Here is a 72,089-nt window from a genome sequence, read left to right as displayed (position 1 = left end):
TTGATCAATATGTGTCTTGTACAGGAGCTAATTTAGGAATACAGTAAGGTAAGTTCCAAAGAAAGCAACTAATGAATATTCTTTTTGAAAAATTTAAATAAATGTATTTCTGAATATATTTTCTGGACTGACCCTGGCAAGTATCCAGTTTCATGTCCTACAACCATTTGAGCTATTTAGATAATAATAATAATATATTTTATTTATATAGCACCAACATATTCCGCAGCACTGTACAATTTGTAGGATTCAAGTACAGACAAAAAGAGACATTACAGAGAAATACTCACTTCACACAATGGTACTGAGGGCCCTGCTCACAACAGCTTACAATCTATGAGGTAGAGGAGGTGACACAAGAGCTAGCAGGGGCGGCATTGGAGGTAGCATTGCTTATACAATGGTCAGACAATTTAGTAATAGAGGTTACTATCATTACACAAACATAAAACTGTATGAGCCGTCACCAGTCATGTGACGTGCAGATGGTGCCTGGATGTATAAATTTAGCCTGACGCAGCATCATATCATGTGGGGTAATGGGGGAGCTGGAACAGAGAAGGGTTCATTTTAGGGATTTTAATTACAGTACGGAAGGGTTTACATTAGGAATTGTGATAGGCCTGTCTGAAAAGATGTGTCTTTAGTTTGTGCTTGAAGCTGTAGAAATTGGGAGTTAATCTAATTGTCCAGGATAGAGCATTCCAGAGAAGTAGTGCAACTCGGGAGAAGTCTTGTATACAAGTGTGGGAGGTTCTGATAATAGAGGATGTAAGTGTTAGGTCATTGAGTGAACGGAGAGCACGGGTTGGGCGGTAGACAGAGATGAGGGAGGAAATGTAGTAAGGTGCAGTATTATGGAGAGCCTTGTGGATGAGAGTGATAACTTTATATTGTATTCTGTAATGATGTAGATCTTCATTTAAGATTGTAATTGAGTAATGGTCTAGTTTATAGTGTTTGGGACAATTCTAGGACTATCTAAGGAAAAGAAAAGTAGTTGCCAAATATTTGACTGCTATCTCGACAAAGATGTGTAAGGGACATTTAAGGGATAATTCAGCTTTTCAAAATTAATGTCCATAGGATTTGACTGCCAGGACTCCCACAGTTTCCCAGTTCCGGCGTGATCTTCATTGATTGCTTAACGGTAGCGGTTGTGAGTACTGCAGCGGTGGTTGCATGTAAGTAACTTGTATTCTTGTGCAAAACCATCGGCAATACCCTTACCGGCAAGAGCATGCGGCAGTGAGCTGTGCTAGATCAGTAACACACGCCTGATGCTTGTCATATAAACCTGTCTAAGAGGGGCTGTTTTATGTTATCCAGTGTAAGAAGACCATTGATGGACCACAGGTTGCTGTTAAGTGCTATAAAGTCTTCAGTTTTTTTAATACCATGTCATGGGAAAATATCTGAAAATTTTTACTACATCTATAAAATTGTGATCCATTAGATGGATGGAATGGATGTGATCAATGACTCGCATTACTATTGTCTGTAGTACAAGGTTATAGATTGTATTAGACATGTCTAGGAGTATCAGAGAGACATAGAAGGTTGTCAGCAGGAAAAGACCACAATGTCTGTGCGTTCTGAGCTGTAACAGAAGTGGCGAGTTTAAGAGCGTTTCTATGTAAGACATTTAGGTACATCCACCCTTGGGACTCCACAAATAAGGAAATTGTGACCAGGTGACCCGTTTTCTTTATGTAGTTTTCAGAAGTAAGGCTTCAATCTATCTAATGCCAGAAAAATAAAAAAATAAAAAATAAAATATATATATATATGTAGAAATATAAATGTTTTTCCAGGTGACTTTTCATGGGTGGTTCTTGTCTTCTGTGATAAGATATGACGCTGCTGCAGCTGGGTTACCTCTGCTACATCTCTATTTGCATTAAGATAAGTGATATTTTGTATTAGGACGTATTATCTATAACTAAATGCTAATCCTGATAGCGAGTGAATTAGGTTTTATACATATAGAGTTACCTGCTGTCACTGTGCAATATATGGCTAAGAAGATGAAGACCATTCCTATGGGTAGGGTCTGTTTTCAGTTTGATACCATAGCTCCATCTTGTGGTTTGATCAAGGAACTACATTATCAGCTTTATAACTTATGTCCAGTGATTTATTTCCTTATTACAGCGGGGGAAGCCCTGAGAAACGTTTGCACTTCCAGGGAAACCTAACTCCCATTGTTGCTTTAGAGAAACTTTGGGAAGCAATAGGTGAAACAATATATTTTTACATAAAAATAACTTTTCTCCTCAATATCCAGCAGTCCAAGAAGAAATCCAATGGAATGAAGTTTAAAGAAAACTTAGATTTTAATTAAAGCATAAAGACTGGACATACAAAAATTTAATTTTCATTGAAAAAAAGATATAAGAATTTCTTACGCGTTTTGGGATCTAAGATCCATTATTCAGCCAACAGCCACCTTCCTCAGCTCTCCTTTAGGCATGCACATTCAGATCAGACTACGGCTGCGTTCACACTGCATGCTTTTTGTCTGTTATTAAGATCCGTCATAGCTGTACAACAGTGAACAGAGCCAGACGGAGCACCTTCCGTTTGCATCTGTCACTTTTCTCTTTAATGTTAAAAAAAGATGGACGCTTTTGTAACAGAAGACAACGTGCTGCGCAGAGGACATTTCTTCCATTGCTCAAACATGATCAAAGTGAACAAAGGTATGTTTGTACCATGGGGCACGTTCTTTTACCCCCTTCCCACCAATGGCAGGCTGTTTCCATGAATGCCAGTCATATGGCACTGCCTATCTACAATAGGTGTCAACATCCAAAGGGGCTCCAGAGCAGCACCGTGTTTAAATCTTTACCAAGACGGGTGCAAATCCAGCATGTGAACCCACAAAGACCAAAATTGAAAAAAAGTAGGCAGCACCCCAAGGTAGTAAAAACATAAGGTGTGGGTTTAATCCAAGTTTGGTTCTAGAAATCCTGGACCTTTCTCAAGCTTGTCAAAGGTCCATTATTTCTAAGACCGAAATGTGTAAATCTTCTTCAGTCACAAAGGAATGAATCCAGTCATGGTCATGTATGTGCACACATAGGACTTGGGGACCTGCCTAATCAGTGAGGGTCCCGGTGGTCTGGCTCCCCTTTTGTCATACATCTAACACCTATTCTGTGGCTATGTGATAACTGTTGTTTGTGGCCACCACTATAGAGGTATCCTGGTAACAAGAATCAGTGGGAATCAGCCTAGGACCCCCATTGATCGCAAGAAGTTTTAATGAAGCTGCAGGTTGGAGATGCATGCTATTGCAAGATTCGCTTTAAGGTACATTTACACATAGCTTTATGTTAGTCGTACAGCATATATGTAGATTTAATAAAAAAAAAACAAAAAAAACAAAAAACTTTATAGCATATCTTAAAGAAATATGTTTCCTTCTCCACTTTCCAGGCAGAGTTACTTTCTACATACAAGTCTATGACTAGGGGAGGGGGGCGGACAGGCTGCTGCTATACTCTGCTACTCTGTGAATGAGAGCGAGCTGCTATGATACTTCTACATATTCCAAATAAGACCTTATCATTCCACAGAAAGAGGCAAAAAATTAATTATCAGTCTCTTTCTCCCCCTCCCATCTCCATAGAGTTCTGTGTGTGAGGAAAATATCAAGACAAAGTTTCTTGTATTGAAATGGACTATTTATTTATGTGATATGTGACGTTTTCTGTGTTTCGAGAGGGGTCATGAAGGAGAGAGAATCAGTATAGTGTTAGGAAGGGAACCAGGATAGTGTTATCACAGGAGAGGTGAGAAATCAGTAAAGTGGGTATGTCTCTTTTTGTAGATTGTGAGCCCCACATAGGGATCACAATGTACATTTATTTTCCTATCAGTATGTCTTTGTAGAATGGGAGAAAATCCAGGCAAAGAAGGGGAGAACATTCAAGCTCCTTGCATATGTTGTTCCTGGCAGGATTCAAACCCAGGACTCCAGTGCTGCAAGGCTGCAGTGCTAACCACTGAGCCACCATGTTGCCCCCTAAGTGGCTATGTCTCATTTTTAACTCATTTTTAATCTGCTGAAATAAACACTAGCTTTATTTATAACAGTCTGGTGATGCCAGATTTATATAGGTCTTGTACTATTTTACTACACAATAAAACATTTGGGAAAGGTCCATGGAAAACCTTTTACTACCCCCATTATCTCTAATTATTTGCATCCTTCATTAAGCATCTCTCCATTAATACTGGTGCAATTGGAATTTTGTTCTCTAGCCCCCACCATACCGGAGGAATCAGTGCTGCGAGTTTCAGCACCTAGTATGCTAAATAGGCTTTATAGTCAGGTGGGTGGTCCTGGCTACAGCAGGACTGGGCTGGATTAAATATATGACATAGCTATCCCATTTCTAATTAAAATCAAGACACCTTAGATTAATCTTATTGTTAACCCTTAATTACCATACCAAAACTAACTGCACTGATTGCTCAGAAATGGTGGGAACTATAGAGAAAAGTCCAACTACATCAGAATCAGAGGCGTTTAATGAAGGATGCAAAGAGTTTGAGTGGCTGTAGGTGGAGAAATTACATAAAAATCTCCTTTTATATGTAGTATATATGATATTCAGAAATAAATTTAGCAGTCAGTTTGTATAAAATGAGCTTTATCAAGCTTGACACGTATGGAGAACGAACACGATGATGTCATGAACGCCTCCATTTTTCTTTTTCCAGTAAACAAGCTCCATTGTTCTGCCCATGACTGTTCACCGCATTCACACTTGGAGTTAGTCTCCATGTGGAATTTGTTGGTACAAGACACATTCTGCAAGTAGTGGCCCGGGCAGCGCTTCAAAGTGTACATGTACCAGCATTACATTACATCTTTTTTCTTATGGACATCAAATTGCAGAGTTTATCTTTGGTTGACTAAACATACACATTCCACGGGCTGCTCCATCATTTCCTGTGACTGGAACTGAAACAAAACCTTTCTGTTCTGCTCACATTGTTCTGATTAACAAGTCTCTTTGATACTGAATAATTCTGAATGCGCGGAGATGTAGCAAATACATATATGGACTTCTCAATAATTGGCTTTATACATTTGCTGTTAGAACTCTTTTTATGCTTATCATTAACTGCGCTCTGTTGGCCGCACATCTGGTTCTCATGAAGCTTACGCTACCTTTTACCTTCTCCCTCTTACTTGCTCCAGTCCCTGAGAACAATTTCCTTGACTCATTCATAAAAAGCATTTCATCCAGGCAGCCGTGTGCGGTGACTTCATGAGGGCTGAGCGCCACAATTAGAAACATATAAGCCATTGTTTAAGAGTATGTGTGTAGGCACCGGAGCCAACACTACTGCCATGAAGGACTGCAGGCTACGAGCCATGTCCCGCATTTATAGTTGTTTACATCCAGGACACGCGGCTTGGTTTTATCCTTCACAAACTTGTAAATTGGTTTCATCCCTTAATGCTAAAAGAGGAAACCTATAAAACACTCATTAAAAGCCACAATGCAGTGACCTTCTGCCTTATGTCCTCACCCTTGTTTTAAGGTCAGAAAGGGCCTTTGTTCATCAGATATTTCCAAGAAACAGTAACCAGGACTTATATAAGATGAATGAGTAAGCAAGTGCTACTCAACCTGAGCCCATAAGAGCTAAGCCACGAGCCGTGACTACTGAACAACCAAGGTTATGATATTTTTAGCACATAATGGTCTTTTCTGAGTAATTGTTACTGAAAAAATTGATGGTGGGGGCTCAGGGTGGGTTAAAAAATTGAAGAAGCTCCTGTTGCTACACTGATGGGGTCCTAACTGGTCTATGCTTCCTGGTCCCTCCTTGACCCATGGGAAATGCCTGCTCAGCCAAACTCTAGAGACCAGCAGGGGGTGGGATAGTGGGGCTGGTGAGATGAGTCCCATTGGGAAACTCTTTCAAAACCACATTCACCATACAATAACAGCAGCCCTGTGAATCAATATGACACATTGTATGCCCATGTACTGAGTATCCTATTAATATTATAAAGGTGAAAGTTTGTGTGTTTGGATGTTTGTTCCTCAATCACAGCCAAACGACTGAATGAATTTTGGGGAAATTTCACACACACACACACACACACACACACACACACACACACACACACACACACACACACATTGCCCAGGAGAAGGTAATAAGCTACTTTAAATGTGGGTCACTCACCCCAAATCGCCCCCGTGACCCTCCCCCCGTGCAGAATACCAGCGCCTCTATTGCAGTCTACCTGCCATACGCAGCCAGCCGCCCGACACCTATGTGCAGTAAGCGAGCGGAGACAGCGGTGGGGGTGAGTCCAACTACACTGGGGCCGATGTGAGGGGGGGGGGGGGACATGATGCTGGGGAATGTGGTTGATCCCTGGGGACACCAACCTAGGGACACCCCTTCCCCAACCCCCTGTACCCGCTGCACTGACCTGTTATGTGGTGTGTGGTGCAGCAGCCTCCTCCTTAGCCGACCGCAAAATGTGTAGGTGGCCTGGGATAGCTGCGGCGCCAAGACCATGTGGGCTGCCGCAATCTTACTCACTGTGTCCCTGCTCAATCGGCACGCCCACCTTCAGCCCCCAACCTATTGTGCCGCAGCCCTGGCTCCAAAGCCCGCCCACAGCCTGCCATGCACTAATAGGAGGTGCGTGCACAGACCAGCGCTGGCGGAATGTCAGCTGCTACAGCCGTGTCGGAGGAACCCTCCGACACGGCTGTAGCAGCTGACATTCCGCCAGCGCTGGTCTGTGCACGCACCTCCTATTAGTGCATGGCAGGCTGTGGGCGGGCTTTGGAGCCAGGGCTGCGGCACAATAGGTTGGGGGCTGAAGGTGGGCGTGCCGATTGAGCAGGGACACAGTGAGTAAGATTGCGGCAGCCCACATGGTCTTGGCGCCGCAGCTATCCCAGGCCACCTACACATTTTGCGGTCGGCTAAGGAGGAGGCTGCTGCACCACACACCACATAACAGGTCAGTGCAGCGGGTACAGGGGGTTGGGGAAGGGGTGTCCCTAGGTTGGTGTCCCCAGGGATCAACCACATTCCCCAGCATCATGTCCCCCCCCCCTCACATCGGCCCCAGTGTAGTTGGACTCACCCCCACCGCTGTCTCCGCTCGCTTACTGCACATAGGTGTCGGGCGGCTGGCTGCGTATGGCAGGTAGACTGCAATAGAGGCGCTGGTATTCTGCAATGCACTGCATGAAGCTGGGAGCAGAGATGGGGGGACAAGAAACTGGGGGCAGAGATGGGGGGGACAAGAAACTGAGGGCAGATGAAGTGGGGATAAGAAACTGAGGGCAGAGATGGGGGACAAGAAACTGGGGGCAGATGAAGGGGGGACAAGAAACTAGGGGCAGAGATTGGGGGACAAGAAACTGGGGGTAGAGATGGGGGACAAGAAACTGGGGGCAGATGAAGGGGGGGACAAGAAACTAGGGGCAGAGATGGGGGACAAGAAACTGGGGGGTAGATGAAGGGGGACATGAAACTGGGGGCAGAGATGGGAGGACAAGAAACTGGGGGCAGAGATGGGGGGACAAGAAACTGGGGGCAGAGATGGGGAGACAAGAAATATAAGCAGTTCAGCGCCACTGCCAACCCGCAGACGAAGTCGCGGGTAACTGCTATAGAAAAACAAAAAGAGAAAGCACCACGCTACACCTAGTGCATTATCACTTGGTAACAGAAGATTCTAATAACAAGTGTAGGGATAATCACCTTATTCAGCTGTGATATGTCATAGCCCAAATATAGCTAGAAAAATAACACAGGGTAATCTCAGCAGCAGATCCAGCCGTATAGAAACGTAACAGACCAGAAAAGTAGGACCAACTTCATATAAACTCTATTTGCCACAATATGAGTTAAGAAGTAAAAGATCCGCGCTTACCCTCAGGATAATTGAATAATCGCCTTTATTTAAAAATCACAAACAGGGATCTTCATCACTACGCGTTACGGGACACCCTGGTCCCTTTTTCAAGTGCACTTGAAAAAGGGACCAGGGTGTCCCGTAACGCGTAGTGATGAAGATCCCTGTTTGTGATTTTTAAATAAAGGCGATTATTCAATTATCCTGAGGGTAAGCGCGGATCTTTTACTTAACTCATATTGTGGCAAATAGAGTTTATATGAAGTTGGTCCTACTTTTCTGGTCTTTGCGGGTAACTGCTAGTATTGCAATATTACTGAGATATGTAGCAGCAACTTTCTGCAGTACATTACAGACCTACAAGTAATGTGATAATAACTACCTGCTCCCTTTTAGGGCATGCTTTATGTGTATTATGTGAGAGAAATCCTGCAAGCAAGACTTTACTCTCCACATTTTTACAGCCTTTTAGGGTAGAAACCCGGCAGACCCCATTATAGTCTATGGGGTCTGCAGGTTTCTGTTCGTGGGGTCCCCAAGTGAACACTCACATCAAGTGTCTTCTGTGATACACAGTTTAAAAAGAGAAGAACATCTCGGATAAAGCGTAACCAAACTTTCAAACAGGTTTTGTTTTTTTTTTGGCAGTATTTATCTCATTGAGAAATTTTGTAATATATTGTATTAACAAATATTTGCTCCTCTCTTTGAAATCTTGCATTTCTATATTCTTTCCCTTGCTCCTCTATTGAGAGCTGTCTCTGCTTCTCACTGTGGACCGTGTACAGGCTTGTGTGTAATGAAGAGAAAATGAGGGTGGGTCACTTTTTAATAGTCTCAGCCATTATAAAACGTACAGATTTCCTTCTGGTGTCAAATGAAATAGAAGATTCTTATCGGTCATATAATGTTACAGTTCTACCTGTATTATTTCCAGAGATATCATTAGTTGAAAACACAGTCTGAATTGTGACATTTACCCCTCGTTCACATCTGCGTTGGTATTCCATACGGGAGAGTCCGCATGAGGACCCCCCCCCCCCCGAACGGAATAACGAATGCAATTGCAAGCGCTGTGCAGTAAAAGCACACGGACCCCACAGACTATAATGCAATCCATGTGCTTGCTGCCCGCACTAATCATGTGGACAAGAAAGTAGATTGTGAACTACTTTCCTGTCTCCATGTTCTGTGCAGAGATCTGGTGCCAAGCACATGGACCCCATTCTAGTCTATGTAGATCTGTGTGCTTTTAATGCATAGCGCTTGCAATTACGTTTGGTATTCCGCTCGGGGAGGTCCTCATGCGGACTCTCCCGTATGAAATACCAACGCAGATGTGAACGAGGGGTTATATGCAACTGCTACTTGCTATTCTTGATGTTTAGCTTTATAAAGTAGCGAGTACTGGACGAGAAGAAGCGGACACTGATACTTGGATACTCCTTGGAGACTTTGGTATGGACCTTAGCACTAGAAACATGGACAGTTTGCTAGTTATTCTCCGTACACTGTTGCATATGAGAACCATAAATAACCATACTAACAGTAACAGATTAGTTATGGCGCACTATACGTCTGGCTGCACGCATTGTTTTGCAGGAAATCATTTAGGCAAATGAGCGGCTGATTTCTGCTTTCCATATGCTGAGCATTTACACAAACACAGCAGAAAGCTTCGCCATGACATCACTTACGAAAAAGGAATCTATTTCAGATGCCACATTAGAGCCGATAGCAGAGGAAATTCCTCATTTCCTAGCATCTGCAGATTTTCTGGAAACGAAAGTCACTATTTCTGCAGTACGGCTATAGTGTCTGACCCTTATTCACATAATATTACAAGAACAATATTATTAACCCTTATTAGGCTGGTCATACATGGTGATCACTGAAATAGGTAGCAATGCTCCTTCCCACTGAGAGCCCTGACAAAGGTAAATCTTTTGTTAAGTTAAATATCACTATAATTTATAGTGATATGGTCTTCTATCTAGTAATCTAATGTAAAAGTAGCAATGAACAATTTCTAAACACCATTTTTTTTTATACTGCCCCTCCTGGCAGGAGGTGGAATTGTTCGTACAAAGAATCCCACTCTTGATGGATCAGATGACCATATTACGGATGTTTCTTATCTTATGTACATGGCTGGCCTTAGTGATAGGGTGCGACCATTGTAGAAATTGTGGAGTTGACCATATCTTCATTTACAAATAACGGTTTTCTCCAAATGCATACATGGATTAGAAAACGCTAGAGATATTAATAAAGGATTATCATTGTTGTTGTTTTTTTTTTTTTCAAATTCAGCACAAATATACAAGACTGAATGATTGAAATCTAAAGGGGCTGCCCATTTTTATAAATACCACACTTAGCCTTAGGCCCCACGTTCCCAAAAAGCAGGTTTTTTTCCCTTTTGTAGACTCTGCTGCATTGTTTTTTTAGCTTGAAAATAAATAAATAAATAAATAAATAATGCAAACAACAGCCTTAAGGGCTAGTTCACAGAGGCGGCGGATTATGGCGCAGAATCCATGTCATAATCCGCTCCCTCCCAATGGTGGTCTATGGAGACCGCTAGCGATCTTTTTTCCGCTAGCGGCAGCATGTGGAAAAAAGAAGCAAGCTGCCCTTTCTTCAGGCGGATTCTGCGGCTCCACGTCACTCTCGGTGCCAAAATCCGCCCTTCCATTCCCCATGTGAACGGGGCCTTAACCCCTTCCCGCCAATGGCATTTTTTGATTTTCATTTTTGACTCCCCTCCTTCTAAACCCCATAACTTTTTTATTTCTCCGCTCCCAGAGCCATATGAGGTCTTAATCTTTGCGGGACAAATTTTTCTTCATGATGCCACCATTAATTATTCTGTAGAATGTACTGGGAAGCTGGAAAAATTCAGAATGGGGTGAATTTGAAGAAAAAATGCATTTCTGCGACATTCTTACGAGCTTCGGTTTTACGGCGTTCATTGTGCAGACAAAATGACATGTCCCCTGTATTCTGTGTTTTGGTACGATTCCGGGGATACCAAATTTATATGGTTTTATTCACATTTTGACCCCTTAAAAAAAATCCAAAAGTGTGTTAAAAAATTTTTTTCTAAAAGTCGCCATATTCTGACAGCCGTAACTTTTTTATACGTCAGTGTACGGGGATGCATAGGGCGTCTTTTTTTTGCGGGGAAGGGTGTACTTTTTAGTTCTACCATTTTCACTTTTTATTCATATTTTTATCAGAATCAAAACAGTAAAAAACGGCGGTTTGGCACTTTTGACTATTTTTCCCGCTACAGCGTTTACCGAACAGGAAAAATGTTTTTATAGATTTGTAGAGCGGGCGATTTCGGACACAGGGATACCTAACATGTATGTGTTTCACAGTATTTAACTACTTTTATATTTATTCTAGGGAAAGGGGGCGATTTGAATTTTTAATGCTTTTTAAATTTTTTTACTTTTTTTTATTATTTTTTTTTTTGCATTTATTAGACCCCCTAGGGGTGCTGAACCCGAGGGGGTCTGATCACTAATGCAATGCATTACAATGCTAATGCATTGCAAAAAATCATCATTTCTTTTGCAGGCTGCATAGACCAGCCTGCAAAAGAAGGAGATTGCAGACCGGCCGGGAGCTTTTAACAAGGCTCCCGGCTGTCATTTCAATGTGACGTCGTCCCTGGAATTTGCGCCCCTGGGAAAATGGCACCTCCAGCGCCTTTGACTGTGGCGCCGGAGGGGTTAATGCCCCCGATCGGTCCGGGGACCCCAGTCTTGCGCTCTCAGATGGCTTCTACAGATGCTGTGACCCCCCTGGGGGATGCCTTGGGAGAGTTGCGCCGCCTCACTGCCACCCTGGGCTCCATTCCTACTAAGGCTGATATGGAGGCTTATGTTCTGCGTCTGGAACAATCGTATAAGGCTGAACTGTCTGTTGTTTCTTCTTCCGTCCGGCGCCTGGAACGCCGTGTGACAGCGGTTGAGACCTCTGCTTCCACCGCTTCTGCTCAACTGTCTGTACAGGACTCTGCTCTTCAGGATCATGCCCGCCAACTTCAGCGTCTGACTGATACTATAGACGATCTGGAGAACCGTAATAGGCAAAACAACATCCGCGTCCAGGGCCTCCCGGAATCTGTTGACCCTAAGCAGCTGGATGGAACTTTATGGTCTGTGTTTAACTCGCTCCTGGGTGTTCCCCCGGATTCCCCTCTGGAATTTGACCGTGCGCACCGTTCGCTGGGTCCACGCACTCCCGACTCTGATGTTCCCTGGGATGTTATTTGTCAGGTTCATTGCTACCAATTGAAAGAGGCGATTATGCGAAAGGCCAGGGATTCGGCCCAGATACTTTACAAGGACCACCCTTTAATGCTCCTTCCGGATCTCTCCCGGCTCACTCTGGCTAGACGTCGAGCCCTCAAACCTCTGCTGGATGTCCTGAATCATCACCGTATTCCATACTCTTGGGGCTTCCCATTCCGTCTGCAGGTCCGTAGGGAAGGTCGGCTCCTAGTTCTTCATCGTCCGGACGAGATTCCTTCTTTTATGCTGGCCTTAGGCCTACCTCTGGTGGACATCTCCATTTGGCCGTCTTTCTTGGTTAATCCTCCGATACCCCTGCCACCGAAAGCTCAGCGTAAATCCCGTCCTCATGGGCGCTCTTGTGTGCCTGCCTCCCCCAGCGCAGAGTTCTCCCCCTCCGTGATTTAGGACTACGGGACTCTTCTTCCCTCTCTATTTGATACTAGGGGGCCTCAACTGGAGAGTTGACCTTTGCTACTCGTTTTGATATATTATTATATGCGTCTGTGTTCTGATCTATCGTAGCATACCTTTGTATCTTGTTATGTTGTTGCATATCTTTAGTCTTTCATCTGCTTCATTCTTTTGAGACCGGTTGGATTGGTTATGCTATTGTAGATTGCTGATGTTCTGTTTGCCCGGGGCCCCCGGGGCGGTGCCGTGCTTAGAAGGCTCGTCTCCTACCGGGGTTTTTGCTCTACTGTGTGGCACGAGTGTGGTGTTTCTCTTTCACCTTCCCCCACCTTTTCTAGGGAGGCTTTACCTCCCCCACATAGTGGCGTTTTGTTTACACTGTTTTGTTTTGGTTTCTTTTTGGTTGTTTGCCTCTCTCGTTTTTGTCTGGTCTTGTGTCTCCCCTTTGTTCCTCTTTGTCTTTTGTCTTGACGATTCACTGTTCTGAGTATGGCCACTGTCAATTTGTGTTTTTTTAATGCGAGGGGTCTTAACACTTCCCAGAAACGTAACCAAACTGTACCATTTTCACAAATCTCATTCTCTTATTTTGATTCTCCAGGAAACCTATTTTTGGAGGGACCATATTCCTGACATCCGCAGTAGATATTATCCCACATGGTTCCACAGCTCCATCCCGTCTTCAAAGTCTAAGGGGGTCTCTATTGCTCTGCATTGCTCCTTACAGCATGAGGTGTTGGATTCGGTACTAGATCCTGAGGGCAGGTATGTCTTTTTGAAATTACGCATCGGTGGCACGGTAGTCACGGTTGCGGGATGCTATCTCCCCAATCAGCAGCAGATGACATACTGTAAGTCTCTTCAAGGTAAATTGGCTGACTTTAGTGATGGGGTGATCCTCCTAGGGGGCGACTTTAATTTTGTTCTTGACCTGGTGATTGACGCTTCTCCCCCTTGGGCAGTCTGCGCTCCAGCTCAGCTTCATAAACTTCGGTCCTCCCTTCACTCCTATCGTCTAGTTGATATTTGGAGTCTCCTTCACTCACAGGGTCGTGACTACACATCACTCCCCGGCCCACGGCTCGTATGGACGCTTGGATTATTTTTTGGTTAGTCACCACGCTTTATCGTGGTCCCGGTCTGCGCAGGTCGGCTCGGTCCTGTGGTCTGACCATGCTGCGGTTTTCCTCTCCCTCGCAATTCCGGGTCTCTCTTCGCGTCCCTTTAATTGGCGTCTCAATGATAATCTCCTCAAAGACGCGGCGTGCCGTTCTGTGATCTCAGATGCTATTTGCAACTTTGAAACCAATCATGCACAGGATCAGACTCCCCTTCCGTTGCAATGGGAAGCTCTCAAGTGCGTTCTCCGTGGCGTTTTCATACAACATGGTTTGCATCTCAAAAAGGAGCGGACGGCTGGGATAGCTACCCGTCTGGCCCGCATCCGTTCTTTGGAAACTGAACATAAGCGGACCCTGGCGTCCTCCACCCTCAACGAACTTCTCAATGCCCGGGAAGACCTCCGCTCTTTCCTGGATGAAATTTCTATACGCCAAAGGGATTGGTTGAGAAGGCATTTTTATGAGCATGCGGACAAGTTTAGTCGCCCCCTTGCCGGATGCCTTCACCCCCGCCTTTCGACGACCTATATTCCGCGCGTCCGCGCGATTGGTGCATGATCCTCCCTCTATAGCGGGTTCTTTTCGTGAGTTTTTCCACGATTTGTATAATTTGAAGGGGCACTATGCCGACCAGGACCCGGAGAATGCTCTGAACAAGATACGGGAATATGTGGCTTCCACTGCTCTCCCTACTCTGGATGCGGCTGATAGGTCTGCCCTCGACTCTCCCTTTACTGAGGAGGAGCTGACAGAGGCTATTCGGTCGACCCCTTTGGGCAAATCTCCGGGCCCGGATAGTTTTACCCCTCGTTTCTTTAAAACTTGCAAGGCTCAGGTGGCCCCTCTCCTTCTTTGTGTGTTCAACAGTCTAGATGCGGATACCCCTTTCGCGAGCCAGTCCCTTTCTGCATTGATCGCGGTTCTTCCTAAACCGGACAAAGACTCCCACAGTTGCGTGAGTTACCGCCCGATCTCCCTCCTCAACATAGTCATTAAACTCTACGCGAAGCTGATGGCGAATCGCCTTTTCCTTCTGATGCCTCGTTTGATGCACACTGATCAGGTGGGATTTTTCCCGGGCCGCGAAGCCAGGGACAACATTTTTAAGACCTTTTTAGTTACCGGTGCAGCGCGCTCCAGGGGTACTCCTTTGTGTCTCTTGTCTATCGACTCTGAGAAGGCATTCGATCGCGTTCATTGTGGCTTCCTACGAACCCTGTGCACAATGAGATTGCCCCTTATCTCCTTTGCTTTATGCCCTCGTAATGGAACACCTGGCGGTCGCTCTTCGATCTCGCGCGGATATCTCGGACCTTTCAGTGGGCCAGTCCCAGATTTGCTTAGCTCTCTACGCTGATGACTCACTACTTTATGTTGCTCGGCCGCGTGACTCCTTTCCCGCGATCCTTGACGAATTCCGACGCTATAGTAATGCTTCTAACTTTAAGGTCAATCTTTCCAAGAGCGAGGCCCTTAACATTTCCCTCGCGTCGTCAGAGGTTCTACAGTTGGCCGCCAGTTTTCCCTTTAAGTGGCAGCCCCGCTCTATTAAAGGGGTTGTCCCATCACAAGGATCCTATCTATACTGCTTGTTAATGTGGATTTAAGACTTTTCCTAAATACACTGCTTCAGCAAAACTGCTTTGTTTGTCCACTATCTTACTTTATTCAATTCATTGTTGACACAGCCCTTGACTTATCTGCTCAAAAGGGGGGAGGGAGGAGGGGCTAAGTGCAGGGGAGCCAGCCTGTGTTTCTAGCTATTCCTGTGTCTGCATCACGTGACCTAGCTTCCTGCTCTCAGATAGGGGAGAGGAGCTGCTTTCATTTCTGAACGTCTTCTGTTCTCCCGGTTATCAGGCTAGCTAATTCAATTGTTTATTATGGCAGAGACAGGCAGTCTCTGTATGTAACACAGAATGGAGTTGCTCCTGCCTGTACTTCATAGTCCAATATTATGCATATAGTGTTTAAGGACCTTTGATGACATCACAGGCCCTTCAGCCGCCCCATAGGATCATGCTATGTGGTGGACGGAGCCACACGCTAATTTGGGGGCGGAGCTAAATGACAGGTTGCATGTGAAACCACGCCCACCAAATGATGCAAGAAACCAGGAAGAAAGAAGATTTTACAGCAGTGAAGACTGGTGAGTATGCGACGTGGGAATACCCCTTTAAGTACCTGGATATTCGGATTTCTGCTGACCCTGCTGCTCTGGTTGCACTGAATTACCTTCCTCTGCTCGAGAGAACCGCTGTTGATTAGCGGGCGTATGGGTCACTCGGATTATCCTGGTTCAGTTGTATCAATGCCCTAAAGATGGACATTGTGCCCAGGTTTCTTTACCTTTTTCAGGCCCTCCCGGTCCCCATGCCCAGGTGTTATTTTAAGACTCTTCAGTCGATGTTCGGTAGATTTGTCTGGGGTCTCTCTCGTAGTAGGATTGAATTCTGGACCCTCACCCGACGCAAGACTAATGGGGGGGCGGGGCTCCCTGACCCCTTTTTGTATTATCGCTCAGTGGTGTTGCTCCGTCTCTTCGACTGGCGTTTTCGGGTCCCGGATAAACAATGGGTTTCCATCGAGCTGGACCTTCTCTCTGCCCATCTCGCCTCTCTTCCGTGGAACTCCCCCCATTTTTGGCCAGCTCTGACACACGCCTCCCTTCTCTCTTCCCATTTCCTAACTACTTGGGATTCTGTTCGCTCTTCTCTTTCCCTGGCCAAGGTTCCGGGCCATCTAACTCCCCTTTTTCGGAATAACATGTTTCCCCCTGGTCGAACTGCCCGCCGTTTTCTTTGTTGGTCTGTTGGCGATGATGTCCGACTGGGGTCTATTGTCGGATCCTCTCCCCTGCCCTCTCAGTCTACTACAGGCATCTTTCCCAGACCTTACTCTATCCTGGCTGGAGTATAACCAGCTTGCCGTGTTTCTTCACCAGTTTTCTCTACAGCCTGTTCTCTCCTCTGCCCCAACTGACTTGGAGAGTTCCTACGCTCTGGAGTGCCGACTCGAGTTCTCTCCACCCTCTACGATATCCTCCTAACGGCTACTGCCCCGGGTCTCCCTCCCTTCACCAAGGCCTGGGATTCCGACCTGAAGTCTCGTTTATCTGCTGCTGATTGGGAACGTTCCTTTCTTTTGACTCACAAACTGCCTATGCCCTGCAGTGTGAAGGAGAAAAATTATAAAATCCTGTCTCGATGGATTGCCCGACCCTCTTGCATCACATTTTTCCTTCTGTGTCGGATGAATGCTGGCCCTGTGGGTCCGCTGTGGGGTCCCTCCTCCATATTTGATGGGACTGCGGAAAGATTCAGGAGTTTTGGTCATCTGTCTTCTCCCTGTACTCTAAGGTTAGTGGTCGCTCTGTGTCCCCCTCCCCTCAATTGGCCCTTCTCTCACTTATCCCTGGAAAAATTTCTAGGGTCAAGGGTGACTTGCTACGCCATTTCCTCACGGCCGCCAGAATGGTCATTCCACGCCATTGGTGCAGCACAGTGGCTCCCTCCTTGTCGGAGTGGCTCCAGGAATTCCTCCTCATTAGGAGGATGGAAGCTATAGTCGCAGAGAACCTTGTGGACTCGTCTAAATTTGAGACCCTCTGGCGGCCGTGGATCATGTTTCAGGATTCGTCTGTGTTTTCTTCCCTTTTCCCCTAACTTTTTCGGTTTGTCCCCTCTTTGGGGTTTATGGGCGTTTTTGTCCCTGTTTTTACTTATGTCAGTTGTTGTTTCCCTCTTCCCCTATTGTTTCCTGTCCTCGTGGTGTGCTGTCCTACCTCGGTTCTGTGTTGTGTTAGTCCCGTTCTTGGGGCTGTGCTGTGTCTGCAGATGCTCCTTTTGTGTTGTTCAGTGTTTGCTCCTGGCACATGCACCTCTTGTTTAGCCCACTTTGGGCTCTGTTTTGTTGTTTTCAGGATATTGGATCTGCTCTTGGTTTGTTCCCATTTTGCACTGTTGTAATGTCCTGTGACTGTCTGTTTTTTGAAAATTTCAATAAAATTCAGTTTACATCTTATATCTTGGGAATGGCTGAATGGATTTGGATAAACAAGACACCAAAATGCACAGGATGACTTCACATCTGCACAAGAAACAGCCAAAAATCAGCAGAAAAGTCCTGCATAGAGAATTTTTATCTCTGCTGCTTTCACTTTTAAAATAGTGGACCCCATTATAGTCAATGGTGTCTGCATGTCACTGTTCGTTTAGCGTCCTGCTCTCTGTTGTTCGGGTTGATCTAGAGACACAGTGGTGGAAGAGCTTATGATTCTGTGCCTACAGCCTTTCATCTCGATGTAGGTGAAAGCACCAAATCTAAAAAAAAAACCATCTGTGTAGATCTGGCAAGGTAACCCGGCTACCACATTACTTATCGGGACGAGTACTCGCTAATAGCTATGAGTATTCCTGTAATAAGGTGCACGTAAAAGAGGGTTGTCTGTTAGTTCAAATCTGGATTTACTAGAAAATAATATAAAACATAGCTGAAAAGTAGCAAAAAAAAAAAAAAGGCATAAATGCAACAAAACAAACAGTGAATACCAAATAAATTTTACTTGTAAATATAAAAGTATTACATGTGCACATATGTTTCATTATAAGAATCACAGTAGTATTGGGATCTTTTTCTATTAATAGGGTTTCTCCAGACAGGTCTCTATAGGCAGCTGCATCTCCAATGCAAAATAGCGATTTGATTCAATATATAAAAAATTCAATTTTATTAGTTATTTTTTAGTTTAGACTGCTAGTCTATGAGATATTCTATATTACTGCAGGCAGTATTACATTCACAAGTCAGAGTAGTTGTGCTGGCTGAACTTAGTTACTCCTTCTTGGTGCGGCCCTTGAAACGATCCATGAAATGAAATGCTCCGAAGTAGGATCCAAGTACAACTCCCAATTTTGCTGATATGATGCTAAAGACAAAAAAATATAAGAGGTGTTAAACATCTTAGATTAGTTTCTTATATTTTAGTACATCTTGTACCTTCTCTTATTTTCATCAGTATCTATAACTCACTTTTTGAAGGCAAATATAAGGTAGAGACTCCTAGGCATCACCAAGTACACTTGTTCCTTCAGGATGGCATCAACAATCTTCTTGCTGGCATAGTCTGGCTCTAGAATTGGCATAAACCTAGGCCATCTGGAGGACAGAAAAGATGACATGAATAAAATGGCTCCAGGCATGTAATCTTTCCGATAACTTTTACAATACACAGAAATAAAGGTCCATTTATCGATGAGCATAATCAGAAAATATACGTAACAGAGTCAATAAAAAGAATTGGTCTGTACGTAACAAAACTACTGCAGATGGTGACCGCTGTGTCCTAACCAAAGTTGTCCATAGTAATTTGATTGGTTCCCAGCTTTGTCATGTGACTGACACTCCTGGAGGAATCAATCAAGACTGGTATTTTGTACGCCAGTCTTAAAAAAACCAAAACCAGAACAAACCCCCCCCCCCAAACACTGTCAAGCTTTTCCGTTGTGTTCTTTTCCGCAGCATTTTTATGGCTGCAGCTCACCAAGAGGATCTTTCACCACAAGCTGGAATTTTTAGATAATTACAGCTTATCTTCTCCCTTCTCTGTATAATGACCTTTGCACAGTTCACAGAGCATGCCTAGAAAAGTCTACACTAAATGTCAATAGGGTCTGCTCCAGACAATTGTTTCTATGGCCCATGGTTCATCTCCAGGAAACATGGGAAGAATATGCACATCTGACTTCCATGATGTAATTAGGAAGTCAGTGCCTCAGTCATGCACACCAATAGAGGGCGCTCACTGAGGATGTGCAAGTCTGTCTTCCATGATGTAATTAGGAAGACAGAGCCTTAGTCATGCAGCCCAATAGGTGGCGCTCTCTTTAACATCATGCCGACCTTCTCAGAGTCCTTTGTTTGCAATGATGTTGGTATTTTACCAGGTACAGTCTCTCAGCCAAGGACAGCTGTTTTGATGTTATTGCATCTCATCAGCTTGGCGCAGAGAAGACTGACCTGGCAGAGGTGAGAGGCTTAGACAGGGTTGGGGGGGGATATCATCTCTCCATAGGGAGAGACCACCATTTAGCATTCATTTACATTCATGCAAATCTGTCTTCCATGATGTAATTAGGAAGTCAGTGCCTCCAAGAAACAGGAAGTGACACATTATTTTAAGCTTAGTGGCAAGAGTTGGAATTGCAAGATTTTTAAAAAAATTTCTGAAATATTAAAATTTAACAAAAAAAAAATCACCAAAAATTCCTAAAAAATATGTATAACATAAGAACATGATTTAAACTATAGTTTATTATTTAACTTCCCTTTGTCTAAGAAAACTGCACAATATGCCCCACACAACAAAAGTTGAACGGTTGTGTGGTAGACAGTAGTGAGAATTTTCATTCCTAGTTGGTACTTCATTTTTATCTACAGTATAATCCAGAATTATGCAGTGATCTCCATGTACAGGTCTTATATTTGTATCCCACATTGTCAATGACACCACACAAGATTTTTACATCAAAGACTATTATACCGTGGCACCTACTTGGTTGTACATCCATCAAACATTCCAGTATTAATAAAATAGGGGCAAACAATTGTGGTCTTCACTCCCCTCTTTCCCAAAGCCAACATCTCAAGCCCAACAGATTCTGCAAACCCGATGGCAGCAAATTTACTGGCACAATAATCTGTAAGAAACATATGTAGATATACTTAACACATGCCAAATATATAAGGTACATTATTGAAAAGAGGACCTTTCACCATCCCCATCTCCACGTATTCTTCAATAGGCACCAACCCACTGATTCTGACAAAAGTAGAATTTTTTCTGTATTTATTTTACTTGTATAGCAGTTTACAGAGATACTGTCAGTCACTGTAGATAGGGAACTTGCATTGTGAGTCCTATCAGTACGTGTTTGGAATGTGGAAGGAAACAGAGTACCTAAGCAAACACAGGAAGAACATACAAACTCCTTGCAGATGTTTTCCTTGGCTGGATTCAAACCCAGGACTCCAGCGCTGCAAGGCTACAGTGCTAACCACGGGTCCCCGACCATTCCTAAGCGCTCAATTCTGTTACTGGCCTGAACAGAGGGATCTATGCTGCTAGAAGTCCCTGCCTCACCTCTTATAAACTCTACAGGACAGTATGTCGCTGGAAGGCAGGGTCTCCTAACATCATACATAATGGTACTGCTAGGAGTCCTGCTCCCAATATACTGCTCAGGCCGGTAAATATGGCACACACAGGGTCAGAGTTTCATGGATGAAACCTGGTTGTGTGAACAAGGTGTTAGTTTCAGCATAATTATGCTCTCATGTCAGGTGTGTGGTCCTGGGCTGCAGAAGAAAAGCAGGGACCACCCACCCAACATTAGAGAGCATAAATGTACTGAAACCAATAGCAATAACAGGAAAGGTGGGGGATAGAGAGAAAATTCAGAATCAGTGGAGTAGCGCCTATGAAGTATGCAAAGAGTTGCAGTTGTCAGAGGTGGCGAAAGGTCCTCTTTAAAGGATTTCAACATTAAAAAAAAAGAAAAGTCGATGTTCATGAGACAGTCTCTTTTATGCTCCCCTTAAAAGGAGTTCACAACAAAACAGGGGGAGCTATCATTCCACCAGAATGATGGCAGAAACGATGATAAATCTGCTGGATCTGATGCCCCCATTGCCTTGTCACATTCTTACATAAAAGAAAAAAAAAACTATACTAAAAATTATTTATTTATTTATTTATTTATTTAAAAGAAAAATAATTGCAGCAGCACCAGCAAATCTGGGGATTATACCACAAATTGCACAGCAGAAACCCCTCTCCAGGCAAAAGGGTTTGCAATAGAAAAAACAATCTGGTCTGTCAGCAACTTGTATGGACGGAAAATGTCCTTTTATTGGAAAAAGCAGTACACCACGTATCGGTCCACACTGGCACTTGAGAAAGGTCCCAGTGTGGACCGATACGTAGTGTACTGCTTTTTCCAATAAAAGGACATTTTCCCTCCATACAAGTTGCTGACAGACCGGATTGTTTCTCTCTCTCTCTCTCTCTATATATATATATATATATATATATATATATATATATATATATATATATATATATATATATATATATAAATATATATGTGTATGGTACTCCAACCATTATAAAGATATAAGAGATCTGTCCAGAGTGTTATACCTAAAAGATGGAGATTCGTTTTAAAGTTGAAAAGGTTTTCTGGGCAAAAAAAGTAATTTTTTTTTTTATTTTTAAACATATATTAGTGCTATTAATAGGTTAATAAATGCACCCATATAACTTTAGCTGTGTTTTGAGTGATTTCTGGGAACTGCTGGTATCTCCTGATTTTGTTTACATGCTTCTGCTTCCTGCTACGTAACTTCCTAACCCTCTCACCCTATTCCCCCCTCCTTCCTCACCCCATATACACCCCCATCCCTGTCTCTTTAGCTATCCCGCCCTTCCTTACCAACTCAGCCCAAACCCTGACCCATATTATATACTTCCCCTCCATGCTTCTTCCTGTGAGATGACTCCTCCTCCTGGTTCTGTCTGTGCATGCTCCTCTCCTCCAGTGATGATCCACCTCTACTGAGCATGCATGGATGAGCAGTAGAAGTGATTTACCGGCAGCAGTGTACACAGTGCTTAGAGAAGAGCGCACACTCTGCAGAATCAGTACAGAAGGAGGAGCCGTGTCGCCGGAAGAAGCGTGAAGGGTAAGTATAATAGGGTGGATGGGGGGAAGGGGAGTAGTAGTGACAATCCATTTCCGAAAATGGAGAAGCGGATCCTCACTGGATAATCAGACAATGTCCCTGGGGCAGCCTAGGGATATGGGTAAATATACATTTTTGAGTTTTTGATTAATGATGTTATCTAGAAAATAGGAGGGCGTTTAGCTTAGTGTAGGGATTTCGAGTTATCCCGGACAGCAGCTGAAATGGTTCCAGTCTCTTCAATAGGTAAATCTAATCTTGAGAATAGTCCCAATACTCCAATCCATGAAGAAAATAGCACATGCTCTATATTTTCACAGATCATGGGCGCCACACAATTAATAAACTCAGTCTTCTAGAGAAGGTGTAAGGTCGAGGGAACCAATAGTTTTCGGGAGGGCGGACTGTTTAAATTGTATTTAAGGGTTGTCTGACATCGGTTCAGCCTATGTTGGTAAAATAAGGAATGGGCATGTTGTAATTCAACCTGCCCAATCCTTTGTTCTCAGGGATGATAAGCCTCCACCAGAGGTGTATGGATGCAGGTTTCTCCCCCTCCCCATATACATGAGGCTGAACTGAACTGGGGGGGGGGGGTCTCTGAAGACTAGCTGTCAGGCTACAGAATGTGTATGAGCTCTTTGTATGTCTCATCAATTCTTTTGTTCTTCCTCAGACTTACAGAGTTGTAGTTTCACAACCTAGAGTAGTAAAGATATTACACACATTAAGAGAAGCGAGTAAACTTTGTTCTGTATGTGTGGCCATATGCCCTTTAACCCTGATGTCACTTTGTGTGATAAGATATTAGCTGCAACTGTATCAAAGGTCATTCCTTTTACTAATAAAAACCTGCAGATAACACAATAGGTGATAACATCTCCCAGACATATGTCGCTAAATACTGGAGATTCTCTAGAATCTCTAGGAAAACCAAGTTTCCTTTATGTCACTGTCCAGACAGTGATTGACTAATATTTCATACCTGTATTGTGAAACACAGAGCTAGTTCTAATTCTTTAGGAAGAAGACTTCGGGTGTTTGTTGCAGATTTTACTCAGGGTTTTTTTTAATTTTTTTTTATTTTTGATTAAACTGGCCAAATAGAAAAAATAATCCAGAGTGTTTTTACCAAAGGCAGATAAATAACAGTCTGGGGGACTCTTGGCCAGATCCAAAAATAAGAGCTACACAACCTGACACCTTCACTGTGAGACTACACTGGGTTGTCCCTCAAGAGTACATAGCACTTCACCGAAACCAGGTTGGGGACTGTCACAATCCCTAGCTTAGTTTCAGTGATCTGAAGCCAGGCTTAGGTTGTCTAGCCTTAATAAGTCCCTCAAAGTCACCCCAGTATTCTGAATAAACCAGTGTCCTCCTCTTCTATACCCATCAGAACAGACCCCCCCCACTTCCAATGTCACAGCAGCCCCCATTCCTGCGCACTAGTAACGACAACTCCTAACCTCACTACCCTAGTAGTCACAGTAGCCAGCCTTCCATGGGTGGCCATTTTTGCCAACATGGAATCATAATAGAGCCCGGGCTCATTATTCCTAGTTGTTGTACCAAGGCTGAGAGATGTCGGTGGTGACAAAAGTGTTTCATGTGAACAACCCCTTCTGGCCTTTTTCTTACCTGCTAATCCATTGACTCCAATAAGTCCAGCAGAACTTGCTATGCTTACGAGATGCCCGTGGTTGGAAGCCATCATTGCAGGGAGGAAAGCTTTATAGGTCTGTAACAAACAGATATATTTGTATTCAATAATTATAGAAAAAATATGTATGGGCATATTTACATATTGTGAGAAGGTGTGTGTGAAGGTTTCTGATGTGTGTGTGGTGCAGTGTGGGTCTTAAATAGGCCTCAGTCCAGGTGTGGGTCCTGGGCTCATTATTGGCCTGAACTTCAGGGCAAATCCTGGAGCGAGAGGAGGTGACTGGGTCTGTCCTGCAATACTGAGAGACCCAAGTGTGTTACCTGTTTACATGTATAGTTATCTTTCTTCTGTGTAGTTAGTGCTCGGACGAGCAGGTTTATCTTTGACATTTTTGTACCTGAAGTGAAGATTTTTCATTTTACTATCTGTTTTCACCAGATATTGTGTCCCTGTCTCTGACTGGTTGGGTCCACACCATTGCTGCTACCGAGCTACCTTCCCCACTATATGTATGCAGAGCTAAATCTAGACAGGGCAGATATATAAAATAACTGAAGATCAGAGACATACATTATTTTTATTAAAAATATTAATAATCATTATTATAAAGATGATAAAACGCTTGTGGTGCTTCCCTTGGCACAAAGGGACAATGAGTAATGGTAAAACCACAGAAAAAAATAAAGATAAAATACAGCACAGACTAAGGGGCAGGATGGGAACTATTGAGAACTATTGTCTGTGCTCACTCGATCATTCCCAATGGCTGTTTCCAAGGAACACAACACAGAATGTAATTTTGAAAATCCTGTAAATCTGAGCGGTTTTATTAAAAGAAATGAAAAACATAAAAGACAGACAAAGGATCTTGAATAAAAGATATTCTTGTGAAAAGACAGAAAAACAGAGCTTTTAAAGGCACCACAGACCCCAAATCTGGTATCCTCTGATGTAAGCCAGGGATGTGGTCTTGTGCTGTATTTAGAAGCCTGTATAGTCCATAGAAATAAATAGTAGGGCTATATAGTTTGGTTTAACTGACTATGCACCCAACAAATTAGAATCTCAATGCCCCCATTATTAGCTGGGCCTTCACACAACTACCACAGCCTGCACAGTGCTCTAGGTTCTATAGTGGCAGCGTCTGGTACTACACGTAGCTTACTTGAATAGGACAAAGATGCAGCACCGCTAACAAAAACAGCACCATGACTGGCAGAGAATGAAGAGACAGACATGTTTGTCTGAGCTATGTGACCCCTTCAATATGATGAATGGTGGGGGCATTGGAAAATATCTAGAGATCCAATAATGATGGATTATCATTAGGATAAGTCATTAGTATTACAATACTGGAAAACATCATCATTACATGCAAAATACAGCAAATGTTTTAATGCTAGAAAACCCCTTTAAATGTGGGACTAGGGATACATATATGGCTCGTATTAATATTTCCATACATCTCTCATAGATTGTACGCTCTTGTGAGCAGGGCCCTCAGTCCCATTGTGTGAATTGACTATTACTGTGTAATGTCTCTTTGTCTGAACTTGAACCCTACCATTTGTACAGTGTTGCGGAATATGTTGGTGCTATATAAATAAAGTATATTTTTATTAATATGCTAAAGCTTTACTTACCCAGAAGTGTGCCATTGTGTTCACTTGCATGGTCTTCTCCACAAGGGCATCGGGAGAGTCAATGAATTTCTTCCCTGTCACAATTCCTGCATTGTTAATCAGGATCGTCACATCCCCAACTTCTTTTTTTACCTGATGGAGTGAGAATCGGTATATAATGTATCAAGGTTTAGAATATACACCATGTATAGGGTACACGGATTAGAATATATGCCAAGTAACAGGTATGCAGATGCCATGTATAGGGTATGCTTATTAGAAGATATATACACCTTGTATAGGATATACTGATTAGAAAATACGCCATCCCCTCTGACTAGTTTGTGGCTAAGTTGGGCCTTCCACAGGCTGAGTGGCTTCACTAGTCCAAAGTAGTCCATTTTGTCCGCTCTCTCCATGGCTCCTCTAAAGTTTCCCTCCCCACGGCCTTTGAAAAGATTTGCCGTGCAGGCACTTCTACTAGAGGCCTCATCTCCTGTGTACCAGCTTCTTTCCTCTCAGGCGGCTGGTTCTCCTATTCGGCACCGTTATATGGCTAAATGGGAGGAAGCGGTGGGTGTAACTATCTCCCCGGGACAGTGGCAGATTATTTGGTCTTGCGCTCAGAAATCCTCTCCGTGAATATCCTTTAGGGAAATGCAGTACAAACTCCTGATACATTGGTACCACACACAGACTCTCCTTCATGCTTTAAATCCTGCATTTCCCTCGGAGTGTTGGCGCTGTAATGCCGCGGTGGGTACCTTGTATCACATTTTTTGGACTTGTCTTATTGCCCTTGGCATTTTGGCAAGAGGTCAAAGCCTTAATGGATTCTTTTTTTTGTACAAGGGGCTCCTTTAGATCCCCTTACGTACATGCTGAACCCTCCTCCCAGACACCTGGGCAATAGGACTTCCCGAAACGGCTGTTTCGAATCGTGTTCGCTCATCTCTAGTGGTTATGCCTTTCCCCTTTGACATTATCATTATCTTCGTTAGACTTCTTTTTCTTCCTGTTATGTATAAAAATCCTCAATAAAAATTACAGTTTAAAAAAAACCCAAAAACCGTCATGTATCCACTCGGTAACTGATGCTCATATTGTACCATTAGCTCTGGATGCGTATGTAACATCTAGGTAACATCTAGCTATTTAGAGTAATGCAGTGGAAGGTACTTTATGGCTCCGTTCACACTATCCATCACTTTCCAACACATTAGAAAGAAAATAATGTATCAGATAAGGTATTAGATAAAGTGAAAATAAAGTGTGGGATTAGTCACATAATGAACGGTAAAAGGCATCGCACCCCATTTACTTCTGATTCCACCATCATGTTTCTCACTTTCATGCGTTATATGATGAGTTATTCTTCCTGTCAAATATGACACAATCTCCAACAAAGTGAGAACAGAGCCTTAATATTCTTACACTATGATGGTTATTGGAAAATAGCATATTAACCCCTTTCTGACAAAATCATTTTAAATTTTTCACTCACCGCCTTCCAAAGGCCATAACTCTTTAATCTTTCCGTTCACAGAGCGGTGTCTTAATTTCTATGGGACAAATTGTATTTTGCAATAGAACCATTTAATATGTTGTATGATATCCAGTGGTTGTGCCAAAATGGTGTATACATGTGGGGTATATGGTAATAAATGCTGCCATGTGTCCAAAGGTTATACCAGACACAAATGTAAAGGTATGACAGAGATAGATACATACATACATACATACATACATTTACCCCTCCTTCCCCAAAAAACCCATCTGTTTATAAAATATGTGACCATATGGCAAGACATACAAAATTATTGCTAATACAATGAAAGGAGAGGAGAAGAGACATATATGAAAGTAGCCAGGTTATGTAAATATGTAAATACATCTCTGAACGATGACGAAAGTATAAGAGAGACAGAAGGAGCTGCCATGAGATGACGCAACGGGGCCCTCGCCAAAAATATATTCCACCCTTATAAAACACATTAGATGATTATCTGTGTGTAAATTGAACAATGAAGCTTATTTTCCCATGTCACAGTTTGGAAAAAAGTTCTATTAAGAGAGTTTTACGCAGATCTGTCTTTCTAGGAATCGGAGTTTTGCAGTCAACAACATCAAAGAGAGAAAAAAGGACGAAGCCAAATCTGTGGGGCTCGCCAATTTTCTGTACGTCTCTGCAGAGCTTGGGCTGGATAGCTGTGCCAGAGATCTAAATTGGGTTTCTGTCTGAAAATTACGCATGTAACAAAACTGCAGTTATGTAAGACGCTGCTGGAAAATTCCAATTAAATCCAAGTATCAAGCTAAGGACAGCGCTAAAACTGCAAGTACAAACAGGGCAGGGCAAAGAAGGGACAAGGCTCAAACCAGACGCTTGTGTCTGACACCGCCCACATACAGAAGATTTTTTTTTTTGTTGTTTACCCAGTCTAGTCACTGCCAGAGAAAGTTTACATGTCGTGTATTAAAGCGTACCGCCAGATATAAACAACTTTTCATAAATGAATAGTGCAGGTTAATAAACGGCACTGTAATATATAGGTTTTCTTTACTCTATGAAGAAGGGAGGGGAATTAGAAAAGATTCTAAAATAATTGTTGCTACTTGGTGCCCATTTAACACTGTTCGGTTGTAGATAAGAGGCCACCAGTACACAGAATGAGACAATAAATCAATTAGCCAACTGGCAGAAGCTCGCTACTTCACCCTTCCCTGCTCCATAGAGCTGCATGAGGCTGAATACGGAGACAAATCTTATGTAACAAATCAGTCCTGTTAAAGATATGGAGCAGGAGAACAAGAAGTAGAGAAGGAAACAGATCTTAATAAGATTATTATTTTCACCTGTAGTATTCATTTACGAAAAGTTGTTTTGTTTAAAAAATTAAAGATTTCCATTGTATTTCTCTTTAGGTTAAGGTTACATTTCCTTTCTTCAAGTCCTTTGCCCTCATCTGCCATAAGATTTGAGCAACAGACTTAAATGGCGCTCAAATGATGGAAGCTTAAAGAGGACCTTTCATCAGATTGGGCACAGGCAGTTCTATATACTGCTGGAAAGCTGACAGTGTGCTGAATTCAGCGCACTGTCGGCCTTCCCGATCTGTGCCCGGTGTAAAGTGCTATCGGTCCCGGTAAAATAGCGCTTTACAGTCAGAAGGGCGTTTCTGACACTTAGCCAGGGATTCCCTTCTGCTCAGCAGCGCCTATCGCACTGTACTGTGGAGCGGGGAGGAACGCCCCCTCCCCTCCTGATAATACTCATCTATGGACGAGCACTGTGAGCAGAGGGAGGGGGCGTTCTTCCCCGCTCACACGGTACAGTGTGACAGGCGCTGCTGGGCAGAAGGGCGTCCCTGGCTAAGTGTCAGAAACGCCCTTCTGAAACTAAAACGCTACGGTTCCGGGACCGATAGCGCTTTACACCGGGCACAGATCGGGAAAGCCGATAGTGCGCTGAATTCAGCGCACTGTCAGCTTTCCAGCAGTATATAAAACTGCATGTGCCCGATCTGATGAAAGGTCCTCTTTAAGAGAAAAGTAAAGAAACATAATGGAAGAAAGCTTCTGTTATATTTTATTCATTGGAGTAAATGCAGATGAAGAGGGTCTGTCTATAGTGATCATTCCAGTACTGTCATCCTGATGGATGAAAGTAATGGACTTTAAGAATAATAATGTGAACTTGGCCTTAGGCTTTATTCACACAACAGTAAAAAACTGTTTTTGCAATGGATGTCACATGACCATTTCGAGAACATTTTGACTTTGAAATGTCTATTCATATGTTCATTTTGTTGGCTGACCATTTTTCATGGCCGTCAAAAAAATCTGCCGTGCATTTGCATATGTCCATTTTCATGGACCCAATAGAATGGGAGATCGTATGTGTCTCATCCAGCATGAAGATAAAACACCCCATATTTTTAAGATCGGAGGGGCTCAGCCGTGAGACTCCCACCGGTTAGTTACTTATCCTCTATCCTACAGGTAAAGGAATTATAAGCTTTGTGGCATAACCCCATAAACTATTTTAACCAATTAATATTCTGCATCAAGACAATTTCTCTAATTTGATTTGTGTGTTCACATATTGTGTTTTCTATATATGGTTATGGACTGTTACTGGACTGTTAACCTTATGGTTATCATCACCTTAACCAATGCCACTCATAAGGTATAGTGATCACTTGCAGATCCCAGTGGCAAGTAATTGGCTCCAAAGTCATCCTAAAAGGAATTTGTCCCTTGCAGGACCTCTATTGGCTTCAGGATATTGATGGCCTATTTTTTAGGACAGGTCATCAATATCAGATATCAAAGCTATCAGGTGGTACTCCTCCTAACGTGGTGGAGTCCAATCGAGAAAGAGGAACTGCACACAATTCGGGACCCTGAGCATCAGGGGGTCATTCCCTACTAAGAACAAAAGAAAGTAAGACAATGAGGCGGTAGATTACAGCCAGAAGAAACCTCAAAATCAGCTCCCAATTCCTGTAGCCAAGGGGCGCATTCACACAATAAAGTTTCAGCTGTGAAACTTGGTCTGTGTTTTGGCCAGATTTATTGACCTGCTCCTTATGCGGGGAGAGGCATAGGGTGCAGGTTGGAAAATTCAGCCAACACACAGAGTTACACAGCTGAAACTCGATCATGTAAATACACACTAAGGGTTAGTGCACACTGAGTTTTTGGGCGCTGATATTGATGCTGAATCTGCCTCAAAATCAGCCTCCAAAGAAAAAAAAAGCCTCCAAATAAAGTTCTATTGGGAGGCTTTTATTGAGGTGGATTCAGAAACAAAACTCTGTGTGCACTGACCCTAAGGGTCCTTTCACACTGAGTTTTTTGGCGAGGAAAAAAATCCGCTTCAGGAATTAGGAAATGTTTTTTCCTCCAGCACAGTGTATGGACCTTGGGAAAAAAAAAAGCTAGTGGTTTTTCCAAGCAGTTTTTGCTAATTCCATATGGATTTTCCGCCTCCCAGTGACTGTGTTGGTTTTTGCAGTCGGAATCCACCTGAAGGAAGCTTTTCTTCTGCTAGCAGCAAAAAAAAAAAAAAAAAGCTAACGGAACCCATAGAACTCTATGGGGAGGCATTTTTTCCACATGGATTCTGACACGCATTCAGCGCCAAACTCCTCGCCAAGAAACTCCATGTGGATGGACCCTAAGGCTGAGTTCACACAGAGTTTTTTAGTCAGGAAAAATCTGCTCTGTGAAATTCATGTGGCGATTTCCGTCTGGAAAAAAAAAAAAAAATAAATAAATCAATGTAAGTCAATGGGAGCGTTTTTTTCTCCCTCCAATTGACTTGCATTTTTTTCAGGCGGAAAATGCCTGAAGAATGGACATGGGACTACATGGGACTGTAGGGTGAGGCTTTTTTTGGAGGAGGATTTTGAGGCGAATTCCGCCTAAAATTCCTAACCAAAAAACTATGTTTGAACTCAGCCTAAGGGTCCATTCACAATGAGTTTTTGGTGCTGGTGCTGATTTTGACATTGAATCCGCCTCAAAATCAGCCTCCAAAAAAACCTCCCAATAGAACTGTATTGCGAGGCTTTTTTTGCAGGCTGATTTTGAGGCAGATTCAGCGTCAAAATCAGTACCAAAAAACTCCATGTGAATGGACCCTAAGGGCTCTTCAGCGTCTTTTGTAAAATCTTCCTATCATTTCTCAGTCATCTTAGTTTCTAGAAAATTGTTGGGAAATGGCTGCCATTATAAATAGCAAAAGGGCTAAACAGCTTTCAAAACCCCCAGAAGGGCAAATATGCCCCGTGATACTGTGACACTTCCCCTGCGCCTGTATAACTGCCTAGAGGTAGATATGTCATTCAGGATATAGCACAGCCATACCGGTTGCCCTACAGCTTTCTCCAGGAACAAGTAGTCAAAATGAAGTTTGAGACAGAAATGTGAGACAGCAGAGGAGGCCATATACAGTATTTTATATGATTTTTTTGGGTATTGTGGAAAAATGATAACCACATAAAGAACATACCTGGTCTGCAACTTTGTAAACCTCTTCCCTCTTGCTGCAGTCACATGTGTATGTGTGTACCCGGACAGCGCCATTTTTCTTAGCCAATTTACTCGTTTCCTTGTTGCCCTCTTCATTTATATCCCACAACACGAGGGTAGAACCAAGACGGGCAAATTCAAGTGCCATAAGACGTCCTATCCCACTTCCAGCTCCAGTAATAAGCACTATCTCACCAGCAACATTTTTCCTTCGAGATGGGATAAGCCATAAGATGAGGGGCTCAACGCTCAAATAGATAGTAAGAAGTAAAACTTTCAGGGTTTCCAAGAAAAAGTTCATGATGGAAGGTTTGTAGGTGGTCTTATGTAGTAAAAGCTGGAAAAGAAAAGTTATATATTAAGTACAGAAAAGACAACATGAAAAACCATACACTGACAATGAAAAGGAAATATGTGCTGTAATTCCAACAACACATATTTTAGGCTATGTTCACACAATGTTTTTTTTCCTACTGATGCTGACTCAGAAAACAGTTTAGAAGCAGTTAGGAAAACGTCCTCAAATTTGCTGCTGTTTCAGTGCTGAAAATATAATCTACAGGCTGTAAGGCGAGACCAACCCCTCCCCTCTCCAATAACTATGTAAAGAGAGCCCAGCCCCTCCTCCCTCCACTGTGAGCCAATCTTGATTTTGAAGGTAATTAAGGACAGAATTTCCATATTAACCGAATGAACAAGAAATTAGTTATAAGGGAGGCACCTAGTGGCGGCAAATTTAGGGAGGTTTTAAGGCAGAAAGCAGCAACATTTTATATATAAACTGCATAACATTTTGGTCCAGAATCACAAGCTCTATGAAATGAAACAGAGTGGCATGGAAAATTAGTGACAATTTACATGTTTTAAAGATGAATTTTCCCACTGAAGTCCATAGCCATACCCTTGTGAATTGATACCTGTCTTGGAGACATATTTTTAATCAATATGCAAATTACCTCTTTGGAATGACAGAGGTGTTGATGCTTACCTTTTTGGTGCATTGATAACACCCTCATTGCTCCAAAGACATCTGCATATTGACAAAAATCAGCAATATCTTGGCCAAAGAGGCACCAATTCACAAGGAGAAAACATCGTTTGTTTCAGGTGATGCTGACCTATCTGTGTGGCTGGGTAAACATGCTAGGTTCAGGTGACAGACTCCTAAGTTTATGTATTACTTATTATAGAGTTTGCATTGTTGTAGGGAGCACATTGTCCTTTTGCATAAGGCAATGTCCTGTTGACAAATCTAGTTTATTCCCATACACGTAGAAAGGACCACCACCAAGATTAAGTCCCAAGGTGCCTGTGGACATATGGATTGTCAATGCAAAGTCCAAAGTTTATACCCACATAAAAGACATTATCTACAACAAAGGAGTGTTTGCTCACGTGCTAGCTGGACATGTTTACACCAAGTAATGACCAGGGACAAACATTTAGGCAATTCTTGCCCTGTGTAAGTGACCCTTCAGGTCCTATTAGACTGGAAGGTATTTCTGAATGAGTGCTATAAAATATTGGGATCAGCGCTTGTTCTGCAGCAGCCTGATAATACAATACAATGCGGGGGGGGGGGGGGGGCGGATAATCACTAAAGCAATCGTTCCCTGGTATATACTTTCATTGTCCATCAGCCGCAGAGCCCATGTATGGCAGGGTAATGTGCTAACGTCGGACAATGGTTTTCTAACATACTGATATCAGCCTGATGAACGACGAACACCCATTTACAGGCCTCAGCGGTGCCTGAGGTCAGTCAGAAAACCCATAGAGAACAGAGTTGTGTTGGTGGTTTTTATGTGTGATGACGTGGGTAACATGGCATTGTGACGCTTTTATCTATGCATTAAGATGTCATGTGATCACTGAGAACTAATCCCAGGCCTCAGCGGTCCCCAAAGTCAGTCAGTAGCCCGAAGAGAACAAGAAATCTCACTGAAGCCCAGGAGAGGTGAGTAAGACTGTTTTTTATGTTTGCTCACCTCCCATGGGTCTCCGCTATTGTTACTCTTGGGTCTGAAGAGACTCCACAGGATAATAGCAGTTTCAGTTTGGATGCGTTCGGTCTGAACGAAACTCCCAGGTGGACTTCATGAGACGAATTTTGTGAGGTTTGCCAAAAAATAAATACTTTAAAAGGGGGCATGGTTTTAAGAGAAGTGTAACCTAAATAATCGCCATGAATCGTAATTGACGTAAAATGCCCAGTTTATTGAGATTTTGACTTAGGTCATAATTGCCCGATGCTCCAGGCTAGACATAATAAATCTGCCCCGTTATATTTAGGCAGGGTCACTTATGTAATTATATAAGGGATCAAATGACCCGGAATAAAGTCTGCTGCTGGTGTAGACTGTAACTTTCTGGGTAGTTTCTAACAGTCCGGATTAAAGTCAGTCATGTACAGCTTCTCCATTTTACCATCAGCTTCTGCTTTATAGTTCCATAAGTTAAAGGGTAATGGAATAAATAGATTTATGTTAACAGGAAGAACGAACTAAAGACCCATTAACCATGTACTAGCAGTCAGACGACAACTGTGCACTGAAGGACAAGTGAAGGGGTCAAAGGCTGCAATACCCTCAACTGCCACTATGACAAAGAACGCTGCAGCCCCCTCAAACAGCTAAGAAGCGGAGGCGCTGAGAATGGGACCCCTACTGATCTGACAATAACAGTCTATTCTAAGAATATGCCATTAATAGCGTGAATTCATTAAACCCCTTTAATGGTTTTGGGCTGTTTTCAGATGCATCAAGCCCCTTATTCCCACTCTAGTAATGTTTGTACATAGAGCATAAAGAAATACATTGATAAGTCTCCAACGAATCCCCCAACACCTCCCACAATCAAACACCACAATAAATTCCTCCAATATCTGCCAAATGTATCCCTACCTGATGTTCCCTGATAGTATTCTCCCCAACATGGCTAATCTATCTGGTAGGAGGTCTCTTGTTGCCACCTCCGAGTGATCTAGCCATTTTCCCCCACTGTTTTTCAAATTTTTGCAACGTTCCCCTTTGCATGTAGCCCTTTTGTTCTATACCTATGGTAATATCTATGGTCCGGATCTCCCGGATGCTTACTTTGCATAATGAATAATCCGTCTTTCTTGGCATCCACGGGACTGTGAGACATAATGAAGGTACAGTATGATATACAAGCATGTCACAGCGCCTACAGCACTATGATGGAAGCGTGAAAGGGTTGGGGGAGGTGATAGACTCCCTTTAACTCCTCTCCCCAGAAGAATTTTTAGACTTTCTACTCCCCACCTTCCAAACTCCATAACTTTTCTTTATTTTTCTATTCACATATGAGGGCTTAATGTTTGTGGGACAAATGGTTATTCAAAATGGTACCATTTATTATTCTGTACAATGTACTTGAAGCTGAAAATAATAAATAAATAATATCAGAATGGGGTGGAATTGGAGAATAAGTGCATTTGTGTGACTTTCTTATGGGCTTCTGTTCTTGTGGGACCAGGGGTATTTTTATTCTTTAGGTATAACATTTTGTGGAATGTCTATTGCTTTGATCACTTTTTACCAAAGTTTTTTTTTTTATCAGAAGCGAAACAGCAAAAAAAAGTGGTGGTTCAGAACTTTTGTTTTTTTTTACCCCGTTCACCATACAGATTTTTTTTTTTGTTTTTTTTTACAATTTTATTAACCCCCTAGGCCAGGGCTTGAACCTTCAATTGTTTGATTGCAATCTATAGGACCTTCACTATGTTACTATTGAGGATGGTCATATAGACCAGTCTCAAATATTCCTAAGGCAGGCCTGGAAGCCTTTAAATAGCATGCGGCTGCCGCAGGAACAGGTTAGCTCCTGCAATCTCGTCTGGAAAGAACTGGCCTACAACGGAAAAGGACCCTTTTTTTTTGTAAATTTGGAGGGGCCACACTGCAGTGCAATTCCCATGATGAAAGTGAATTCTGTTTGTGGGCATTAGCTCGGGGTCTCCACTGTACGTTACAATGGTGATCTGGTAAGCTCTAGCGGTTTCAATGTCAATGCATGGACTGACAAATGATATATTTGATTTATGATGAGGCGTAGAAAGCTCCGATTTTTATTTTCCCCTCTTTCACGCTGTGTTTTTTTAAAACTAGTTTCTCAGTTGACCTACAGTGTTAGACAGGTGAGGTGTGGTGCATTTAAAATGCTCCCCAATTCCTCCTCTTTGCAACGGAGTACTAAAGCCGGGTTCAAACAGGGTTTTTTGTCCGGAATTTGATGTGGAGGCCGCCTCAGATTCAGGACCAAAAACACCTAGCCGCTCTGGATTAGGCCCAAATGAATGGGCCTAGTCGGGAGGGAGGTGTCGCGAGGCGGATGTCCGCGGCTGAATTAGCTGTGTAATTCGCCTGAAGAAAGGGCACGTCACTTCTTTTTTCTGCGAGCAGGAACAATCCGCATGCAGAAAAAGGAAATGACCGGCTCCAATTGATTTCGGATTCCGCATCAAGATCCTGATCAAAAAACTCCGTCTGAACCTGGCCTGAGTCTGCTGCGGGTTTATACACTGACTAGCTGGTACCCGCGACTTCGTCTGCGGTGATTGTAGAAGTGGGTATATACAGGCGTGGGTAAGGTTTTCGTAGTGTGTATAAGGTATGGGATATGAAATATAAGTTTGTATCTTGTTTTTGCTGTAATTCAGAGAATACGTGAGACTTTTGTGTTGAAGTTAATTTGTATTTGAGCTGCTATACGGTGTTGTGAGAAACTGTACATAGTGACTTTGGGACAGAAGTATTTGAAGTTAACCCTTTCCTGTCGATGGCATTTTTTGATTTTCGTTTTTGACTTCCCTCCTTCTAAACCCCATAACTTTTTTATTTCTCCGCTCCCAGAGCCATATGAGGTCTTAATTTTTCCTGGGACAAATTTTTCTTCATGATGCCGCCATTAGTTATTCTATATAATGTACTGGGAAGCAGGAATAAAATTCTGAATGGGGTGGATTCGACGAAAAAATGCATTTCTGCGACTTTCTTACGGGCTTTGGTTTTACAGCGTTCACTGTGCAACCAAAATGACATGTCCCCTGTATTCTGTGTTTCGTTACGATGCTGGGGGTACCAAATTTATATGGTTTTATTTACATTTTGACCCCTTAAAAAAAAATCCAAAACTGTTTAAAAATTTTTTTTTGAAAAGTCGCCATATTCTGACAGGCATAACTTTTTTATACGTCCGTGTACGGGGATGTATAGGGCGTCGGGTGTACTTTGTAGTTCTACCATTTTCGGGAAATGTTATTGCTTTGATCACTTTTTATTCAAATTTTTATCAGAATCAAAACAGTGAAAAAACAGCGGTTTGGCACTTTTGACCATTTTCCCCGCTACGGCGTTTACCGAACAGGAAAAATATTTGTATAGCTTTGTAGCGCGGCGATTTCGGACGTGGGGATACCTAACATGTGTATGTTTCACAGTTTTTAACTACTTTTATATGTGTTCTAGGGAAAGGGGGGTGATTTGAATTTTTAATCCTTTTTATTTGTTTTTATATTTTTTTTTACTCTTTTTTTAAACTGTAGGCTGTAGAGGGCAATATGAATTTTGTGGCTTGCTATGGTCCAAAGTGTGTGAGATTGCAGAGATGGTGGTGTGAGTTCGGGTTTTGTGGGGGTCCTGGCACAAACGTATGTGCGCTATTGTGACGAAAAGTAGCCTATTGCGCAATCGGGCGTATTAACTATGTTTGTGGAAACTTTAAGCCAAATCGGTCGAGCGGGTTTTGCGTGATTGACTAACAAACATCCAAACCCACAAACATCCAAACTCACAAACTTTCACATTTATAATATTAATAGGATTAGCCTCATATACAATAGAGAATAGAACCAGCTACAAATTCCTAATGTGAACATACCTTTACAGTTCATCGTTCTAGGGCCTGCAGAGAGGGGTTAAAACTGCTGCCAGACTCCAATTACCACTGAAGAGGTGCTGGGAAAACAAGTTCAGGCACCTCCATGTTTACTATGATAATCCAGATCTCCTTCTGCTATGCTAGTGAGGCACTCCCCCAATGATTCTGTGGTCTGCTGGCAATGTACATAAGGTATGTAGTAAGGAAGTTATGGTTGAGGCTCAACATTGCAGAAATGCAGTGTTCTTGCTTGATGCAGAAAAAAACTCGGCTTTTAAAAGTACCAGTCAAACTAATTTAATCTACACATTACTGATAAAAAAGCTGTAGAAAAACTGCCTTTTAAAAGCATGTGCAGCATATAAAGTTTGGTTTCAAAGGTATATATCAAACTACAACAACCAGAATGAACATAGTAGACGTTATATCAAAAAAATTGTCATAAATTGCCAAAAAAAAAAATCTGGAGACAGCAAGTTTATAAAAACAAAAACAAAACAAAAACAAAAAAAGGAAAATCAACCAAAATCAGAAGGGGGGAAAAAAAAGAAAAAAAAAAAGGAAGGGATTAATAGCGCTACAGTGGGCTTGGATAGTGGGAAGTGACACCCAGGGGTCCACCTGAGGTTGGGGGTGAGGATAATAGGGGCTCAATCCTATCACAGGGCTAAAGATGGAGACAGTATGGAAGACTTCTGATACAAGACCTGTTGACCCAAAGTGCCCAGATGTTATAAAAAAAAATAAATAAATAAATAAAAATTATATATATATATATATATATATATATATATATATATATATATATATATATATATTAATAATAATAATTAGGCAGGTATGAGGTATAGTGGAGTTAATCTTCTCATGGAACATAATCGTATTAATTAGAGATGAGCGAACACTAAAATGTTCGAGGTTCGAAATTCGATTCGAACAGCCGCTCAGTGTTCGAGTGTTCGAATGGGTTTCGAACCCCATTATAGTCTATGGGGAACATAAACTCGTTAAGGGGGAAACCCAAATTCGTGTCTGGAGGGTCACCAAGTCCACTATGACACCCCAGGAAATGATACCAACACCCTGGAATGACACTGGGACAGCAGGGGAAGCATGTCTGGGGGCATAAAAGTCACTTTATTTCATGGAAATCCCTGTCAGTTTGCGATTTTCGCAACCTAACTTTTCCCCATAGAAATGCATTGGCCAGTGCTGATTGGCCAGAGTACGGAACTCGACCAATCAGCGCTGGCTCTGTTGGAGGAGGCAGAGTCTAAGATCGCTCCACACCAGTCTCCATTCAGGTCCGACCTTAGACTCCGCCTCCTCCGGCAGAGCCAGCGCTGATTGGCCGAAGGCTAGCCAATGCATTCCTATGCGAATGCAGAGACTTAGCAGTGCTGAGTCAGTTTTGCTCAACTACACATCTGATGCACACTCGGCACTGCTACATCAGATGTAGCAATCTGATGTAGCAGAGCCGAGGGTGCACTAGAACCCCTGTGCAAACTCAGTTCACGCTAATAGAATGCATTGGCCAGCGCTGATTGGCCAATGCATTCTATTAGCCCGATGAAGTAGAGCTGAATGTGTGTGCTAAGCACACACATTCAGCACTGCTTCATCACGCCAATACAATGCATTAGCCAGGAGGCGGAGTCTAAGGTCGGACCTGAATGGAGACTGGTGTGGAGCGATCTTAGACTCCGCCTCCTCCAGCAGAACCAGCGCTGATTGGCCGAATTCCGTACTCTGGCCAATCAGCGCTGGCCAATGCATTCTATTAGCCCGATGAAGTAGAGCTGAATGTGTGTGCTTGGCACACACATTCAGCTCTACTTCATCGGGCTAATAGAATGCATTGGCCAATCAGCGCTGGCCAATGCATTCTATTAGCTTGATGAAGCAGAGTGTGCACAAGGGTTCAAGCGCACCCTCGGCTCTGATGTAGCAGAGCCGAGGGTGCACAAGGGTTCAAGTGCACCCTCGGCTCTCCTACATCAGAGCCGAGGGTGCGCTTGAACCCTTGTGCAGCCTCGGCTCTGCTACATCAGAGCCGAGGGTGCGCTTGAACCCTTGTGCACACTCTGCTTCATCAAGCTAATAGAATGCATTGGCCAGCACTGATTGGCCAGAGTACGGAATTCGGCCAATCAGCGCTGGCCAATGCATCCCTATGGGAAAAAGTTTATCTCACAAAAATCACAATTACACACCCGATAGAGCCCCAAAAAGTTATTTTTAATAACATTCCCCCCTAAATAAAGGTTATCCCTAGCTATCCCTGCCTGTACAGCTATCCCTGTCTCATAGTCACAAAGTTCACATTCTCATATGACCCGGATTTGAAATCCACTATTCGTCTAAAATGGAGGTTACCTGATTTCGGCAGCCAATGACTTTTTCCAATTTTTTTCAATGCCCCTGGTGTCGTAGTTCCTGTCCCACCTCCCCTGCGCTGTTATTGGTGCAAAAAAGGCGCCAGGGAAGGTGGGAGGGGAATCGAATTTTGGCGCACTTTACCACGCGGTGTTCGATTCGATTCGAACATGGCGAACACCCTGATATCCGATCGAACATGTGTTCGATAGAACACTGTTCGCTCATCTCTAGTATTAATCTGTTATATAACCTCAGTCACGGAGAGAAAAGATTTTCTCCAGTTGGAGGTGATATGAATCCGGGCAGCTAATAACATTTTTTTAACAGCTTAAATTAAGCGAATTTCAAATTAGTGGGTTTGAGGTTTGAAAAAAAAAAAAAAAAAATTATATATATATATAGGCCCGAAGTGGGAAATACTGTCCAAAGAGCCAGTGTGCAATCCTATGTAGAGCCAACCAATAGAGTTGAACATGAGGGCAGGACCGTCACACATGAAAGGTAGTGCCTAAGGCAGGGGTCTCAAACTCAATTTACCCGGGGGGGCGCTGGAGGTAGAGTCTGGGTGAGGCTGGGCCACATTAGGTTTTCCACAAGCTATGCGCGCTGCAGCAAATTTAGCTCTGCTCAGTTTTATGTTGACTCCGCCCATTCTCATTAATTTTTCATGTGCCCCCACACAGTATAATCCTCCTACAGTCTCCCGTACATTATATGTCCCCACATTATAATGTTCCCTTCCAACTGTCCCAAACTATTAAAGGGATTCTACCATTAAAAAACTTTTTTTTCCTAGGTAACACGTCAGAATAGCCTTTAGAAAGGCTATTCGTCTCCTACCTTTGGAAGTGATCTCCGCCGCGCCATTCGATCAAAATACCGGTTTGTACCGGTATGCTAATTAGTTCCCTTACAGCGATGGGGGCGGGCCCCAGCGCAGGAGATGCGAAGGGGGCGTCCCCATTGCTGCTCGAAAACAGACTCCAGCGCCACCTTTGTCTTGTTCTGCATCCGCCCCTTCCTTCTTCGGCTTGACGTCGGACGCCGAACTTTGCCGAACGTACTGCGCATGCCTGCGCACATAGTGCTGACACCACAATTTTGTGCATGCGCAGTACGTTCGAAGTTCGCCGAACAGAGCGTACTGCGCAGGCGTCCAACATCAAGCTGAAGGAGGAAGGGGCGGATGCAGAAAAAGACAGAGGTGGCGCTGGAGTCTGTTTTCGAGCAGCAATGGGGATGCCCCCATCGTATCTCCTGCGCTGGGGCCCGCCCCCATCGCTGCGAGATAGCTAATTAGCATACTGGTACAAACCGGTATTTTGAACGAACGGCGCGGCAGAGATCACTTCCAAAGGGAGGAGACGAATAGCCTTTCTAAAGGCTATTCCGACGTGTTACCTAGGAAAAAAAGTTTTTAATGGTAGAATCCCTTTAAGTCCCTCTCCTGGTGCCCCAGTTTTAACTGGGGGAAACTAGAGGGGACATGAAACTAGGGCAGCTGGAGGGGGACATTAAACAGTGGGGGTAGTTGTAGGGGGGCAATAAATTAATGGCAGCTGAAGTGGGACATTAAACTGGGGGCAACTAGAGGGGGACATTAAATTCGGGCAGATAGAAGCAGACATTAAACTGTAGGGGTAGCTGGATGGTGACATTAAACGGGGGGCAACTAGAGGCAGACAGGTCCCCCTACAGCTACTCCCATGGTTTAATGCCCCCTCCAGTTGTCCCCAGTTTAAGTGCACCCCTTCATCTACCCCCAGTTTCATCTCCCCCCCACATTTCTCCCCCAGTTTCATATCCTCTTTCATTTGCCCCCCTCCATCTGCCCCCAGTTTCGTGTCCCCCTCCATCTGCCCCCAGTTTCGTGTCCCCCCTCCATCTGCCCCCAGTTTCGTGTCCCCCTTCATCTGCCCCAGTTTCATGTCCCCCCCTCATCTCTGCCCCCAGTTTCATGTTCCCCTTCCATCTTTGCCACTAATTTTATGTCCCCCCCAGTATAATGTTCCCCTTCCATCTCTGCCCCTAGGTTACTGAGCGACACACAGCCACACACACACATAGAAACACACAGACACAGACAGAAACACAATCTCTACCCTGCATCTCTCATTCCCCTCCCCTCTCAGTACCTTTAGACGGCACATCCCTTCATCTTCTGGCCGGCACACTAAGACACACCTCCCTAGTCACATGATGTCTGACGTCACACACATTTCCTTCAGTTTACAGTAGGACAAGCTTTCCACCGATCACCCATCGCTTTTATAAGAGTTGGGGGGTGATCGCAGGAAAGTTTGTTAAGTACAACACTAAAGGGACATAACGGGACAAGCAGAGAGCTGCATGGGACAGGAGTATAAAAGCGGGACTTTCTCACTAAATGCGGGATGGTTGGGAGCTATGTATTGAGGTGGGGGCCACAAACTATTTTCCCGAGGGCTGCAGTTGGCCCGTGGGCCGTGAGTTTGAGACCCCTGGCCTAAGGCATTACAACCCCTAAAACAAAGGGGTGAAACAGTAGGGAAAAAGTGATGGAGTCGATGAGGGACCAGATATGAAGCACCTCTAGCACTTTTAGAGAGGACTCCATGAGGGTGGCCTGCTAGCTACATTTGCTAATTTATATAGCAGTAAACCCACTGGACCAGGGACAAGGTAATATCCAGGTCTCACTCCCAGGCCATCATAAAGTCAAGTTTACCATCAAGGGCTCGGGGATTGAGCAAGCTATAGATAAAAGAAAGAATCCTTATTAGCTGCTCTAAACAGTGGGATAAGAGAACACAAGACGTGGTATACCTGTGCAGTCTGAAGCCTCTGAAGGAGGTGGGGAGAAGATGCTAGTAAAATAATCTTTGCACTTCTTTCCACCAAACAGACACCTCGGGTGAGAGACCAGAAGAGGAGGAGCGCACAGCATTGACCGAGGGGACCACAAGAGTGCCTGTAATGAGATTAAGGCCGCTAATGCAGATTTGAATGTTACCCATTGGGGGGTGGTTGTGTTCATTACAGATAGCACTTAGTTTAGAGAGTCGGCCAGCTATATAATATCTATAAAAATGAGTAACCAATAGTCTGCCCAGCCTCTTATGAAAGTACATAGCATGGAGTCATATACATGGTCTCTTATGCAAATGGACATGTCCCAAGCAGGAGAGGGTAGGGTAGTGCCAGGTAATCAAGTCCTTTAAAAGCTTTGGTATCAAAATGGTGTAATTCCACTTTAAGGGCCCGTTCACACGGAGTAAACGCACGTGTATTTTGGCAAAATACACTTGTAAAAAATACACGTGTAAAAACTAGAGATGAGCGAACACTAAAATGTTCGAGGTTCGAGATTCGATTCGAACAGCCGCTCACTGTTCGAGTGTTCGAACGGGTTTCGAACCCCATTATAGTCTATGGGGAACATATACTCGTTAAGGGGGAAACCCAAATCCGTGTCTGGAGGGTCACCAAGTCCACTATGACACCCCAGGAAATGATACCAACACCCTGGAATGACACTGGGACAGCAGGGGAAGCATGTCTGGGGGCATAAAAGTCACTTTATTTCATGGAAATCCCTGTCAGCTTGCGATTTTCGCAAGCTAACTTTTCCCCATAGGAATGCATTGGCCAGTGCTGATTGGCCAGAGTACGGAATTCGACCAATCAGCGCTGGCTCTGCTGGAGGAGGCGGAGTCTAAGATCGCTCCACACCAGTCTCCATTCAGGTCCGACCTTAGACTCCGCCTCCTCCAGCAGAGCCAGCGCTGATTGGCCAGAGTACGGAATTCAACCAATCAGCGCTGTCCAATGCATTCCTATGGGAAAAAGTTTATGTCACAAAAATCACAATTACACACCTGATAGAGCCCCAAAAAGTTATTTTTAATAACATTCCCCCCTAAATAAAGGTTATCCCTAGCTATCCCTGCCTGTACAGCTATCCCTGTCTCTTAGTCACAAAGTTCACATTCTCATATGACCCGGATTTGAAATCCACTATTCATCTAAAATGGAGGTCACCTGATTTCGGTAGCCAATGACTTTTTCCGATTTTTTTCGATGCCTCCGGTGTCGTAGTTCCTGTCCCACCTCCCCTGCGCTGTTATTGGTGCAAAAAAAGCGCCAGGGAAGGTGGGAGGGGAATCAAATTTTTTTGGAGTTTGCCACGTGATGTTCGATTCGAATCGAACACATCAAACAGCCTGATATCCGATCGAACATGTGTTCGATAGAACACTGTTCGCTCATCTCTAGTAAAAACAAGACTCCCATTGACTTCAAAAAATGGGATGTTAAAAAATGATGTAAAAAAACGACAAAATACACGTGTAAAATGTCATTGAAGTCTTATTTTTACTCGTGTACTTTGCCAAAATACACATGCGTTTACTCCGTGTGAATGGGCCCTATCTAGATCGTTACAAAGGTTAACGCCTAGATAGGGGAGGCATTTGTCTATAGTTTAAAAGCCAAAGTTCAGGGCGATCAGTTTGACAGTAGCTGAAGGGATATTACAGTGCAAGATTTCTGATTTGGATGTATTAAGTTTGAAGCCTGAGAGTCTTGTAAACTTGGATAGTGTGTTAATTGAGTTTGGTAAAGAGACTAAAGGGTTGGTGATAGTCACACAGCGTATTATAAACAGAATTATTGGATTTATACTGACAGTCCTCAAGCTGTATACCCAGAATATCTGTGTGTAAGCAGATCGCTATAGCCAGACGTGCAATACCTAGGACAAATAAAGCAAGGTATAATAGGCAGCCCTGTCAAGTGCCTCGACAAATGCAAATAGGCTTAGGAGAAATCAGTCGGGAGCGTCAGATATGCCCATAGGGTCACAGCAGAAAAGCCCAAGGGCTATGTGAAAATAACCAGTTATACCAGTGTGCCTGAGAATATGAGCAACGTATATCAAAGAAAGACTATCAAAGGTCTTTTCAATCTCAAGGACTAGAAGAGAATCAGGTTTGCGGTGGCTATTGGCCCAATGGACTATATTACAAAGCTTCTGTACATTGTCAGAGCCTGCCTGCCTGTCCGGGATCAAACCAACTTGGTCAGAGTAGATGAGGCACAATAAAAGACAATTCAAGCGTGAGGCAAGAATAGGAGAGAACAACTTTACATCTACATTGAGGAGGTAAATAGGCCTGTAATTAGCTGGGATGGTGGCATCCTTCCCTGGTTTGGGAATTACAGTAATAATGTGCACAACATAGCCTGGGGAAATTTTCCACCTTGAAGAATATGATTAAACATTAAAATGAAGTGAGGAGAGAAGATCCCTTTAAAATTCTTATAGTAGAGGGAGCAGAAGCCACGTGGGCCTGGGGCCTTTCCATTTTTACAGTTATCAATGGCAGCATCCAGTTCCTCAAAAGTGATTAAATCACTCGGTAAAGATTCCTTGGAGGAGGAAAGAGAAGAGAGGCTAAGGGATCTAAGAAATGAGGAGATCTCTACTGGACTTGCCAATGCTAGGGCTGAATAAAGTTTATCAAAAAACTGGTGAAAATGGGCGTATATAACGTTAGGGTTGGAGGTCATGGTACCACTTGGCTCACGGATTTGGTAGATTGCATTCTGCTTTTGACATGCTCACAGTTTAGAGGCCAGCTTATCGGGTTTGTTAGCATATCTATAATAATGAACTTGAGTCCAGAGCTCGGCCTTTTCGGTCTGATGTGTCAGAATAACGTTACGCTGCAGTTTTGTACATGTAATATATTTTGCAAGAAACTGGCTAGGCTTGAGCTGGTTGGGCGATTCTAGTGTCAGCTATATTCTAAATCTGATTTCAACCCAGTAGCGTCTGCTATAAGCGAGCCTCTAATTATGGCCTTATGGGCCAACAAGGCACTTACCCCTGTCCCACAGGCCCGATGCCTTGGGGTAACCCTGGACTCAGACTTATCCTTCAAACCACATATTCAAACCCTCAACACTTCCTGCCGCCTCCAGCTCAAGAACATCCACCGAATCCGCTCCTTCCTCACCCCAGAAACTACCAAGATGCTCGTCCAGGCCCTCATAATCTCCCGCTTAGACTACTGCAACACCCTTCTGCATGGACTCCCGGCAAACACCCTCGCCCCCCTCCAGTCCACCTTAAACTGTGCTGCTCGCTTAATCCACCTCACCCCCCGATCTTCATCGGCTGCTCCCCTCTGCCAGTCCCTCCACTGGTTACCCATAGCCCAGCGAATTGAGTTCAAGCTACTAACGCTAACATACAAAGCGATCCACAACCTGTCTACTCCATATATCTCTGACCTCATCTCCCGCTACCTGCCCACACGTAACCTCAGATCCTCCAACGACCTCCTACTCCGCTCTGCCCTCATCCGCTCCTCACACAACCGTCTCCAAGACTTCTCCCGTGCATCCCCCATACTCTGGAACTCCTTACCACGACACATAAGACTGACCCCCACAATCACAGGATTCAAGAAGGCCCTGAAGACTCACCTATTCAGGAAGGCCTACAACCTCCAATAACACTATCACCGCACCGCCATCTGTACAGTCTCCCCCTCTCCTTCTGTCTCTACCCCCCTTCCCTCATAGATTGTAAGCCCTCGCGGGCAGGGCCCTCTACCCCTCTGTGCCAGCCGATCACTGTTCGTATGATATGTACCTGTATATTTTGTGTATTGTATGTAACCCCCAAATGTAAAGCACCATGGAATTAATGGTGCTATATAAATAAACAATAATAATAATAATAGTTGGGTTGGTATCGAAGGCAAAGTTATGCACAAAGAACTTATTAAGGGCCTCCGTGGTCCATCTCATGATACCAGGGTCATTCAGTCACCAGTTAGGGCTTGGGGTAGTAGACGACTGGAACGCAATGTCAATCATAACCAGATTATTATCTGACAAGGCACAACATGTATAGGTCAGCATGTTAACCGATGTTGTAGAGTCGCAGGTGTTTTACTTATAGATTTGATAGTGGAAGAAAAAAAAAAACAGGAAAACATAAGGAAAATGCTTGTTATTCTGTACCCAAGGGTATGTTCACAAGAAGGAAAAGTTTGGGAATGAATGGGCCTACACTGGAGCGTTCCTCGAGCCATGGACGCTGCAGCTAATTCAGCTGTGGAACCCGCGGCAAGATAGGACATATCGCTTCTTTTTTCTGCTACTAGCTAGCAGAAAAAAAGAAGAGAGTGGTTCCCATTGAAGTCAATGGGAGCCATTCTTGGCAGCGGATTTTGAGGTGGATTCTGCATCAAAATCCACTGTCAAAAGACTCCATGTGAACCAAGCCTAAAAGTAACATATTTTCGTGAGGTTTTCAAATAAGCATGCGTTTTTGAAGATGCAGCTTGTCCACAGTCCCCCCCCCCCCCAATGTTTGGATGAGGTTAATGAAATCTTATTCACTTTGCTTACTTGCCTGCATTTCTGCAGAAAAGCTGCTTTTTTTTGTTACAGATTTTGCTGCAGTGTTTTTGAGACAAACTGAGGAGTGGTACAAAAGGAATGGGAATTGTAGAGGAAGCTCTTCTAGGTCTCCTTTCTGCTAAATCCATACCTGGCTTTGGCTCAAAAAACAGCAACAAAAAAAGCAGCTTTTCCACCAAACCAGAAATAGGATGGGGATAACTTGCAGATTAGTGGGGGTCCAACTACTCAGACCCCCACTGATCAGGAGAAGAGGGGACTTCCATCCTCCATTCTGAATGGAGGAGTAGTTGGGCAGTGCCGGGGTTAAATATACTAGTTTTTCTAGGAGTGCTTCCTTAAGTGTCAACTGGACGTTCTTTAATCTTTGAAGGGTCAGTCCATTTAATTCTTAGTTCTAGACTGTGGTATTCTCCAATATATGTGATTTTATCCATAAACTTGTCAGATCGCAGCATTGAACATCTACAAGACACGTGTGACTGGTCAAAGTACAAAGGGTCAAAAACAATCACTTACAGACAAACTATAGGATTTCTAGACACTCACCTCTGATCACCCCCATAAACTAAAGTAATAAATGAATAATTATTTTGTTTTTATCTATTGGCTCACACTCGTTCCCTAATGAGAAGATGTAAAGTGGATGGGCAGATAAGTCCTGAAGTGCTCTCCACTATGCGGCCATGCTCAGGAGTCCATTCTGTATACATGGAGAAGTGCGGGAACGGGGGCGAGTCAAATAATAACCAGTTACCAGTTGAAAATCACCAGCCTTTCTACTACTTACTCATTCCCGTAGTTTATGGGGGTGGTCTGAGGGGACTGATACTTTATAAAATGTTTGATCACTCCAGTCATGTGAATGGTAACCACCCCCAACCTGTAAATACAGACCGGTTCTGCCGCTCAACAAGATCTATTAGACATAAGTAAATAATAAAGTTCTCCACAATCCATCCTGCAGATACAATATGATGCAACATGAGAAACAAAAAAAATCATCTTCATGAAAAATTAAGCAACAGCTTCCTCCATGCTACAAGTAACAGATGCTCTGCCGAAAATGTCAGCTATGTGTGTTGAAATACAGACTGTTACACAGGCCAAGTGATGGAGCAACAGGCGTTAGACACATGCATTGCGGATCACTGACCCCTCATCTCCGCGATCCTACAACCCTATAAAGTTTATATTTGTATATTTTCATATTTATTCCTGCCTTTCAATAGCCAATAACGTTTCATATTTTTCTGACATACCCCCTTGAGGGCTTGTTTTCTGTGGTATAAGTTGTATTTTTTGATGGTGCCATTTAGTGTTCCATATCGTGTTTTGGGAAACTGTAAAAGGATTATTAGTGGGGTAAAATGTTAAAACCCCACAATTATATTACGCTTTTTGGAGGGTGGTTTTAAAAAGAACCCTTCATCGCCTTCACCAACTCCAACTATTACAATCCTTCAATAGCTGTCACTTCACTGATTCTAAGGGGGCATTCACACAGAGTTTCCGTGCTCTGATTCCGACGCGGAATTTGCATCAGCATCCGTGCGAAAATAAAGCCTCCTTTTGACTTCAATGGTTTCCATATTCCCCGCGGAACCCATTGAAATCAACGAGAGGCGCTTTTTTCCCCGCACAAATTCTGACACAGATTCCGTGCCAAAATACTCCGTGTGAATGCCCCCTAAGGCTTCATGCTTCTACTGCAGTCTAATGTCAGTGAAAATGGCATGGATGACACTCAGATTAGTATCTGTCGCTTTCACAGACCCAGTCATTGTATTGAATGAGCCTTGCTGCAAATGCTCCAGAATTTGCGGCTCTTAAATGCGGCCTGGATGCACAACCGCAATTGCAGATAAAATTTCAGATGTGAGCATGAAGCCTAACATAGTTCTATTATTTCTCTAGCCCTCACCATTCCTGAGCAATCGTTTCTGTTAGTTTCTACACCCAATCTGCTAAGTAGGCTCTCTACGGTCAGGTGGGCGGCGGTCACTGTCCTTAAAGTAAATTCACAGAAAATGCCATAAAAGTTCTGAAAGATTAGACCTTGACCTGCACCTATCTCTAGAGTCAGAGACCCCTGTCCTTCTATATCCAGGTTGGTAAAGGTGACCCGTATTATAGAAACAGAAGAGGGGTTATGGGCACAGCTTCTGCAATCCCAAAGACCTGTGCATGCCTGGATGAGGTGGGACAGGGTTCGGGACCCCCATTCTGGACACTTAGGGAACCTCCCATCACCTGTAATTTCCTATGAGTTACAAAGTTGGTTCTAAGTTCAGCAATGTAACAAGTGCACATTATTATTGTCACCTATATAAGTGATTATATATCAGCCATGTAATAAATCTGCTCTTATAACACTCCCACAGCCACCTGAACTAATAGACTACTCTGTGCACCCTCACACTCCATATAACCCTAGCTGTCTACTTTACTTTATAGCAGCAAAAGGGTTAATAAGGACCATGAAGTGTTAAAAGAACGGCACACTCACCAGCCCCAGCGGACAGACACAGGGAACAGTGACTCCACGACTACCCTGTACAGTCACTTATACAGGAAACCTAGCGGCACTGCGCATGCGCACGGAAGTCGTCCCCCTTCACTCTCCCAACTACTGACAGCCGTCCTCCAATCCAGTGCGGGAAATGACTGCCGGCTGAATGACTGGAAGGCTCGAGTCAGGAAGAGCTGGGCGTGGTTATATAAAGTAGATGGGCGGAGACGGATTACTTAACACGAGTTGAGGGAGTGGTTACCATGGAGATTGCAGCTGTATAAAGGCTGACTGGACTAGCGCTGAGAAGCCATGACGTGGGGGGGTGGGACGGGGAACAGTAGGCGGAGTGTATGTAATGTAAGGGTAGACAGGGCGGACAGCACAGGCTGGAGAATAGGAAAACCGGACATAGAAACTGTATAGGGAAAGGGACAGGGACTGTTGGGCCGGCATCTTACAGGTTAAAAAGGAAGTGTACGTTCCAAAGTGATGACGTGTTCGGTCACATGTATGGAGGTGGAGCTATTTGAATAACACTGGGGACACGTGTGTGGGCTCCACCTCTGCCAGTACTGAAGTTTGGTGAGAGGAACTGCATGTTGACTTACCGTGACATGGCAGACGACATGGAATAGAAGCTTTTGGCCAGGCTGCAATCTGATGGTACCGGCTGGCTGGAAGAGCTCCTGAAGAAATCCGGTTCCCGTTTGGTCCAGTCGTCGGCTCCTGCAGTTGAAGAGATCGGTAGGTCCAGGAGGGATGCCCGCCCGCTGAGACGTCTGAGCCCCAGCCCGCCGAGAGCAGGTAGGAAGAAGCTGGGTCCATTGCTCTCCGGCGGTAACAGGGCTGTGTCTGCTGTGGTGCCGGGGGAGGTTCAGGGGTCCGAGGCTGGAGAGGGTACTGGACCCGGCTGCTGCTCTCAGTTGCTGGTTACCTCCGCAGCAGTGTTTGCCTGAAGCAAGTGAGTGGAGGGGGGAGGGGTGTCTGTGCAGGGCGAGTGAGCAGTGAGGGAGGGGGGAGGAATCCTGGAGAATATCCTGCCTGTGTCCAGCTTGTCTCAGCCTCTAATGTATGTTCAGAGGTCTGAGGCTTTTCCAGCATCTGTGCCCTTAGCCTTGCAAGTGTCCCCTGCTGTTTCCCATGTCACGCCTGGTGTTTCTACTATGCCACAGTGGAGCTGTACTTTCCTCTCCTGCAGGGGCAACGGGTACGTCTCTGTCACAAGGGGTTAAAGGGGCTAGGGAGAACCCATGAGCAGATCGTTCTACTGTTGTGTCGCCACCTCCTGTGCATGCTCCTTTTCCTGCCTCCTCTTTTTTGCCTTCTGCAGGTTCCGGGGATCGCCGTAGTGTCGGCTGGGAACGACACGACCATGGACGGCGTGGTTACTCCCGTGATTGCTGCAGGACTCGCAGTGGTAGCCGTCATCGTCGTTCTCCTTCGGTGTCCGGTAGAAGGTACTACTCCAGGTCTCCTTCCTGGGGTTCCAGTCGTCGGTCTGGCCGTTGTCGCAGGCAGTCCACACGTCGTGCTTCAAGACGTCCTTCCAGATCTTCGTCCCATCGCCGTTCCAGGGCTCTCTCTCCATCCCGCAGTCGCTCCAGTCGGCAGTCGTCTTGTAGGAATTCTCGGAGGGAGGATCATCTGTCGGTGGAGCCGCCATCCTGCCCAGCCACGATGAGTCATCCGCTGGCCTTGGACACGGGCCAAGACAGCAGGTGGGATACCTTGGTTTGCCCTTAACCCTTCCTCATCCCAGGATGATCTAGCGTCAGTAATGAGGAAGGTTTTAGCTCGCTTAGAACAGACAGGTTGTGTCCCGGGCTCTCTCACGGGTTCTGGAGTAGCTTCTGCTCCATCTGGGGGTTTGCCCCAGGGTTTACTTTTCGTGATTCAATCTTCTGTGGGGTGGCTCCGCTCGGCACACATGTGGCGGCGGACACTCGGGAGAAGATTATTAACTGTGAATATATTGATATTTGGTCGCTTTTATCCACTGACCAGACAACAGGAAGCCTAAGGTTGGCAAAACGTTTGCCAACTAGATGCAGGCTTTTGCCATCATGGCCCATGTATTGTCAGCATGCTCCGGAGAAAGGGCTGGAGTTGTTCACATATTGGGATACCATTCATAGCGCCTACAAGCTGCATGGAGGTGCGGCTTGGTGGCGCTATGATGAGGAGTTTAGGGACCGGATGACGCTGACTCCTGGTATTGGATGGGCCACGAAGGCAACAGATGTCTGGTTGCAGTTGATTCTTTCTCAGAGGTCCCAGCATCCCTTTTCTGGGGGATCCTCAGGGGGAGGCCCGTCCCAAGGGTCGAGTCAGCATAGGGCCACGGGTTCCTGCTGGCTATACAATGAGGGCCACTGCCGATTTTTCAAGGCGTGCAAATTTAGACACGATTGTTCCATCTGTGGTAGAGCGCACTCAGCCTTTAAATGTTCTCTCCAGGGAAAACATTTCTCCAAAGTGGGTGCTTCCGGTGCACCAGAGGACCCCGGTGAGAAGGGTGGTCCTGGAACCGTGGCTAAATCTGTATCCCCGGAAACGGGAGGCAGAAATATTGCGTGAAGGTTTCACTGTGGGTTTTTTCATCCCTTTTGTTTTTCATCCCCGCCTGTTGCTGTTTTGAGTTTGAATCTTAAGTCGGTTGTTGAGAATCCAGAGTTGGCTTGGGAAAAGGTGATGACAGAGGTGGAATTAGGCAGAATGGCTGGTCCCTTTGATGAAATGCCGTTTGCAAATTTACGGGTATCTCTGCTTGGTTTGGTTCCTAAAAGGAACATGGGAAATTCCGCCTGATTCATCACTTGTCCCTTCCGTGTGGCGAGTCGGTTAATGATGGCATACCGCGCAAGGATTCCTCTGTTTCTTATACATCTTTCGATGGGGTGGTGGATTTGGTTAGGAGATCAGGCCCCGGCACTCTTTTGGCCAAATCCGATATCGAGTCTGCTTTTCGGTTGTTGCCTATTCACCTTGATTGCTTTCATTTGCTGGGTTGTAGTTTAGCTGGCAAGTTTTTTGTAGACATGTGTTTACCAATTGGGTGCTCGATATCTTGCCATTTTTTCGAAATTTTTAGTAGTTTCTTAGAATGGGTTGTACGGTATGAGTCGGGGCACTCTACCATACTGCACTACCTTGACGATTTTTTGTTTGTTGGTCCACGGGAGTCTCCGATTTGTGGTTTTCTTTTGGAGGTTTTTTTGGTCAGATGAAGCGTTTTGGAGTGCCGCTGTCGCCAGACAAGACGGTCGCAAAAGGTCACTTTGCACCAGGTGCAAGTCCTTCTGGGTTTGCTTAACTTTGCCTGTAGGTTGCTTCCCATGGGTAGGTCTTTTTGTCGCAGATTATCTCTGGCGACTAGGGCTGTTTCTTCCCCACACCGCTTTATACGGGTTACTCAGCCTTTGAGAAACGATTTGTTGGTTTGGCAGAGTTTTTTGTTGTCTTTTAACGGCCGTGCGATTTGTCAGGCAGCGGAGCTGTCTAGCATTGAGTTAGCGTTGTTCACAGATGCTGCAGGTAGTGACCGCTTCGTTGCAGTGTGTGGTAACAGTTAGTGTAGGGGTTCCTGGCCGTCTTCCTGGCGTTCTTCTTCTTGGATTCGGAATTTAACGTTGTTGGAGTTGTTCCTGATTGTTGTAGCAGTTGAAGTTTGGAGGCAGCGCCTTTGCAATCAGAGGGTGTGTTTTTGGACAGACAACATGTCGGTCTTGCAAGCAATCAATGGTCAGTCGTCTTCCTCTTTGGAGGTGTTGGCACTGTTGAGGCATTTAGTGTTGCGTTGCTTGCAGGCCAACATCTGGTTCCGGGCCCGGCATGTGCCAGGGGAGGATAACTCCATTGCTGATGCGCTGTCCCGTTCCCAATTTCAGGTTTTCCGATCTCTGTTGCCATCTGCAGAGGAGGATGGAGTTTAGTGCCTGCAGTACTTATGGAAGATATTAGAGCCACGAAGCAGATCGATCAAGCATTCTCTGTGTCCTTGGCTACATGGAAGTGTCATGAAAAAGCATGGTGTGATTGGCTTTCTTTCTCTGGCGGTATGGTACCCGCGGAGGAGAGTCAGCTCCTGGCTCTTACGTTAGATTTTCTGAGCCAGTTGCGTCTGAAAGGTGTCTCGGGAGTGATGGCCAAAAGAGCATGACGGGAGTTGCTTTCATGTTAAAGTTGTATGGGCTTCTGGATGTTACAAAAGCGTTTATAGTACGGCAGATTTTGAAAGGGTGGATGAAAGAGAGAGTGAGTTGTGATATGCGACAGCCAGTTTCGTTGCAGCTGTTGGAGCGTTTGGTCGCGGTGGCTGAGGTCATTTGTATAGATCAGTATGAGGTGAGGCTTTTCCGGGCGGCTTTTGCCCTTTCTTTCTTTGGTTCCCGCCAATGTATCTGAAAAAGGGGGTTTGGCTGGTAGTGATGTGATTTGGTGTACTACGAGTGTTATGGTCTGTGTGCGTAAGTCCAAGACTAATGTGTATGGGAGAGGCTGCTGGATTACTTCAAATGCTGTTCGTTCCGAGTGCGGTCCTGTGTCAGTGGTTGGTGCTTTTCTGGCGGTTAGGGTGGTTTGTGATCGTTTCTTGGTTCATCGTTCTGGGTCTCCGCTCACTAAATTTCAATTTTGTTCCGTGTTTAGGTCTTGTCTGGTGTCCTTGGGTCTCAACCTGGCTGATTTCGGATCGCATTCTTTTCGCATGGGTGCTGCGACCATGGCTGATCTTTGTGGTTTGAATGGGGATCAGGTGAAGCGCTTGGGTAGATGGAGATCGGACTGTTATCGAGGAAATATTGGAGGGGGGCCAGGGACATGGCTGCATTGGAGCGTTCACGGAGAGTATTGAATCTCCGTGTTTCTCGTCACGTTCAGGCTTTGGGTGGCGTTGCCATTCGCCATACGGAGCTTGAGGGTGATAACGGTAATTTGTTATTCCGCGATGGAGTCCATCTCAATCCGATAGGTTTGGATATTCTCTTGGCAGGTTTTAGAGATGGTGTTGAGAGGGCATTTTTTGTTGGCGAGTGGAGTTGGTCAGAGTGAGGAGTAGGGATACTCCTCCTCTTCCGTGGCGGAAGGTCCATGCCCCTTGGGAGGAAGTTTCGGGTCTCAACTGCCTGCTGTCGGACAGCGGGGCATCATTACAGGGCAAAGGTCAAGAAGGAAGAGGTGGGGCATGGGAATGGTCTAGTTTCCTGTTTACTGTTATATTTATGGTTAGGTAATCTGTTTTAATAAATGCTGTAGCCAACCTCAGAATCAACCATAAAATCAGTTGTGGTGTGATCTTTAACTTTTAATAAGGTGGGGTCATCACAGGTTTTTGTTAAATGGTTCGGAAGTCCCAACAGTCTGGAAGTTCCTAAACCGTATAGGGAAAGGGACAGGGACTGTTGGGTCGGCATCTTAAGGGTTAAAAAGGAAGTGTGTGTTCAAAAGTGATGACGTGTTCGGTCACATGTATGGAGGTGGAGCTATTTGAATAAAACTGGGGACACGTGTGTGGGCTCCACCAGTACTGAAGTGTGGTGAGAGGAACTCCCACCCACCCTTGCCCTCACAGTTTGTTTTTGTTTTGTGTTGGGTCTGTCTTTGTTTTTTTTGTCTTCGTTTTGTTCTTTGTTTTTTAGTGTCACAGCTGGCGGAAGGTCTATGCCCCTTGGGAGGAAGTTTCGGACCTCAACTGCCCGCTGTCGGACAGCGGGGCATCATTACAAGGCAAAGGTCAAGAAGGAAGAGGCGGGGCATGGGAATGGTCTAGTTTCCTGTTTACTGTTATATTTACAGTTAGGTAATCTGTTTTAATAAATGCTGTAGCCAACCTCAGCGTCAACCATAAAATCAGTTGTGGTGTGATTTTTAACTTTTAATAAGGTGGGGCCATCACAGGTTTTTATGTTAAATGGTTCGGAAGTCCCAACAGTCTAACCCTAGCTGTCTACATTACTTTATAGCAGCAAAAGGGTTAATGAGGACCATGAAGCGCTAAAAGAACGGCACACTCACCAGCTCCAGCGGACAGACACAGGGAACAGTGACTCCACGACTACCCTGTACAGTCACTTATACAGGAAACCTAGCGGCACTGCGCATGCGCACGGAAGTCGTCCCCCTTCACTCTCCCAACTACTGACAGCCGTCCTCCAATCCGGTGCGGGAAATGACTGCCGGCTGAATGACTGGAAGGCTCGAGTCAGGAAGAGCTGGGCGTGGTTATGTAGAGTAGATCGGCGGAGGCGGATTACTTAACACGAGTTGAGGGAGTGGTTTTCATGGAGATTGCAGCTGTATAAAGGCTGACTGGACTAGCGCTGAGAAGCCATGACGTGTGGGGATGGGACGGGGAACAGTAGGCAGAGTGTATGTAATGTAAGGGTAGACAGGGCGGACAGCACAGGCTGGAGAATAGGAAAACCGGACATAGACTGTAAAGACTAGCGTCGGACTGGGATGACTAGCGCCCACCAGTGGCCAGTGTGGGGGCCCAATATATGCATTTGTATATAATAAACTGGCTAGCTTATTTAACCACTTCAGTACTGGCCAATTTCTCTGGATCAGGACCAGAAACATTTTTGAGATTTTTTTTCTATGTGCTGTTTTGAGAGCTGTAATATTTTTTTATCATTTGGGCTATTCTACTAATTTTTGCATCATTTTCCAATGACACATAGGGCTTTAGCAGCACAAAGTACCACTAAGCAACTTTTTAGGACTAAGGCCCATGTAGCGGACTGCAGACAAAAAGCGCGGTGGGAAAAACCATGGCAGCGCGTCGTAGTTTTTCCAACAGCGCTTGTCACAGAAAGTCCACAGAAGTTTCCTATGCGGACTTTTTGCTTGAATTAGACCTGTAGGGAAAGCGCTGGCATAGGTATAATTGACATGCTGTAAAAACACAATGCTTTTGGAAATCGCAGCATGTCCACTGCGTGTATTTTTCTGGATGGGATTCTGTCTGAGGCCACATGGCACCTGGTAACTAACTGGAATTGGTCCTTTGCATGTAGAAATTCATCAATTGTTTTGCCCTAGAAAGACATACAGGGTGTAGCATAGAGGCAACTATGAATCGTATAATAGAAACTTTAAGGCTCCATTCACACAGAGTAACGTAGGCGTTTTCTGTGCTTATTTTGGCATATAGCGCAGCGTAAACGCCGCGTTTGCGCCCTTCAATGCGACCGCAAAATAGCGCGGCGTATACGCGGTGTTTACGCGGCGCTATGTGCCAAAATAAGCACAAAAAACGCCTACGTTACTCTGTGTGAATGGAGCCTAACAAAGAAGGTCGGCCTCTCATCAAACCAGCTTCTAAAGTGTGTCTTGCTGAACACTGCAATTGAGCTTTTCAGTTACACTGATGCTCCAGCCTATTCCAGTCCAGAATATCTCCTCTATGATTGGAATATGGAAGACTTTGACCACTTGTATAGTGCGGCTCCTGATGCAAGACAAATTTTGGAACATGCTGAAACTTGGCTCCCATCCTTGCCTTCAGATCATGTAAACCAAATTCCATCAGTAGATGAGAGTACAGCCTGTATTACTTCTGAGGAAGAGCTGGAGACTATGCATTTGTTGATACCAGATCATTTTCCGGTGACACATAGGGCTTTAGCAGCACAAAATACCACTGAACAACTTTTAGGACTAAGGCCCCATGTAGCGGACTGCAGACAAAAAGCGCGGTGGAAAAAACCATGGCAGCGCATCGTAGTTTTTCCAACAGCGCTTGTCACAGAAAGTCCACAGAAGTTTCCTATGCAGACTTTTTGCTTGAATTAGACCTGTAGGGAAAGCGCTGGCATAGGTATAATTGACTGCGTGTATTTTTCCGTGTGGATGAGATTCGCTAGTCCACTTTTCAGAGATTGTAAAACACTGTATTTACACCACATGGGGCCCTGGTTTTCTTCGTTACGGTAATTTTTATTTTGTATAGTGTGGTCAGAGGTGGGGCTAGAATGTGTGATGTGGGTGCAGTACTGGTGTTTTTTTTTTGTTTTTTTTTTTTTTTTTTAAATAAATTTTACTTTAATTTATAGTTTTTACTTTTCTATTTATTTTTTTTATTGTGACCCCATAAGGTCATAATAGACCTTTGGGGGCATCTGAACAGTTTTTATTGGTGGGGGAGGGGGGCTGATTTTCCCTGTAACTGGGGCTGATACCTGCAGCCTGCCCATAACCACTGAGCTGTTCTGGGTCTTCTAGGACCCAGTAGCTCTAACAGTCTCTGATCACTGGTGGATCGTGTGAGTGTCGGATCGGAGGGGACAGCGATCGGGAAGGCAGGGACAGTAATAACCCATCCCTGCCTTCTCTAGAGGAGATACAGCCGTATCCCTGCTTCTTACTGTTCCACAAAGTCGTGCAGCTGTTTTAAATTGCAAGGACATACAGATAAGTCCTTACAGGTACGACTTTGCAGAACAAGAGAGGGACTGCCGGGATGTATGTAATCTATAGGCAGTCCAGAAATTAATATTTTATCCAGAGTGGCAGCGTAGCTAAATTCTTGTGGTCCCCGGTGCAAACTTTTACTAGGACCTCCTCCCTACAGCGTACTGTTGATCGCGACGGTTATTGGTGCTGCAGTGGTATCTCAGATATTTGAAAGGGATACAACTATAGTCCCCACAACTACGGTTATTAGGAATGTTGTGAGTGAACAGTACAGTGTGCGGCAAGTGAACAAAACCGAGAACTGCATGTTTTTTTTTTTTAAACATCTGATCTGCAGGGTCCTAACAATCAAAGAGCTCAGTGGAGCTTTAGAGCCAAGGTCCCTGCTGATCAACTATTTGAAGGTACAGTGGTTCTTTTGCGAGTGCTGTGACTTCTTCACTGTTTACTGCTGTGCCTACCCTGGTTGAGTTCCTACATGAGCTTTTCATTAGCCAGAGAGTAGAAGCCTTGGTGGCAGAGGACTCTCTGGATTCCTCTAAGTTTGAGTCCCGCTGGCGGCCATCAGTGAGACTCTGAGTTCTCATCCTTTTTGTCTTGACCTGAGGACGTCTCCTACATTTTCCTTTAGGAGGTTGACCGTGCAGCCCTGTTGCCCACCTGCTCTCCTCCTGTTCCTCTGACCCTACCCCTTCAGTGTTTCCCTCAACTGTTTCCTGAGTGTTTGCTTTCATTCTTGTTGCCTATTGTGTGTCCTCTTGTCCCCCCCCCCCCTCCATTGTTTGTTTTTCTCAGAAGACAGAGTCCTGTTAGTCCCCTATTTATGGACCTCTCCCTGCCTTAGGCTGCTACATCTATAGTTGATATGTGGCTCCACTCGCTTACTTGCTATTGTTGTCCTTATTATTTTCGCACTTAGCTCATAAGCTGTGTATGCCCTCTGTTCTAATTGTTCTTTTATGTTTGCCCTTTTTTTTTTGTGAGCCTTGCATGCCCCGTGGCAGTTTGTACGTTAATATTTAATTTTTTTTTTTTTTACCTTTTGTTAACCGAATAACTCTTAAGAAGAAATTATTCAACATAGTATGTTCCACAGTGGCCTTACTCAGTAGGATATTCCCCACAGTGGCCCCCACACAGTATAATATGTTCCACAGAGGCCCCCACACAGTATAATATGCTCCACAGTGGCTACAAACAGCATAAAATACTTCCAAGAGTCCCCTTGGAGCAGATTCAAGCAAACCCCATGAAAGTCAATAAATATTCGTGAGGTTCGATGCAATTATTATACACTAGGATCATCTGAAACCCCAGCATATTATCAGAGGCTCAGGGAGTTGATGGAAAATATTAAACACTTATACTCCCCTTATATCACCTCTACTGAAGATCCTTGCTCCATTCGCTTCTTTGAAGCATTCTCCTTGGTCCACGTCTGCATGTGACTGTGGTCACGCGCCCCAGAGGTAACCGCCAAGGCCCAATCATTACGTCATTATGCTGGTGTGCCCCTTGTGACCACTGCGTTGCGTGACATCACAGTCTGTAAGAGCCCGGAAGAGGATGCTGGGTTCGTGGGAAGCCCAGGAGAAGTGAGTGAGAATATTTATTTTTAATCACCTTCGCTGGGCAGGCTTCTATTAGAAAGAAGTCCTACCTTTAACGAAATGTATAGCGGTCAGGGAACCAAGCTTTCCCTGATCGCTATCATGGTGCTGCAGGGTCCCAGTGATATCCAGCTAGTCATAAGTTATGTACCAATCCGGACCAGGTCGTGGTCGCAACCCCTGCGACTGTGTTCATGGGGGTCAAGCATCCACCAAGAATTCACCTGTTCTGATGTGGGCTAGTCCAAGCCTGCATACTGCAAATGTCTGATCATTAGGGTGTATAGTCTTATAGTGTTTGCTTATGGTATATACCGCAATGTAAATAATGTAAACATACTGTATCTATCATCTAATATAAATATACAATGTATACCACCTAATACACTATATATGAAAGCTAATGTACAGTGTAAATACACTGTACATATAACCTACTGTAAATATATTGTATATACCACCTAATCTAAGTATGCTGTATATACCACCTAATATAAGCACATTATATATACCACCAAGTACACAATATATACCAACTAATACACTGTATATACCAGCTAATGTAAATATATAGTATACACCGCTTAATGTGTATATACCATCGAATGTAAAAACATGCTTGTAAAGTAGTGATCAGTAGCTAACAAACTGTAAAGAGTGGAAAGAGGGAAAAAAAAATTGTGTTTTTTTTTGTAGGTAAAAACTGCTAAGGTAGAGACGTCAACCAGGGAGAGCCCTTCACAGGGCGACAGAATGGCATTTTCAAGGCCTACTGTGTCATGCAAAAGTTTAGACACCCCTGGTCAAAATGAGTGTTGTTATGAACCGTTAAGAAAGTTGAAAATATAATTATGTTCAAAAAGAATAACATTAAAGATGACACATTCCTAATGTATTTTTTTGAAAAAAAATTATTTGCATTCAAAATAACAAAAAATGAAAATGGCCAAAGTTTGGGGACCCAGGTTTTCAATGATGTTTAGATCAGGGGGCTGTGAGGGCTACTGTAAAATCTTCAGCTTGTGCTTTTTTAGGTAGTCTATGGTGGATTTTGATGTGTGTTTAGGATCATTATCCATTTTTAGGAGCCATTCTATTTTCAATTTCCAGCTTGTTTACAGAAGGTGTTATGTTTGCTGCAAGAATTTGCTGAACTTTAATTGAATCCATTCTTCCCTCTATCCATGAAATGTTCCCCGTGCCACTGGCTGTAACATAACCCCAAAGCATGAGAAACCAAAACAGCATGACCACTAAATAATAAAACAATTTTGATTTTGGGCCACATGGTGGCTCAGTGGTTAGCACTAGAGATGAGCGAACACCATTCGATTGAATAGGTATTCGATCGAATATCAGGCCGTTCAAGGTATTTGTTCCCAATCAAATACCATGCAGTAAAAATTCATATCCCCTCCCACCTTTTCTGGCGCGTTTTTTGCACCAATAACTGTGCAGGGGAAGACAGGAACTATGACAACGGAGGCAGTGAAAAAAATTGAAAAAACCCATTGGCTGCCAAAAATATGTGACCTCCCATTTATAAGAACGGCCGCCGCCATATTCGCCAGATTTGCGGTCAGAGATAGGGAGAGAAACATATTTACTGAGGGCTAGATAGGGTTTAGCTTCAGATAGGCAGGGAAAAAACAAAGAAAAACAACAGCTCTTTTCGGAGCTATATACTGCAGGGAGAGGAGTGGAGCTTTCTACGAACAGTGGAAAACAGGGATACAGAACAGTTACTTGTTGCTATATACATGCACACCAGCTTTTGTTAGGGGTGTCCCCACACAAAATAGCAGGAATCCACAGCAGTTACTTCTTTCTAAATAAGTGACAAACAACTTTTCTCAGGGGTGTATAGACCATAAAAAGGGCATTAGTATACATCAAAAAATGCATAAGGCTAGCACAAGGGGAAGAGGACGGGGGCGTGGAAATGCAGATGTGGAGCAAGGTTGCGCTCAACCAACAGCTTCTACTGTGCCTACTGCTCTGTGGCAGCAAGCATTGAGCTTCCCCACAGTCTCCAGCTTGATGGCCACATTAAGTAGGGTGCAGGGTACAACTCTAACCAGGCCCAAGCACCAGGAAGAGGTGTTACAATGGCTGGCGGACAATGCTTCCAGCACATTCTCCACCAAACAGTAAGCCTCTACCTCAACTCCTCTTCCTAACCAACAGTCAGCTCCTCCTTCCTCACAACATGCCCAATCTTCCCAGTAACCTAATCCCACCTTTCCCACCTCCCAGGAGCTGTTTTCGGGTCCATTCACTGTCCCTCTCTGTCCCACCCCGTCCTGAATCACCAGAGGTGAGGGATGAGTTGCTGTGTCCTGATGCACAAACACTGGAGCATCCGTTATCTCCTGTTGTTGTTGACAAGCAATCGTCGGCCCTCAGTGACCACGATGACGAGACACAGTTTCCATCAGGGCAGCCTGTTGCCATGTGCGGTGTGCAAGAGGAGGAGGAGGAGCCGTCAGAGGAATTGGAGGAGGAGGTGGTGGACAACGAGGACACTGACCTGGACAGGGCGGATGTCAAGCGGGGAGAGCAGTGTAGATGTGGAGGGAAGTGTAGTACCAAAGAGGGTGACTAGAGGTAGAGCAGTGCCGCACCTCCCATGAGGCGACCTGAAGCGAGCGCTTCAGGCGGCGCTATGCCAGGGCCTCAGGGAGGGCGGCATTTTTGCCAACCTAAGCCAGTCCAGGACAAGCTGTCCTGGACTGGCTTAGCACGGAGCAGTGGTTTGGGGAGGCCACTGGAGCAGCGCTGCTCCAGCAGCCTCCCCTCACGCTCAGGCAGTCTCCGGGCCTGCTCTCTGCCGGCGAACGGCGCTAAGCCCTGCCCCCTTCAAGTTGCACGCCCCCTCCGCTAAGCCACGCCCCCACTCTGCCCCTCCCCCTGCCGGGGGGGGCGGCTTTCTGTACTTCGCCTCGGGCGGCGAAAGGAGCAGGTTCACCCCTGAGGTAGAGGCATGTCCAGAGGCAGAGGACAGCTGCTTCTCCGAAGCCAGGCCACCGCCAGCAGGGCCCAAAATGTTCCCTCTTGTAGCCAGCCTAGAAAAACTCCCACATCGAAGCCATGGTCTTCGGTGGTGTGGAATTTTTTAAATGTATGTGCTGCAGACAAATATACAATTATACTGTGGTTTGCACACTCTGCAACTCGAAACTGAGTAGGGGCTCTGAAAAGATCAATCTTACAACCACTGGCATGCGCCGTCATTTGGAAGGCTGGCACTGGGCTCAGTGGCAGAGAGCAAACGCAGGACAATCGTTGCTCCCACTGTTGGACTACTGCTGCAGTCCAGACCAGTAGACAGGAAACCTCCACATGTGCCTCCACCACTTTGGAGACTTCTCCCTCATCCTCCCCTTTTCCTGCCTCAGCTCCTTCTCCTGCCTTAGCTCCTTCTCCTGCTTTAGCTCCTTCTCCTGTACCATCATGCGCCTCTTCACAGCAACCCACCATCATAAAAATGAACAGCCACTGGATAGACCCATCATTTTCATGTCCACTGGTGTCAAGCACCCCGACATGAAGTTGCATGTGTGTGCTCACCCTCTATAATTCCTCCTCCTCCTCATACTCCTCCACCGTCAGTGTTGCACAATTGTGCTTCTACTAGGCTCAATCCACCCTGATTCCCCCTAACTCTGCTGGTTAGAGTCTCAATCCACCCTAATTCCCCCCAACTCTGCTCTTTCGAGTCTCAATCCACACGGATTTCCCGCAACTCTGATGGTTAGAGCAGGGCCGCCATCAGGAATTTTGGGGCCCCATACAGCCTAAGTGTCTGGGCCCCCCCCCCCCCCCCGCCATTTTAAAACGACCTTATTTTGCGACATACCAATTCTGTATCACATTTCCCTTTATTTAGCAGCATTACAAGGCTTAATCAGATTCTATTTGCAGGTAACATCTACTATGTGTAGAGAGCCAGCACCATCTATAAGAGCCCTCCTAATAAATCCTCAGGGCTTATTCACATTGCGTTTTTGGCCTCCCTTGCCGGGATACGTTGGTAACCAGTCAGAATCAGCTGTCAACTTATCCCTGCACAAAGAACTGGCCATTAAAAAAAAGGGGGGGCCTGCAGTTCTCCGTGCAGGGATAAGTGGGGAGCTGATTGTGACTGGTTACCAACGTATCCCGGCAAGGGAGGCCAAAAACGCAATGTGAACACTCCTTTAAAGTGAAAGTCCCACCCCCAAACAGGCTGCAATGCTAGTAACATAGCAGCCTACATCATTATTAATACAAAGCACACATAGCTTTGGAGCTATTGTGTGCTTTGTAGTTCTCCAGCTAAAAACTTATATATTATATATTATTGCCCCAGCTTCCTCTTCGCAGTGCCGCACACCCGATGTCCCAACAATCCCCCTCCCCCCCCCCCCGTCCACCCTCTAACATCTTTCCACTGCCCCCAGTACCCATATCTCCCAACTTTTGAAGAACCAAAAGAGGGACAAAATGTGCGGCGCGCTTTGCGCGCCGCGGGAAATTTAGCCCCACCCACTGTTATGTTGACTCCGACAACTCATTAATTTTTCATGTGCCCGCACGCTGTATAATCCTCCTACAGTCACCTGTAAACTATATGTCCCCCCTCCGTCTTTCCCCCAGCTTCATATACACCCTTCATCTGCCTCCAGATTCATGTCCCCTCCATCTCTGCCTCCAGATTCATGTCCCCCCAACTCTGCCCCCAGATTCATGTCCCCACATCTCTGCCCCCAGATTCATGTCCCCCACATCTCTGCCCCCAGATTCATGTCCCCTCCATCTCTGCCCCCAGATTCATGTCCCCCCAACTCTGCCCCCAGATTCATGTCCCCCCTCCATCTCTGCCCCCAGATTCATGTCCCCTCCATCTCTGCCCCCAGATTCATGTCCCTCCATCTCTGCCCCCAGATTCATGTCCCCCCAACTCTGCCCCCAGATTCATGTCCCCCCATCTCTGCCCCCAGATTTATGTCCCCCCCATCTCTGCCCCCAGATTCATGTCCCCATCTCTGCCCCCAGATTCATGTCCCCCATCTCTGTCCCCAGATTCATGTCCCCCCAACTCTGCCCCCAGATTCATGTCCCCTCCATCTCTGCCCCCAGATTCATGTCCCCCCATCTCTACCCCCAGATTCATGTCCCCCCATCTCTTCCCCCAGATTCATGTCCCCTCCATCTCTGCCCCCAGATTCATGTCCCCACATCTCTGCCCCCAGATTCATGTGCCCCCCATCTCTGCCCCCAGATTCATGTCTCCACAGCTCTGCCCCCAGATTCATGCCCCCCATCTCTGCCCCCAGATTCATGCCCCCCATCTCTGCCCCCAGATTCATGCCCCCCATCTCTGCCCCCAGATTCATGTCCCCCCATCTCTGCCCCCAGATTCATGTCCCCTCCATCTCTGCCCCCAGATTCATGTCCCCCCATCTCTGCCCCCAGATTCATGTCCCCACAGCTCTGCCCCCAGATTCATGTCCCCTCCATCTGTGCCCCCAGATTCATGTCCCCTCCATCTCTGCCCCCAGATTCATGTCTCCACAGCTCTGCCCCCAGATTCATGTCCCCACAGCTCTGCCCCCAGATTCATGCCCCCTCATCTCTGCCCCCAGATTCATGCCCCCTCATCTCTGCCCCCAGATTCATGTGCCCCCCATCTCTGCCCCCAGATTCATGTCCCCACAGCTCTGCCCCCAGATTCATGCCCCACATCTCTGCCCCCAGATTCATGTGCCCCCCATCTCTGCCCCCAGATTCATGTCTCCAGTGTCATGCCGTCCTCTCCTTCATCTGCCCCCAGTTTCATGTTCCACATTAGACTTACCTTCTCCTTCGTTCCCCCGCTGCTCTCTCGGCGCCTCTCTCTCTTACTGGCGCACAGTTGTAGACGCGATGTGACGTCATCACATCGCGTCTACACTGCCGGGTAGCCGGCAGCAGCGCTGAAGCGAGGAGCTGACCTGTGTCAGCTCCTCTCTTCGCTGCTGCCGCCGGTCTCACTGACACATATGCGTCCTCTGGACGCAGATCTGAGTTGAAACAGCGGACATAGAATGACTGCTGCCGGCGCCAGGGGGCCCGGGCCCCCCCATTTTTAAATTTGGCCGGGCCCCTGACGCCAGTAGCAGTAGTACTGGCCTGTCGGCGGCCCTGGGTTAGAGTCTTAATCCACCCTGATTCCCCCCAACTCTGATGGTTAGAGGTTCAACTCACTCCAAGGGCCTAAAACACTGCTTTTTAAAGGCTCTACTCACTCCAAGGGCCCAAAACTCTGTTGGTGCAAGGCTCTACTCATTCTAAGGGCCTAAAACTCTGCAGGTAGAAGGCTGAAGTCACCTAAATGGCCTCAATCTCTGCTGGTAGCTCAGCTTAACACAAATATTACATAAATACTACATATAAACAATGGAGAATAGCACGTGATACATGGCAAGGTAAAAAAAAAAAAAACAAATACCGGCAACTTATTAGGAGTAAACTGGCTGCGGCAAGAAGTAATTGTAAGTTTGAGCATATTTCAGGGTACACCCCGGATTTAGAGTTTACGAGGTAAAAATGTGCCAACACTGCCCCCCCCAGAATGACACTCTCACCATTGTCATAGGAGGTAGTGAGAAAATAGCATGGGATTTGGTGCACCCAATGTATTCCGCACAGTATACAAATTCATTTCTGGGAAACTACTGCTCACTACACCACTTGATAAATTCTTTGAGGAAGGGGGGGGGGGGGGAACGGTGGCTCAGTGGTTAGCTCTGCAGCCTTGCAGCAATGGAGTCCTGATGCTCAAATCCTGCCGAGGGCAAAAGACCATCTGCAAGGAGTTTGTATGTTCTCCCTGTGTTTGCATGGATTTACATCCCATATTCTAAAGACATACTGATAGGGAAAAATGTACATTGTGAGCTCTATGTGGAGCTCACAATCTACAAAAAAATAAAAAATTCTTTGAGGGGTGCAGTTTTCAGAATGGGGCCACTGTCTGGCGGATTCCAATTTGCTGGCACCTTAGAGACTCTACAAACATGTCATAGTGTCCAAAAACAAAACAATATAAATCTGCCCTCTGAAAGCCAAACAGCGCTTCTTCTTTTGTGTGCCCAAACAGTAGTTTATGTACACCTATATGAAAATGTTATACCCATGATACCCCACTTAACTATCATATGTGGGTACAAACTGCTGTTTGGGCACACAGCAGGGTTTTAAAAGAGAAGCAGAGCTATTTGGGTTTTGGAGATGGTTCGGTTTTTGGATACCATGCCACTTGTTGCCATATGCCATATATTGTGTCCAGTTTGTGTCAGAGACAAGCACTCCAAAGGCTGTTGTACCAAGGATAACCCGCTAAAAAGTTTAGTGAGTGTGTATCTCTGCTGTCACAACCGGGCACAACATATTGGGCACTGAAATAGAGTATCTCTGGAAGAATTGCAATTTTAACTTTTACTCTGCATTTACTTCTGGAAATTAAAATAATGCAATATTTGAGGTTTAAAAATGCTCGCTGTGCCCTTTGATACATTCCATGAGGGGAGTAGTTTCTAAAATAGGGGTTACATTTTTTTTTATTTTGCCTCAAAACGCTCTGCAATTCCCCATCAATGCATCAATCATTGTATAAAACATCAAATGAAGCCTCCAATGCGCATGGTACTTCTTCTATTTCTGAGCCCTACCATAGTAGGCAAAAAATTAGGGCCACATATAGGGTGTTTCCAAAATCAGGAAACAGAGCATAATAACTGGAGAGCTGACTCTTCACAGCGTCATGATATGGATGTAACCTATTGGACACTGAAATGACCTGTCTGGGAAAATGTCAATTTCAATTTGCACCACATTCTGTGTATTTCTTTTTGGAAAGCATCTCTCTGGTCAAAATGATCACTAAAACCCTTAGAGGGGTGCAATTTCCACTATGAGGTCATTTATTGGTACTCTTCACTGCATCAGCACCTTAGGGACAAATGTGTCATGGCAGCTGAAAATGATACTGCCCTTCAAAAGCCTAATGGTACTCCCTGCCTTCTGTGCTCTGCCGTGTACCAAAACAGATTTTTTTCCTCCACATATGGGGTATTTCTATACTCAAGAGAAATTGTATAACAAATTGTGAATACGTTTTCTTACTAAACCCCTTGTAAAAATGAAAAATTTGTGGCTAAAACAACATTTTATTCCAAAAAATATAATTTTTCACTTTCACTGCCCAATGTTAATAAAATCTATGACACAGCTGTTGGATCAAAATGTTGAGTATAACCCTTGATAAATTCCTAAAAGGGAGTAGTTTCAAAAATGGGTTCATGTTATGGGGTTTTCTGTTGTACTGGTTGACATCACACCTGAAAACTGTCCCAGTACTGTAGACCGAGGGGGGGGGGAATGGGGAGTTATGGTTTTTTGTCGTCCGCATCAGGCAGCAGGGGAGTGGGGGGTCTCTAGTGGTAACATTAAAGTAGTGCAGTGATATTTTGTTACTTATGTGTAACATCTTTGCCCATCCGGGCGTTGGTGTCATCATCCGGCCGCACGCTGTGGCGCAGGAGATGTGTTCGGTTGTAATTTATTCTGTTGGTTTCTCTTTGCACTGTCTGAACACTGCCCTATGCCTTTTCTTTGGTAATTGATTTCCCACCACACCCATCTCCTTCACCTTCAGTTGGTTCTGATCCTCTAATGGTTAATCTGACCTTGACCTGTGATTGACGGCCTGCCGTCCTGTCAATTCCATGGGCGGGCTCTTCCTCCCTATATAGCCTTGGCTCCCAGTCACACCAGTGCTTGTTATTGCCGTGCGTATACTTGCTCTTTACTGTCTCTGTTCTGATTACTCTATTATACTTGACCTTTGGCTTTTCCTCACTGACTTCTCTTTTTGGACTCCGATTTGGTACTGTTTGCCCGACTGTTACTGACCCTTGGCTAAGTTGACTTCCCATTGTTGTTGTTCGTCTTGTCTGCGTTTTGTGTGTCACATACTAAGGGAGGGAACGTCTTCGTGGTTGCCACCTATTACGTAGGATAGGGAGAGCGGGGGGCATAAGCTTAGGGCTCACTGTCTCTTGTGTCCCCGTTCCAGGGTTCCCTAACATTATGGGAGACGTCTTCCCACATTTTCAGGCTTCCTCATTTCCAGATGTCTTCCCTTTGAAATGCCATGACCACTTCTTCCAGCTGTGACATGATTCTGTTCTGTAAAGTTTGCAACACAGACATCTTTGACTCTTCACTTCTCCACGCATCCAAGCCCCATATTTATATTATGTTCCACAGCGGCCCCCTGCAACCACTATTATGTCCCACAATAAACTGTGGGGTATAGCAGAGGTTGCAGGGGGCCACTGTGGGGCATAATAGAAAAATCAGAGCTGTGTTAGGAAGTCAAAAACTGGCTGCAGTGAAAAGGGGTTAAATAGATGGGGAAGCCAGATTTTATACAAATGTGATGCAAAAAAGTAGCTTTGTCCTACTATTAATTCAGGTTCACTCCTATGCATTAGAAATGATATCTATGCCAACCAGGAACTCATATGGATTTCGGGTATATCTTGCCAGCTTTCTGGGACATGTGCAGATAACCCAATGATTCTACTAAAGTATGAAACAATAGCAATACTATTGGACCAGTGGAGGGACCTTCCCTAAGCTGTTAACACAAAATACTAGTTGTACAACTATCTAAAATGTCTTTGTATACTATAACATTCATATGACTCATCTCTGGAAATAAGATGTCTACCAAAATACCTGAAAAACAGCCCCATGCCATTATCCTTCCTACAAAATTTATAGTAGACCCTATACATTCGAGTAGGGGTGTTCTCTGTACATTTACTAAACCCATATTTGTAAGAGAGTGAAACATTATTTATTATTCGATAAAACAGATTTTTACTGTTCCATTGTCACTGTTTTATATCACTCCAGGGGAAGTTTGGGTTTGTGTATGAGGATCTTAGGTCGCGATGTAGCTACTCAAGATTGGAAACCAATATAAAAGTTATTAATGCAAAGTTGTTGTGCTGACGTCACTTCCGGTGAAAAATGAAGGAAAAGGTGAATTATGTGCCACATGCTTCAGCACTAGCCATAACCACTAGTCTACAGGCAGGGCTGCACCTCTAATGAGGCAAAGTGAGGTGGCGGCCTCAGGCGGCACTTCAGAGGGGGCGGCAGCTGCGGCAATCAGCTTTTTTTTTTCCTAAAATAATTATAACTTGTAAGTGTTAGGCCAGTCAATGTCCATGGGTGAATACTTCTTTGTCTTATGTAAAATCATAGTTGCTATCACACTACCTTACCATTATTTCAGTATATGCTGCTTATATCTAACTCCAGTGCACAATTGTTGATTGACACAAAAAGATATGCTCTATCTACTTGCATTTGTGCCTTTTTTTCATCTATTATCTTTTTCTCATTTCCAGACTGCACACTTCAGCCTCCTATCCAATTATATTTTCCTATTCATACCCTGATCTTGTGTCTTCTCCACTTTCGAAGTACATCCAGCACAAGTATGTCATGTATTGTACAGCTAATCAAACCTTCCTGTGTGACAATTGAAAATGCTGTCTGTTGTATTCTAGGGACTTTCAGTTCTGCACATCCACACTATATGGAGTTGATCATTTCAATGGCCTGGATAATTAAGGTAGCGTGTTTGGACCATGACTTTTATACCAGGAGGATTTCAATCTGACCTTCAAATTGTTCTATAAGTCAAGTTTTTATTATTCAAGTAGCACATAAAAGTATTGTGTTTCTTATTTTTTGTGTTTCATTTCTAGTGCAGTTTTTTACCTGATTTAAAAATGGTATCACTAGATACAGTATCTACCTGTATAACACTTCTATCCCAGAGAGCTTGACACCTTCTATAGCTTAGAAATGGTCATTGGTGAGTATATTTCACCTGGTACATATGACCAGTGCCTTTAGTTTGGAACTTTAAGACCTTTTCAATATTCAAATATTTATCACTTCCTGAAAACTGAACAATTCCATTATTACACTGGGTCCACACCAGCGTTCGGTCTCCGTTCTCAGGTTTCCATCTTCTGCAGACAGAAGACGGAAACCTGTCACACCGTGTCCGGCCATGAGCGCCTGTGAGCGTTTTGGACTGTCCATGGCGAATCTGTTTTTTTAAACCGGACACAAAGTCCTGCATGTCCTACTTTGTGTCCGGTTTAAAAAACGGTTTCCCTGCAGAGAGCACAAAATGCTCATGGGCACTCACGGCCGGACACTTTTCAAATCCATTCATTTGAATGGGCTTGAAAAATGCCTGCAGGTTTCCGTTTCCTGCCCAGTTCAGGGCAGGAAACAGAAACCTGCATAACGGAGACCCCGGGCACAGATGTGAATGAACACTTATCAAGTATGCCACCTTGCTGTTTCCCTTTTTGGAGGCGTCAATGCATCCAACCCTACACCTTAATGGGCACTTCCAACAAAGGCCTGATGATGGCTGTTTACCAGATCTTATCCTCTCCAGTTACATAAATACATGATAAGATGGAAGGCAGCTATAGGGAGGACTGTTCCTCTAGACTTGTGGCAGGTGATAGGGAGTCAAACCTTCAAGTCTTCCATTTGTATCACTTATAAAGAAACATAATACAAGCTTTTGATGCACTTGTACATACCTCAACCCTACTTCATTCTCTTAACCCATCCATCCCTTCCACTTTCTGGCATTGTGGGAGGACATTTGGCACGCTTATCCTGTTTTGGTAGAGTCCCTGGAGCTAATATCTGAAAATGCTGGATCTGGCTGTAACCAAAGATCAGCAAGAAGAACCAGAACATCATTGCTGGAGCCAAGCATTAGTCTACATGTATGTTTTTAGACACTTACCAATTTTATAGACCGCCGATAAACCTGCTTTCATTATAGATAAATACCCTTATAGCCTATGAATCTCTTCAGATTTATACATATGCAATTTTGTTTCTTTCTGCTTGCACTGATATAGGCATCCTGCTGTCATGGTCACT

At 44.6% G+C, this 72,089-nt stretch overlaps 2 protein-coding genes across 3 annotated transcripts; one reads left to right on the top strand and one right to left on the bottom strand.

Moving 5' to 3' along the window:
• Nucleotides 1-18,322: 18,322 nt before the first annotated feature.
• SDR16C5 (short chain dehydrogenase/reductase family 16C member 5) lies at nt 18,323-50,731 on the bottom strand. Of its 2 annotated transcripts, none has more exons than XM_075270567.1 (7): nt 50,649-50,731; nt 31,807-32,163; nt 25,809-25,940; nt 24,141-24,240; nt 20,311-20,455; nt 18,789-18,914; nt 18,323-18,684 (listed from the first exon to the last, which is right to left on the bottom strand). In XM_075270567.1, exons 2-7 carry the CDS (start codon nt 32,125-32,127, stop codon nt 18,591-18,593), a joined length of 918 nt encoding a protein of 305 aa, XP_075126668.1. In that variant the 5' UTR covers nt 32,128-32,163; nt 50,649-50,731; the 3' UTR covers nt 18,323-18,590. The 2 variants fall into 2 exon arrangements, with proteins under 2 accessions (XP_075126668.1, XP_075126666.1); XM_075270565.1 differs by lacking the exon at nt 50,649-50,731 and adding an exon at nt 50,035-50,166.
• On the top strand, nt 48,204-57,556 carry LOC142201136 (uncharacterized). The gene is made up of 5 exons (XM_075271961.1): nt 48,204-48,410; nt 50,676-50,844; nt 51,371-51,758; nt 55,677-55,837; nt 57,402-57,556. The coding sequence occupies exons 1-5, from the start codon at nt 48,204-48,206 to the stop codon at nt 57,554-57,556; spliced, it is 1,080 nt and encodes a 359-aa protein (XP_075128062.1).
• Nucleotides 57,557-72,089: the final 14,533 nt, after the last annotated feature.

Source organism: Leptodactylus fuscus, chromosome 4 (assembly GCF_031893055.1).
Source record: "Leptodactylus fuscus isolate aLepFus1 chromosome 4, aLepFus1.hap2, whole genome shotgun sequence".
NCBI lineage: Eukaryota > Metazoa > Chordata > Amphibia > Anura > Leptodactylidae > Leptodactylus > Leptodactylus fuscus.
The sequence above is the reverse complement of the archived record's forward strand: the minus strand, read 5'-3'. Positions and strand labels throughout refer to the sequence as shown.

Excerpts from the sequence above, each read along its gene's own strand:
- LOC142201136 (XM_075271961.1), top strand. The coding sequence starts at position 48,204 with ATGCGGCCATGCTCAGGAGTCCATTCTGTATACATGGAGAAGTGCGGG. Across the intron at positions 48,411-50,675 it reads ATGGTAACCACCCCCAACCT|AAGCTTTTGGCCAGGCTGCA; the intron begins GTAAATACAGAC and ends GACATGGAATAG. Across the intron at positions 51,759-55,676 it reads GACACGGGCCAAGACAGCAG|TGTCACAGCTGGCGGAAGGT; the intron begins GTGGGATACCTT and ends TTTGTTTTTTAG.
- SDR16C5 (XM_075270567.1), bottom strand. The coding sequence starts at position 32,127 with ATGAACTTTTTCTTGGAAACCCTGAAAGTTTTACTTCTTACTATCTAT. Across the intron at positions 25,941-31,806 it reads TTTACAAAGTTGCAGACCAG|GTAAAAAAAGAAGTTGGGGA; the intron begins GTATGTTCTTTA and ends TCACTCCATCAG. Across the intron at positions 24,241-25,808 it reads ACACAATGGCACACTTCTGG|ACCTATAAAGCTTTCCTCCC; the intron begins GTAAGTAAAGCT and ends TGTTTGTTACAG.